This window comes from Nicotiana tomentosiformis, chromosome 11 (assembly GCF_000390325.3).
Source record: "Nicotiana tomentosiformis chromosome 11, ASM39032v3, whole genome shotgun sequence".
Lineage (NCBI taxonomy): Eukaryota > Viridiplantae > Streptophyta > Magnoliopsida > Solanales > Solanaceae > Nicotiana > Nicotiana tomentosiformis.
Window position 1 is genome coordinate 119,370,758 of NC_090822.1, and position 72,089 is coordinate 119,442,846.

Below are 72,089 nucleotides of genomic sequence, written 5' to 3' on the forward strand. Positions count from 1 at the left end.
AAATGAAATTGATTTAGAAATAAATATATATATACTAGGACAAGCCTTAACACTTAGAGTTGTGGGTGAGTTATTTGATAAACGGTAAAGATTATATACATAGTGTACCCATGTATGGTATTGTAAACACGTGTCTCGTAATTCGGTAGCTTTCTTCCTTTTCTTGTAGAGCGGGTCGAACGCCTCGACAATATATAGATGCATCTATGGTTCGTATTGCACGACCCTCGACAGTGTACATATTATTCCGGATCGGACCGAACGACCTCGGCAGAATCGTGCGTTGTATCGCTAGTAGTCCGAATATTCACGAGCTAAACTTTCCACCGATGCCCAATATTTTATATGGTATTCCTTACTTATTGATAATGACACTTGACATTTTTCCGAGATGATAAGGTAGAATATAAGATTTAGAAATTTATGCTTTGAAAGAAGAAATTGGAAGATTATGTAACTTACAGATTTATCTCATTATTATCGTGTGCCTCATATCTGCTTATGTTTTATTATATTGTTTTATTGGACCTTTAGTAAGTGTCGATGTCGACCCCTAGTCACTACTTCTCCGGGGTTAGGCTAGATTCTTACTGGGTACGCGTTGATTTACGTACTCATGCTGCACTTCTGCACTAAATGTGCAGGATCTGACAGGTTCATTGATGATCACCTTGGTGCGTAGGTGCACCTGTTGAGGAGACTTCACGTGAGCTGCATTCCGGGCTACGCATCGCAACCCACCGAGTCTCCATTGTACTATTTATTTTATTCTGTCTTATTACATTCGGGACAGATGTTGTATTATTATTGTACTCCTTAGAAAATGCTCATGCACTTGTGACACCGGGTTTTGGGAGTTCCTACGGGTTGTTCGTTATTGTAGTTGTGTAAATATTATCAATTACTCTGTAAAAATCTATTTCATATGAGTTAATTAAGTAAAAAATTTGATTTCAATTACTAAAACGAGTAAGTAAGTTGATAGATCACCGTTGGCTTGCCTAACGGCGGTGTTAGGCGCCATCATGACCTTTAGCGGATTTTCGGTCGTGACAGCTTGGTATCAGAGTGTTAGGTTTACTTAGGTCTCACGAGTCATGAGCAAGTTTAGTAGAGTCTTGCGGATCGGTACAGAGACGTCTGTACTTATCTTCGAGAGGCTACAAGGCTGTTAGGAGCACTTCCCTTCTTGATTCCTCATCGTGCGATTTGATTCCTTTGAGGCTTGTGCCTTTATTTCCTTTCTACTCAATCTTATTCGACGTGAAATGCTTGTTATCAATTGGATGTCGAGTAGTGGTATTGATACTGCAGACATGGTGCATGATGTTTTTCTCTGCGTTTTTGGGCATGCTATTATCGTCGCCTTGCGGAAGGATGTTTTGTCGCTTCAGTTCAGTAGTTGTACTTTCTACAGTTTTGAGGCTATGCACGGATTGCTATGTTATTCATGAGTTGTTATCGCACTGTGTTGGTGTAATAGTAGAGTGCTTATGTATGGATCGCGATAGTGAATGGCTCGGAAGGAGGATTTCTCGGTACATGATTTAGAGGTTCAACATTTAATTCTAGCAAAGGAAAGGCAATCGGACGATGGATGTTCCAATTTTGGTTTATGGAGTAACGAGACTTGGTATCTTCGAGCGTGGTGGAATTTTCGTTGTGATGCGGTGTCGTCGTCTTTATTTGAACACATTACGGTTCGCCAGTGTTATGGTCTTCTTTAATTTTGCCTTCGGGGCAGGGTGTTGTGAAATGGTGCCTGAGAGGGGTAGTTGTCGTAGATAGTGGTGTGCAGCGATTCAGAATCGAAATGGTATTTCTAATGTTGATGACTCGAGAAAGATGATCTTCTAGGAGGTTTAGAGTTGGTAACAATTCATTAGTTCCGGTGCTACATGTATAGATTTGATTTGAGGAAACATTTGGGTAGCGAAGTTTGAGGAAGGATATGGCGGGAGGTGTTTCGCGGCGAATAAATTATTAGCAAGTCAAGCATGAGAAGCGGAGGTTGAGAAGTTTGTTAAATGAGATGGTTTAACTGAAGTGGGAGTGACAGAGTAGCATATGGATTCTTTGGTAGGACAACCACGTACCTTGAGGAAGATTAGAGTAATTTGGGAGGCATGGTGGAAAGTGACTAGGTCCACAAATTATAATTAGAATGGTGGTTACTGTACGGAGAAAGATTGAATATGGCAGAAACGAGTTTGCTTGAAATAAAGAAGGGTGTGAAGATTTGATTATCGTTTCGGATGCAACATGGCTTTGATTTTGGAAGGTATTGTTGAACTTTCAGTTGATGTCAATAGGGAAGGAACATACTTGTACAACTGGTGGACGAGCATGGGCTCAGGAGGGTTTACTGAACTCGTGGTAGTTATACCCAGTGCAACGTCATTGGAGGATGTCGGTAAGGAATTCCACATGTGGGTTATCTCCTGTGAGCAGGTTAGCGGTTGCGTGATGTTGATGAAGATTCTACGAAGAATACTACTTGCTACTCAGTATGAGGTCGAATATGTGATTGTGACTGATTATTCAGAATGTTCATGAAAGGCTTAACAAAAGACATCGAGAAATTTGGCGGGTTAACGGTACAGGATCATGGTAATTGAGAAGGCGGAATCGTTGTGGGCTCTACATTATGTGATAGTAGCTTAAAGCTAAGTGGGAGAGCCCCACCGTCTATGATTGGATCACATGGTTGTCTGCTTATGCGGTTTCTGGTTATCAATGCGTTAGTGGATTATTTATGACTAAGAAAAGAAAATATCATGAGTAATTCGAACAAGGAACTTGATGAATGTGTGTTATACTTCGCCTTATCGATTCAGGTGCAGATTTTGGGAGGACTTAGAGTTTATGCTTCTTGTGGACGTAATGTACAAGGACAAGAATTCAACAGGTTGTTTCTTTGATAGGGTGTTCATGTGCTAGCAGGGCGATGGAGTTTGGTTATATTCAGGATCAGGTCAGAGTAGGTGACTCTCAACAAAGGTCCTAGTAGGTTCAAGAATTTAAGCGCGGTGCCTAAGTATTTCGGGTTCGTTGTGTGGTTAAGGATCGAGTTTTCACAGAGGATTACGGACGGGACTTGGAATGTTCTACGCTATCATTGTGTATGCGGTGTAGTATTAGAGGAAAGGAAGAAATAACTTCAGATACACGGAAGGTCTTGCAGAATGGGTGCACCAGTTGGAGATGCTATTGTGCGCGTAAGGAGGTATGAGATGATTAATGGTTATTGAGACGACGTGATCTCACGATTCGGGTCACTCGGGATGAGTGCAGATTGGGTTCGTTATGTTATGAATGGAGCTATTATATTTCTAAGTCAGGTCAAGAGTAAATTGAAAGAAGTTGGGTCGGTTAGTAATGGTTGAATCAGCATAATTGTGGCAATGATCAGTTCCTTCCGTGTGTGAAGTTATACATGTGGTTTGTGGATGTATGTGAGGGATTGATAGCCACTGTAACTTTATTGACTTGGGAGGTATTTGATTCAAATGGCCTTGTTGTGTAAATGGACTCTGGAAGAGACATGACGGTCTAGATCATGATTTAAGGTTTGTATTTTCTGTGGTTTGGGAATTCGGTTACGTGTTGCATTGGTTCTTCTGAAGTGAGTTATGTGAAAGGTTTTTAGCCAATGATGTGTTTATTTTACTGGTAATTCAGGGGTTATGACGAATTCTTGTGTTCTCGCGTAGCGGCGTGATGGGTGCAGTGAGCGGCATGGGAATTGAAAGTTGAGGATCAAGGTTGCGGTTTGGTGTTGATAAGAATGTCACGAGCTCGGATGAGCATGGAAGAATTCAGATGTTTAGAGTAAGTTGGCGTTATCTTAGTATCCCATGAGGATGGTGTTTTATGGAAGAGGCATTGTGTATTGATTTGCGGATTGTGATTTGCCTTACATAATTAGTATGGTTGGTGGTATGGATGTGCATACTTTTCTACCTAAGTGGAAGGTCGTGGGAACGTACCCCACTGGGAGATTTGTATAAGTATGGCATGTTAGTCACTTGATTGTTAAAGATTAAGACCAAGTATGGGGGTTCTAGTAATATTGCAAATGTGAGAGTTTATGCCTGAGAGGCGTCCTATTCCTTGGGTTGTGGCCCTTGTGAGTTTGTTTCGGATTTGACGGTTGTTCTTATATGTCATGAATAGGGCCATTGTGGATATTTAGAATGTTATTATCCCAGTATGGTATGATCAGAATCGGTGTGAGGTCAGTTAGTGGGACTAATGTGAGTATGTGCTCTACGGTAGGTCGGATTTGTTCGTTCGTCATAGCATTGCTTATGGAGGAGTCGTCGGGCATGGGATGTTATTCCCGTCATCAGCTATTCTGTGTAAATCTCTATTGTACCATGTAGGTTGTGAGATGGCTTGATTATTCGCACACGTGTTGAGGTCTCGTGTAGATGGTGGTGTCATGTGAGCAGGATGGCTCTCGAGAAGCAGGTTATTTATTGCACCATAGTTGTGCTTGGGTTTCGTAGCGTATGGCGCTATTCGTCTCCCCAGGATTGGTATTATGCACTTGGCGTGCTTGTGGTCGATATTTGGGCATTTCGTAAGTAGGAGAATTACGGCTTGTCATGTATGTTTTCTTCATGATTGTTATGTGCGGATCGGGTGGCACGCCACCACGAGCATGTTATGTGGATCGGGTTGCACGCCGCAACAGTGTCATGTCGGACCGGGTTGCACGTCACAACAACGAGATGTGGAGCATAGTTCCTTACACTTATTTTGTGTTACTTGTTTTCATCCCTAAGGTAGGTTCACAACATCTATTCGGCAGTTTTATTCGTTACGCGGGCTGGGTAGTCCTTCTCCAGAGTTCGTTCTTCCTTATGTATCATATTCGAGTTGTAGCTTGTCGGCGCGTTATAGGCGTCATATAAGATTTTTGGCAGTGTCTGAGACGATTTATTGCCTGAGCAGCTTGTACTAGGTGATACGAGATTATTGGACCTGGAATTAGTGCAATCAGATTTATATAAGGTACATTAAAGAGAAGATATCGTTATTCAGTTCAGAATGAGGTAATGGTTCTTGTCATGAGGAGAGACTCCATGAATTATTGATTCGACAGGTGGTTATGAGTTTCTACACGTCTCTTTCATCATGGCAGTATTGCGAGAGTTGGAACAGGATTTATATGTGTCATGAGATGTATTGCGGGCATCGGACTCGTAAAATTACAGCTATTGTGGTCGGAGGATGTTATTATGGGCAACCGACTTACGTGGTGCATGGTGTGATTTTGGCATAGGTACATGATCATGTTTTGGTACAATGTGTGGTGATTGGTACGGTGTTCGTATGTTAGAATCATTCGGCGGTTTGAGACCTTGAGTAGCTTCACTTCAAGTATTATGACTTATACGTGTGGTCGGAATCGAATTTCGTAAAGTTTGGGATTTGATTTGGAAAGAAAATTCTAATTTCGAAAGCTTTAAGTTCGAAGAATTGACTAAGGTTTGACTTTTGAGTAAACAACCTCGAAATCGGGACTTGAAGGTTCCAATAGATTCGTATGATGATTTCAGACTTGGGCGTATGTTCGGGTTGAGTATCAGATCACCCGGGAGAATTTCAGCGTTTATTATGGAGAGTTAACATTTTAAAAGTTTAAGAAATTCCTAAGTTTGGTTTGGAGTGGGCTTTGGTGTTATCGATGTCCATTTAGGATTCCGAGTCTTGGAATAGGTTCGTATAGAAATTTGTGACATGCGCGCAAAGTTTGGCGTCATTCCGGAATATTTTGATAGGAATCAGACGCGTTCGTCGAAGTTTGAAAGTTAAAAAGATTCGTAGTTTCGATGTTGTTTAGCGTGATTTGAGGCATCGACTAAGTTCGTATTGTATTTTGGGACGTGTTGGTATATTTGGTCAAGGTCCCGGGGGCTTCGGTTGGATTTCGAATGGTTAACGGATCGGATTTTAGACTTAAGGAAAAGCTGGAGGATTCTGGTTGCTGGTGCAACCGCTTCTGCGGAAGCTTCATCGCAGAAGCGAGGCAGTGGACTGCAGAAGCGGCTAGAAGGGGGCTGAGAGGAGGCCGTAGGTGCGAAGGAATTCCTGCACCTGTGGGACCGCAGAAGTGGCCCAGGGGTCGTAGAAGCGGTAGGGAGTGAGGCAGGCTAGAGACGCAAGTGCGAGGTTTGTGCCGCATCTCCGAGATCGCAGAAGCGGACTTTTGGTCGCAGGTGCGACTCCGCAGATACGAAGGCAAGGGGGCTAAAGGGGGACCGCAGAAGCGGTCAAGTGGCCGCAGGTGCGAGAGGTCGCTGGGCAGTGTGTTCTTTTAAGAACGGGATTTGGCCCATTTCCTTCCATTTTAACTTGGTTGGGGCGATTTTGGAGAGCTTCAAGGGGAGATTTTCATCAAGAAATACAAGGTAAGTTATTCCTACCTATTACAAGTTAAATAAATAGTTTCTATATGGATTTAAACATGGAAATTTGAAGAAACTTGGGATTTTGGTAGAAAACCTAGAATTTGGTATTTTTGGATTTTGACCACGAAATTGGACATGGAATTTGGAATAAGTTATATATTTTAGTTCGTGGTGTTATGGGTAAAGTTTATCTTCAGAAATTTTCTGAATCCGGGCACGTGGACTCGAGGGTTATCCTTGTTGGCTTTTGAGCGAAGTTGGGAATCATTTTAAAATTTGTTATATTATACGTATTAGGGTATGTTTAGATTGGTTTGCACGTTATTTGACTAGTTTTGAAGAGACAGGCATCAGGTTGAGGTGTTTAAGTGGCGTTTGAGCTGGTTATGGAACCTCGGAGCGAGGTAAGTCTCTTGTCTAACCTTGTGAGGGAAAAACTACCCCTATGTGATATTTATTGTTATGTGCAACTAGTTGTGGGTGCTACGTACGCACGAGGTGACGAGAGTATGTACGTAGCTAAAGCATGTTTATGTCGGGGTAGACTTAGGATCTTATTTTGTAATATTTGAATTATTTGAACTCATGTTGCTGGCTTAATTAATTAAAGTTATAAATGAAATTGATTTAGAAATAAATATATGTATACTAGGCCAAGCCTTAATACTTTGAGTTGTGAGCGAGTTATTTGAGAAACGGTAAAGATTATATACATTGTGTACCCATGTACGGTATTGTAAACACGTGTCTCGTAATTCGATAGCTTCCTTCCTTTTCTTATGGAGCGGGCCGAATGCCTCAATAATATATAGATGCATCTATGGTTCGTGTTGCACGACCCTCGGTAGTGATCGGGCCGAACAACCTCGGCAGAATCGTGCGTTGTATCGCTAGTAGTCTGAATATTCACGAGCTAAACTTTCCACCGATGCCCGGTATTTTATATGGTATTCCTTACTTATTGATAATGACACTTGACATTTTTCCGCGATGATAAGGTAGAATACAAGATTTAGAAATTTATACTTTGAAAGAAGAAATTGGAAGATTATGTAACTTACAGATTTACCCCATCATTGTCGTGTGCCTCATATCTGCTTATGTTTTATTATATTGCTTTATTAGACCTTTATTAAGTGTCGACGTCGACCCATTGTCACTACTTCTCCGGGGTTAGGCTAGATACTTACTGGGTACGCGTTGATTTATGTACTCATACTGCACTTCTGCACTAAATGTGGATGTAACGACCCGGCCGGTCGTTTCGAGAATTATAGCCATGTTTCCCCCATTGCTGCTTCTTTTGTGCTTTACAGCTGTATTATGTCTTACCGGGTTGGTTGGTTCAGGTCCGGAGTGGTTTTGGAGTGAATTGAGACACTTAGTCTCTTAATTGGAAGCTTAAGTTGGAAAAGTCGACAGGACATCGACTTGTGGGAAAACGACCTCGGGTTTAAATTTTTATGGTTCTGTTATCTCCGGTAGGTGATTTTGGACTTAGGAGCGCGTCCGGAATGTGATTTGGAGGTTCGTAGTAGAATTAGGCTTGAATTGGTGAAAGATGGAATTTTGACAATTTTTGGCCGGCAGTGAAAATTTTGATATCGGGGTCGGATTGAATTTCTGGAAGTTGGAATAGGTTCGTGGTGTCATTTTTGACTTGTGTGTAACATTTGAGGTCAATCGGACGTAGTTTTGTAGGTTTCAGTGTAGTTTGTGGAATTTGAGTGTTTAGAAGTTCTTTAGGCTTGAATTAGGGTGTAATTCGTGTTTGTTGTCTTGAGTGATTCGAAGGTTCGACTAAGTTTGCATGGGGTTATATGACTTGTTGGTATGATTGGTTGAGGTCCCTGAGGCCTCGGGGTGATTTTGGGTTGTTAACGGCTTGATGGGAGTTAAAGAATTGCAGTTGAAGCTGCTGCTACTGGTGTAACCGCACCTGCGGAGTGGGAACCGCATGAGCGAGCCCGCATAAGTGAAGGAGGAGCTGCAGATGCGTCTAAGGAGGATCTGGGAAGAGGGCGCAGGTGTGATGGCATTCCCGCACTTGCGATGGTCGAAGAAGCAGATTTAGGGTCGCATGTGCGAGTTTGGACCGCATGTGCGATGTATTTCCCGCACCCGCGAAGACCGCAGATGCGGTCACTGGATCGCATGAGCGGAGGCTGAGTTTAGGGATTTTTCCGCAGAAGCGGGGAGTTGCCCGCAGATGCGGAAATGGAGTCGCACGTGCGATAAGTCTGGGCAGAACCTATAAATAGAACACTTCGCGATTTCTCACCATTTTCATCATTTTGAGCTCGGATTTTGGGGATTTAAAGAGAGATTTCGGAGTAATCACTGAGGTAAGTTCCTTGTGCCTATTTATCTTCAACAATGGTATTTCCTCACTGATGTTACACCTAGTTGGTGAGTGTTTGAGGTGAGATTTGGGAGATTAGGGCTTGGGAATTGGAGAGTGAATTTTGGGGTTTTGGAGGGGCAATTGAGGTCGGATTTTGATAAATTTGGTATGGTTAGACTCGTGAGTGAATGGGCTTTTGGGTTTTGTGACTTTCGTCGGGTTTCGAAATGTGGGCCCGGGGGCAAGGTTGAGCCGATTTCGGATTTTGGACTATATTTTAGTAGTTTTCTTGTGGAATTGATCCTTTTAGCCAATATTGATTATCTCGTACTGTTTGTGGCTAGATTCGGGGCATTTGGAGGCCAATTCGAGAGGCAAGGGCATTTCGGAGTAGGATTTCTGTGCGGTTGAGGTAAGTAACAGTCTTAAATCTGGTTTTGAGGGTATGAAACCCCGAGAATTTGTATGATGTGAATATTTGGAGGTGACGCACATGCTAGGTGACGGGCGTGTGAGCGTGCACCGCGAGGGATTGTGACTTGGTCCGTCCCGTGAGGCTGTAAAGTCGAATAACCATTGTTATTACTTGTTTTTCCTTGTCTTTGAACAATTGACTGCCTTTCATGTTAGAAATCATGCTTAGACCATATGATATCACTGTTGGGACACGCAACGGTCGAATACTTGTTGAATTGACTACTAATTGTTGTCTTGTACTCAGTCACAGTCTTACTTGTGTGTTATATCTCCGTTCCCTCTCATTTCTTGTTGAAACTTGTTGTATTCTCGGTTTGGGCTAATTATTATGAAATTTTGTGAGCCTGAGGGGCTGGAGAGATTAGTGACTGAGATAGGGCCTGAGTGTCGAGTTGCAAGCTGTGAGGTATATTGGATCGGGTTGCACGCCGTAACAATATTGGATCGGGTTGCATGTCACAACAAGCCTTCAGGCTATATATATATATATATATATATATATATATATATATATATATATATATATATATATATATATATATATTATTGGATCGGGTTGCACGCCGCAACGAATATTGGATCGGGTTGCACGCCGCAACAATATTGGATCGGGTTGCACGCCGCAACAATATTGGATCGGGTTGTACGCCGTAATAATATTAGATCGGGCTGTGCGCCGCAGCAATATAGCGCTTGGGCTGAAGGAGCCCCTCCGGAGTGTGTACACCCCCAGTGAGCGCAGGTACCTATTGAGAGTGGGTATTGAGGGCTGAGAGCCGAGAGTTTGAGCTGATGAGATGAGTTGAGTGACTACTGCCTTGAGAGGCTATACTTGCTTTTATTTATTGTTGCACTTAGTTGATGTCCGATGTTGTTGTGAAATTTCTGGAAGATTCATATCTGTTTTACTTGGGCTCGAACTGATTTGATTTATACCACTGGATTTGAAAGCATGTTCACTCTTTACTGAAAACTTTTGATATGAACTGTATTTTTTATAGCTCGTCACTGCTTCTCAGTTCCTTATTTAATTTTGTTACTTACTGAGTTGGTTATACTCATACTATACCCTGCACTTCATGTGCAGATCCAGGTGTGTACGGTTCTGGTGGTCGCAGAGTTCGTGCACGGGCTGATTATCGGAGACTTACAATGTAGCTGTTGGCGTCCGTAGTCCTTGTTTCTCCTTTCTTATTATCTTTTCTCTCTTGTATTGGCATTTGGCACAGACTGTAGTAGACTCTGTTTTGAGATTAGTTATTAGATGCTCATGACTTAGTGACACCCCGATGTCGGGCTATTTTTCCGCACTTATGTTTTATTTGGGTTTTACCCTCATTTTTATGAAAAACTCCAGTTATTTTAAATGTCTTAAATCATTTCTGTTAAATTCTGAAAGTGTTTTGGAAAGGTCGACTTGCCTAGTATCACGATAGGCGCCATCACGATCGGTTAGGTTTTGGGTCGTGACAAATTGGTATTAGAGCCTAGGTTACATAGGTCTCACGAGTCATAAGCAGGTTTAGCAGAGTCTTGCGGATCAGTACGGAGATGTCTGTACTTATCTTCGAGAGGCTGCAGAACCCTTAGGAAACTCCACATTCTTAAATTCTTGTCTGCGAATCTATTGATTCTAGTAACTAAAAATCTGTTGATTCATTCTCTCACAGATGGTGAAGACTCATACTACTGGGCAGGATGGACAGCCACCAGTACCACCAGCCAGGGTCACGAGGGGCCGAGGTCGCGGTAGGGGCAGAGGTGCATCCCGCGGAGCAGCTGGGGCAGTAACTGCAGATCCACCAGTTGCCTAGTTGTTGATGCACCAGCCCAGGCACCATCTATGCCTATTGTGATTCCATGACTTCAGGAGGCCTTAGCTTAGATTCTGACCGCGTGTACCAGTCTTGCTCAGGCAGTCTCTATTCCGGCCACAGCAGCCACTTCTCAGGCCGGGGGAGGCGCTCAGACTCCCGTTGCCCGCACACCAAAGCAGGTGGTGCATGGATTCCAGATACCGGGGGCACCACCAGCCCAGCCGGTTGCAGCTGCTTAGGACTATGTGGTTCCTGCTATGCTTGAGGATGAGCAGCATAGATTGGAGAGGTTTGGGAGACTCCAACCTCCATCTTTCAGTGGTGCAGAGGAAGAGGATGCACTGGGTTTCTTGGACAGGTGTCAGAGGATACTCCGTACAGCAGGTATTTTGGAGACCAGTGGGGTCTCGTTCACTACCTTTTAGTTCTATGGGGCTGCATTCAGTTGGTGGGAGGCTTACAAGAGGCGTAGGCCGGTCGGCGCAGTGCTCCTTACCTGGCAGCAGCTCTCCGTTATCTTTCTGGAGAAGTTCGTGCCTCAGTCCCACAGAGAGGAGCTGCATAGACAGTTTGAGCATCTTCATTAGAGTGATATGTCTATGACACAGTATGAGATGTGATTCTCGGTGTTGGCCCATCATGCTATCTGTTTGGTTCCCATAGATAGGGATAGGATCAGGAGGTTTAAAGATGGCCTCACTTATCAGCTACAATTGCTTATGACCAGAGAGACAGTGCCTGGTGCTACTTTTGATGAGGTTGTCGACATTGCTCGTCAGATTGTGATGGTTCGTAGTAAGGAGAGAGTTGAGAGGGAGACCAAGAGGCCTCGTGGATAGGGAGTATTTAGCGGTGCTCCTTCTGGGGGTCAGTTCTAGCACGGTAGAGGTCGTCCTTTTAGACATGCCCAGACGGCTCGTCCAGGTCACCGTGGTGCATCATCTGGCCATGGTTCTCATAGTTATCAGCAAAGTCGTTCATCTCTCGGTGCCCTCCTAGCACATAGTTCATCCTGTGCTCCATCGGGTCAGGTTTCGTTTATGCCAGGTCCTTTTGCCAGTTATCCCGATGCTTGGAGCTCGCTTCAGTCCCCTACACCAGCACCGGGGAGTTGTTATGAGTGTGGGGAGTTTGGTCACATGAGGAGAGAGTGTCCCCGTATAGTGGGAGGTCCAGCTCCGCAGAGGAGCCAGTCTATGTCATCAACACCAGCCCCTCCACCAACCGCTCAGCCAGCCCGGGGTGGAGCCCAGTCAGCTAGGGGTCGCCCGAGAGGGGGAGGGAGATCAGGGGGTGGCCATGCCCATTTCTATGCCCTCCCTGCCATACCAGATGCCGTTGCTTCAAATAGGGGTAGGCATAATACCGACCGAATCGCAAATTTTGGTTTATTCGATTTCGGTTTTTTGGCTTATTCGGTCGGTTTGTGGTTTATATTTTCTATAATTTCGGTGTTCGGTTCGGTGCTCGATTTTGCAACTTCAGTTTTCAGTTAAACCGAAAAACCGAAGTTTTCTAATATGGGTCCTAACCTCTGGGCTCCTTTTAAGTTGTCTGGCCCAACTTTTCCACATATTTAAATTATAAAATTTGAAGCCCAAACACAAATAAAGTCCCACATTCAAAAATTATCCCTTTTTATTTGAAAGAAGTTTTAAAACTAGACACGGTTTCAAAAAAAATTACATAATCCTAGCATCATAAGGAGATTTACATAGATGGCAACAGAATGTTTCTTTCCATATCAGAAACTTATAACAAACAAAATCTCTCACTTGTAATCACGCTTTTTCCATATCCCATCCAAACCCTTTCTCTTCTTTTTTTTCTAAATAAGTATTAATTATACAAAATGGTATAATAACAGAATAACACCAATATATTTATGATAATTTTGGTATTTTCATATTTTAATTAGAAATATTTTATTATATGAATGATATAATCTCGTTTTCGAGTTTTAGTTGCACTAAAACATGAAATTAGTCATATTTTTAGTAGAAAAAGTCCTATTTAAAAGCTCAATACGACAAGACCAAACCGACCGAATTGAACCGAAAATTGACCGAATCGAATTAGCAAACACCGAAGAAACCAAACTAATTTTGGTTCGGTTATTGGTGCACCAAATAGAAAACCGAAAACCGAACAAACTGAACCGAACTTCATGAAAACCGAAGCAAACCGGCCGACGCCCACCCCTAGCTTCAGATGCTGTGATTACAGGTATTGTCTCAGTTTTCCATAGAGATGCCTCTGTATTATTTGACCCCGGCTCCGCTTATTCATATGTTTTCTCGTATTTTGCTCATTTTTTGGATATGCCCCATGAGTCTTTAGTTTCATCTGTTTATGTATCTACTCTTGCAGGTGATACTATTATTGTGGATCACGTATATCGATCATGCGTGGTGAATATTGGGGGTCTGGAGACCAGAGTGGATCTTTTGTTGCTCAGTATGGTGGATTTTGATGTGATATTGGGCATAGATTGGTTGTCTCCATGTCATGTTGTTCTAGATTGTCACGCTAAAATTATGACGTTGGCGATGCCAGGGTTGCCGAGGGTTGAGTAGAGCGGTTCTATAGACTATGTTCCCAGTAGAGTGATTTCATATTTGAAGGCTCAGCGGATGGTTGAGAAGGGTTGTTTATCCTATTTGGCTTTTGTGAGGGATGTTAGTGCAGAGACTTCTGCCATTGATTCTATTCCGGTGGTGTGTGATTTTCTAGATGTGTTTCATGTAGACCTGTCGGGCATGCCGCCTGACAGGGATATTGACTTCGGTATTGATTTGGTGCCGGACACGCAGCCCATTTCTATTCCACCGTATCGTATGGCACTGATAGATTTGAAGGGGTTGAAGGGACAGCTTTAGGAACTCCTTGATAAGGGGTTTATCGGCCTAGCGTGTCACCTTGGGGTGCGTCGGTTCTATTTGTAAAGAAGAAAGATGGTTCTATGAGGATGTGCATTGACTACAGGCAGTTGAACAAGGTCACAGTCAAAAACAAGTATCCTTTGCCACGTATTTATGATCTATTTGACCAACTTCAGGGGGCGAGGGTGTTCTCCAAGATTGATTTGAGGTCAGGTATCACCAGCTGAAGATTCAGGATTCAGATATTCTTAAGAGAGCTTTCAGGACCCGATATGGCCATTATGAGTTCCTTGTGATGTCTTTTGGGCTGACTAACGCCCCAGCAACGTTTATGCATTTGATGAACAGTTTGTTTCAGCCTTATTTGGACTCGTACGTTATTGTATTCATTGATGATATCATGGTGTACTCTCGTAGCCAGGAAGAGCATGCCCAGCATCTGAGGATTGTATTACAGAGATTGAGGGATGAGAAGCTTTATGCAAAGTTCTCCAAGCATGAGTTTTGGCTCGGTTCAGTGCATTCTTGGGGCACGTGGTGTCCAGTGAGGGTATTCAGGTGGATCCGAAGAAGATAGAGGTGGTGCAGAGTTGGCCCAGACCGTCCTCAGCTACGGAGATTAGGAGCTTTCTGGGTTTGGCGGGCTATTACCGTTATTTTGTGGAAGGTTTTTCATCTATTACATCACCCTTGACCAAATTGACCCAAAAGGGTGCTCCATTCAGGTGGTCGGATGAGTGCGAGGAGGGCTTTCAGAAGCTCAAGACTTCTTTGACCACAACTCTAGTTCTAGTTCTGCCATCAGCTTCTGGTTCCTACTCAGTGTATTGTGATGCCTCGCAGATTGGTATTGGGTGTGTTCTGATGCAGGAGGGTAGAGTAATTGCTTATACTTCGTGCCAGTTGAAGACCCATGAGAAGAACTATCATGTCCATGATCTTGAGTTAGTAGCTATTGTTCACGCCCTGAAGCTTTGGCGGTACTATCTGTACGGGGTTCATTGTTAGATCTACACTGATCACCAGAGTTTGCAGCATCTGTTAAAGCAGAAGGATCTTAACTTGCGTCAGCGGAGGTGGTTGGAGCTTCTCAAGGACTATGGTATCACCATTATGTACCATCTCGGGAAGGTCAACGTAGTGGCCGATGCCTTGAGTCGTCGGGCGGAGAGTTTGGGGAGTTTACATATCTTCCAGCAACAGAGAGCCCCTTGGCATTGGATGTTCAGGCCTTAGCTAGCCAGCTTGTCAGATTGGATATTTCGGAGCCGAGTTGGGTATTGGCTTGTGTGGTCTCTAGGTCTTCTCTTTATGATCGTATCATGGAGCGTCAGTATGATGACCCCCATCTGCTCGTCCTCCAGGATAGGGTTCGGTGAGGTGATGCTAGAGATGTGACTATTGGTGATGATGGCGTGTTGAGGATACAGGGCCGGATATGCGTGCCCAATATGGATGGGCTTCGGGAGTTGATTCTTGAGGAGGCCCACAACTCGAGGTATTCCATTCATCCGGGTGTCGCGAAGATGTACCAGGATTTGAGACAACACTATTGGTGGAGGAGGATGAAGAAGGATATAGCTGGGTTTGTGGGTCGGTATCTCAAATGTCAGTAGGTTAAGTATGAGCATTAGAGACCAGGTGGCTTGCTTCAGAGGTTAGAGATCCCATAGTCGAAGTAGGAACAGATCACCATGGATTTCATAGTTAGGCTCCCACGGACTTCGAGGAAGTTCGATGCTATTTGGGTGATTGTGGATCGGCTGACTAAGTCCGCGCACTTCGTTCCAGTTGGTACTACTTACTCTTCATAGCGGTTGGCTGAGATTTACATCCAAGAGATTGTTCGCCTTCATGGTGTCCCAGTTTCCATCATTTCAGATAGAGGCACACAGTTTACATCGCAGTTTTGGAGGGTCGTGCAGCGAGAGTTGGGTACTTAGGTTGAGTTGAACATAGCCTTTCACCCTCACACGGATGGACAATCCGAGCGCACTATTCAGATATTGGAGGACATGTTACGCGCTTGTGTCATTGATTTTGGGGGTTCATGGGACCAGTTTCTGCCGCTCGCGGAGTTTGCATATAACAACAGTTATCAGTCGAGCATTCAGATGGTTCCATACGAGGCTTTATATAGGAGGCATTGTAGATCTCCGGTGGGATGGTTTGAGCCGGGTGAGGCTAGGCTCTTGGGTACAGACTTGGTCCAGGATGCATTAGACAAGGTGAAATTGATTCAGGAGCGGCTTCGCACAGCACAGTCTAGGCAGAAGAGCTATGCTGACATGAAGGTCCGTGATGTGTCTTTCATGGTCGGGGAGAAAGTTTTGCTGAAGGTATCACCCATGAAGGATGTTATGAGGTTTGGGAAGAGGAGCAAGTTGAGCCCTCAGTTCATTGGGCCTTTTGAGGTACTTCAGAGGATCGGGGGGTGGCTTACAAGCTTGCCTTGCCACCTAGCTTGTCGAGTGTGCATCCAGTATTTCATGTTTCTATGCTTCGAAAGTACATCGGCGATCCGTCCCATGTTTTGAATTACAGCACGGTTCAGTTGGATGGTGATATGACTTATGATGTGGATCCGGTGGCCATTTTAGAGCGGCACGTTCGGAAGTTGAGGTCAAAGGATATAGCTTCAGTGAAGGTACAGTAGAGAGGTCAGCCTGTGGAGGAGGCCACTTGGGAGACCGAGCGGGAGATACAGAGCAGATATCCACACCAATTTGAGACTCCAGGTATGTTTCTAGACCCGTTCGAGGATGAACGTCTATTTAAGAGAAGGAGGATGTACCGACCCAGCCAGTCATTTCGAGAGTTATAGCCTCGTTTCCCCCATTTCTGTTTCTTTTATGCTTTACAGCTGTATTATGTCTTACCGAGTTGGTTGGTTCGGGTCCGGAGTGGTTTTGGAGTGAATTGATACACTTAGTCTCTTAATTAGAAGCTTAAGTTGAAAAAGTCGATCGGACATCGACTTGTGGGAAAACGACCTTGGACTTGAATTTTTATGGTTCAGTTAGCTCCGTTAGGTGATTTTGGACTTAGGAGTGCTTCCGGAATGTGATTTGGAGGTCCGTAGTAGAATTAGGCTTGAATTGGCAAAAGATGGAATTTTGGCAATTTTTGGCCGGCAACGAAAATTTTGATATCGGGGTCGGATTGGATTTCTGGAAGTTGAAATAGGTTCGTGGTGTCATTTTTGACTTGTGTGTAAAATTTGAGGTATATCGGACGTGGTTTGGTAGGTTTCGGCGTAGTTTGTAAAATTTGGAAGTTTAGAAGTTCCTTAGGCTTGAATCTGGGTGTAATTAGTGTTTTAATGTTGTCTTGAGTGATTCGAATGTTCGACTAAGTTCGCATGGGGTTATATGACTTGTTGGTATGATTGGTTGAGGTCCCAGAGGCCTCGGGGTGATTTCGGGTGGTTAACGGCTTGATGGGAGTTAAAGAATTGCAGCTGAAGCTGCTGCTACTGGTGTAACCACACTTGCGGAGTGGGAACCGCAGGTGCGAGCCCGCAGAAGCGAAGGAGGAGCCGCAGATGCGGCTAAAGAGGATCTGGGCAGAGGACGCAGGTGTGATGGCACTCCCGCACCTGCGATGGTCGCAAAAGCGGATTTAGGGCCGCAGGTGCGAGTTTGGACCGCAGGTGCCATGTATTTCCCGCACCCGCGAAGACCGCAGATGCGGTCATTGGATCGCAGGAGCGGAGACTGAGTTTAGGGATTTTTCCGCAGAAGCGGGGAGTTGCCTGCAGATGTAGAAATGGAGTCGCAGGTGTGATAAGTCTCGGCAGAACCTATAAATAGAACACTTCGAGATTTTTTACCATTTTCATCATTTTGAGCTCGGATTTTGGGGATTTTGAGAGAGATTTCGGAGTAATCACTGAGGTAGGTTCCTTGTGCCTATTTATCTTCAATAATGGTATTTTCCCACTATTTTTCCACCTAGTTGGTGAGTGTTTGAGGTGAGATTTGGGAGATTAGGGCTTGGGAATTGGAGAGTGAATTTTGGGGTTTTGGAGGGGAAATTGAGGTCGGATTTTGATAAATTTGGTATGGTTAGACTCGTGAGTGAATGGGCTTTTGGGTTTTGTGACTTTCGTCGAGTTTCGAAATGTGGGCCCAGGGGGGCGGGTTGAACCGATATCGTATTTTGGACTATATTTTAGGAGTTTTCTTGTAGAATTGATCCTTTTACCCAATATTGATTATCTCGTACTGTTTGTGGCTAGATTCGGGGCATTTGGAGGCCGATTCGAGAGGCAAGGCCATTTCGGAGTAGGATTTCTGCGTGGTTGAGGTAAGTAACAGTCTTAAATCTGGTTTTGAGAGTATGAAACCCCGAGAATTTGTATGATGTGAATATTTGAAGGTGACGCACATGCTAGGTAACGGGTGTGTGAGCGTGCACCGCGAGGGATTGTGACTTAGTCCGTCCAGTGAGGCTGTAAAGTCGAATAGCCATTGTTATTATTTGTTTTTTCTTGTCTTTGAGCAATTGACTGCCTTTCATGTTAAAAACCATGCTTAGGCCATATGATATCACTGTTGGGACCCGCAACAGTCGAATACTTGTTGAATTGACTGCTAATTGTTGTCCTGTACTCAGTCACATTCTCCCTTGTGTGTTATATCTCCGTTCTCTCTCATTTCTTGTTAAAACTTGTTGTATTCTCTGTTTGGGCTAATTATTATGAAATTCTGTGAGCCCGAGGGGCTGGAGAGGTTAGTGACTGAGATAGGGCCTGAGTGTCGAGTTGCAAGCTGTGAGGTATATTGGATCGGGTTGCACGCCGCAACAATATTGGATCGGGTTGCATGCCGCAACAAGCCTTCAGGCTATATATATATATATATATATATATATATATATTATTGGATCGGGTTGCAACAAGCCTTCGCAGAGTTCGTGCGCGGGCTGATTATCAGAGACTTACGAGGTAGCTGCTGGCGTCCGTAGTCCTTGTTTCTCCTTTCTTATTATCTTTTCTCTCTTGTATTGGCATTTGGCACAGACTGTAGTAGACTCTGTTTCGAGATTAGTTATTAGATGCTCATGACTTAGTGACACCCCGATGTCGGGCTATTTTTCCGCACTTATGTTTTATTTGGGTTTTACCCTCATTTTTATGAAAAACTCCGATTATTTTAAATGGCTTAAATCATTTCTGTTAAATTATGAAAGTATTTTGGAAAGGTCGGCTTGCCTAGTATCACGATAGGAGCCATCACGACGGGTTAGGTTTTGGGTCGTGACAGTGCAGGATCTGACAGGTTCATTGATGATCACCTTGGCGCATAGACGCACCTGTTGAGGAGACTTTACGTGAGTTGCATTTCAGGCTACGCATCGCAGCCCACCGAGTCTCCATTGTACTATTTATTTTATTCTGTCTTATTACATTCGGGACAGGTGTTGTATTATTATTGTACTCCTTAGAAAATGCTCGTGCATTTGTAACATCGGGTTTTGGGGGTTCCTACGGGTTATTTGTTATTGTAGTTGTATAAATCTTATCACTTACTCTGTAAAAATCTATTTCATACGAGTTAATTAAGGCAAAGTTTTGATTTCAATTACGAAAACGTGTAAGTAAGTTAATAGATCACCGTTGGCTTGCCTGACGGCGATATTAGGTGCCATCACGACCTTTAGCGGATTTTGGGTCGTGAGACTATATATGCAATATAATATTTTTGTACTTGGAGACATCCGTACTTGTTTGTCCCTACAAGCACGAAAGCACATTTGCAAACACTTTAAGTATTAACTCGAAACATGTTTTTAGAGAAAGTCCCTCAAGAAGAGTAAGTTTTAATCGACTTACATCTCTTTTCCTTTATTAACATTCACAAGCTTTCAATCCTCTTGCATCGTTTCAATGTTGATTAAAATGCTCAAAAATCACCAACAAGTCGATAGCATCAATTAGATATCCTAATTACATCAAAATATGACCTAAAATATTTATCAATAACCATTTATGGCTCATAAGTTGGCTACAAGCCTCCAACAACTCAAATCGCCGAATAGAGTCACATGCTAGTCCATTCAACTTCATTCTTATATTTTAATACCCATTCGAAGTCATTAATAATACTACATCAATTGTTTAATGCCATAAAGTTATTATCCATCGTCTTCCATAATCAACACTTGCAAAATATACAATTCGGGCGATTACTTAGTTGATCACCTATAACTTTTTCTAACAAATAGTTCCATAGGTTCATTGTATTCATCAATTTCATCGCCAAGATTACTATTCATTTTCTCTCTTATTTTCTCAAAAGTACTATTCATGCCATGAACTAGAGTTTTATAATCCAATCTTTCAACCATTAAAACTTGTAACAAATGCTTCAAATACTTTTAATTACTCATAATAAACGAGGTTGAAGCATTGGAATTACCGCTAGAAGATCAATCTTGACAAATCACAACTTTGGTGATTTTTGTGTTCTTGAGGATTTGATGATGAAATCTAGTATTTGGTTGTAAGAATGATATTAGAATTCATGTATATTGAGTAAGAATCAACCCAAAATATCATTAACAATTTACCTTAGTTGTTTGGACTTGATTTGAGCTTAAATTCGCCACTTTACCTTAAGAACCCTAACCCCCAATACTCAAAATACTCTCTTCCCCTGATTTTGTATTTATAGGCCCAGATTTCTGGGTCTTGGATGCGGCCCCGGATGCTTCGCATCCCCAGTTCACTCCTCTTCGAAGTTCGGATGAGGACTCGGACACTATGGCAATACTTCACTGCCAGCCTTCGGTAATTTGATCATAACTTCTTGTAGGAATATTCAAATGACAAACGGTTTGAAGCGTTAGAAACTAGACTCGAAGACCTCTCATTTGATAGGTTGTCCCCCACGTAGCTTCTTATATATATATATATATATATATATATATATATATATATATATATATATATAGATATACTCATCCAAAGTTAGGTCTTGTGCGTACTCATTTGGAACTTTAGTCTATCATGTAATTTTCAACTTGACTTGGACTTAGGGCTATCTATAGACCTCACATCACTTATAATATGCATTGTACACTTATTATCATATCCAATTAATATCCATCATATTAATAGTCCTCGTTTGCACATAAAATAATATAATTAGCACACATCAACTTTCTTAATAGAGTTTAAGCACTTCAAAATTTTTCGGGGTGCTACACAATACCCCTATACATAAGTTAAAATAATACTAAAAGTGAATTCTTCCCCCATAAAAAACTTAGTTCGGAATACATGAGATTCTGACAAAAAAATAAAGAAATAAAAGGTATAATTAGAAAGCACTTGAAATAAAAATGATATCAATTTGAATAAAAATCTTAAAAAAGAAGAAGATAGAAGTATCATGTTTTGAAGGATTTATTATTCACTTTTAGTATTATTTTAATTTTTATATATGAGTATTGGGTCAGGTGGCCCAGGTTGAGTTGGGTCATCCCTATTTTAAGCAAATTATTATTTACTAGACTGAAAAAAATAAAAAATACAAAATAAAAAAATACTACCGATCACTATGATTTTTGTGTGAGTTAATAAAAGTTGTATAATTTTTGTGTGAGAAAACATAATTATATGACTTTGGTGAAAAAAATCATAGTTATATGATTTTTGTGTGAGAAAATAAAGTTATATGACTTTGGTAAAAAAAAAAATTATAGTTATATAACCATTTGTGAAATTTACCATTTATAGTCTTTCTTTACATCAAAAGATGTTTAACTACAGCTACATGAACAATGACAATTTATATATTCGCCCTTAAACGTAAAATTCAGTAACAATTTATATAACTGGCTCCAACATGCTTTAAATTCATGTCATACTAATTTTTTAAAAACTAGACAATTTTGATTTCAAATTTGCATTTTTGAGCAAACTAGATTAAGTGAATAAACATTATAAATTTATTCCTTTTTTCTCCCAATAAAGGAATTAGGTTATAAAACTAGCCGTTAGAATTCAGAACACCCTATTTGCGCAGCCCACCCTAACGTTCAAAAAAACTCTCTTTTCCCAAAATCTCTATATATATTCTTCACAAAATCCCTTTATATTCTCAATCAAAATCTCTCTCAACCCTTCTCTCTTCTTCTTCCCCTTCAGTTTCTAAAAAATAATCAAGAAGAAGAAGAAGAAAATACTCTTCAAAACAAAAAAAAATCCTCTCTTTTTTCTGTTAAAAAAAACATTCTTGAAATTAGAAAGCGTTAAAAATTTAGATGGCTACAATGAACAGTGGGAACAACAGCAATACTCCGGCAACTGCTCAAGTTATGCCTTCTCTTAAACAGACATTGCCTACTGCAAAAACTGTTGATACCCAGTCTGTTCTTAAAAGGTATATATTTAAGAATTTATTGGTGTAAAATTAATTTTATGCATCTGGATATGTTAGGGATGTGATATTTGTTGTTATGCGTTTAATTTCTTTATCTGCGGTTGGTTTTTGCAAAGTTTTGAATCCCCTGTGTAAATCGTTCAGTTTGATGTTCAAATTGTGCTATTTCTGCAAATAGTTAGGGTTTGATGATTTATGTATCCGGGTATGTTTGTGATGTGGTTCTCGTGTTTATGTATTGCATTTCTAATTTTCCTGATCTGGATTATAAGATGATTACTGATTTGATCCGTATGTGGATCAGTCATATCGATTTTTAAACTATCAGTCATATAGATTTTAAAATATATGTTATTTTCTTGAAATAACTATGCCTTGCTTGAGCCAAGGGTCTATCGGAAATAGTATTTCTACTTTTGCAAGGTAGGGGCAAGGCTTTGTACGCACTACCCTCCCCAAACCCCAGTTGTGGGATTACACTGGGTTTGTTGTTGTTGTCGTCGTTATTTTCTTGTAATGTTTTTATTAGCGATTTATTGAAATGGTGGATTTTGGTAGTATATACCTGTATGTTTGATGTGGTTTTTAGTGCTCATGTATTTTGGTCTCTTGATCTGAGGTTTTGGGGATGTTTTTGATCTGTATGGTGAATGATTGATTCAGTTAGTAGGTAAGTTAGCTAAGATTTTTAAGGGGTTTTACTCACAAGATATATTTTATAAGCTATGTTGCGCGGACTCTCCAAAATGTTGCTGCACCCATGTTGGATTCTCCAAAAATGCAACACGCACCCAGCGACATTTTCGGAGAGTCCGGGCAACATAGATTATAAGTGGTGTTTTTCCATTGATATTGAGTTACTGGTTTCTTCATATGAAGTTAGTAGTTTCTGAATACCATTTCTAGGGGAATAGCATGATATAAGTTGAGCTTAAATGAAGAAGTGAGGATTCATATAGCCGAACCTAACTTGTTTGAGACTAAGGCGCTCTTGTCATTATTGTCATTCTTGTGTTTGTAGGGAAAGAGTGGTGTTTCTAGTATTTGATTTTGGTACGTTACTGTTGCCTGAATGTATAAAGATTGATGTGTCTAAGTAGCTCCTGAGAAGAGTTGATCTGTTTAGGCTATGAACTCATGACTCTCAGCTTATGTTGCATAAGTTGGGATATCAATATTCCTTGTTTCTCAAATTTTTTGCATACAATAGTTAAATTTTTGAGCACTTATATGTTTCAGTGTTTATATTTCATGTTATTCACTATTCTGATGAAGGTTTTTGTTGTTGTATATAATCAGGTTGCAGTCTGAATTGATGGCTCTAATGGTGAGGAATCTAAGATATCTAATACTTTTCATTTTTACTTCTTTTTGAGAAATATCCTTTAACTTAAAGTTGTTTCAATTGATATTTTAGATGAGTGGTGATTCTGGGATATCTGCATTTCCTGAAGAAGACAACATATTTGTTTGGAAAGGGACAATAACTGGTAGCAAAGATACAGTTTTTGAAGGAACAGAATACAAGCTCTCTCTTTCATTTCCTGCTGATTACCCTTTCAAACCACCAAAGGTTAAATTTGAGACTGGTTGCTTTCATCCTAATGTTGATGTCTATGGCAACATCTGCTTAGACATTCTTCAGGTAACAGCTCGACGGTCTCATCCACAGCCAGACGCAGCCTTTGTTTAGTTGTTTCATCTGTACTTGGTATTTTCGACACAAAACATAGATATACAATGAGTTCTGATGTGTGGAAAACTATATTATTACAGGATAAGTGGTCATCTGCTTATGATGTGAGGACTATACTTATCTCAATTCAGAGTTTGCTTGGAGGTTTTTGCCTATGCAATTTTCTGACATTTTCCACTTTGATATTATCATCTTAAATATTCTCTAATATCTTTTCTTGATATCCTTTTCTGAATGTATCAGAGCCAAACATAAGCTCACCTCTAAACACTCAGGCTGCAGCTCTTTGGTGCAATCAAGAAGGTAAATCCTTAAACTTCTTGTAAGTTCAAATTATGAGTATAACTTAGCAACTGTTCTTTTTAACAAGTCATTGCCTTTTTCTTTCTTTCTGCAGAATACAGAAAGATGGTTGAGAAGCTATACAAGCCTAGTGCATAGCTAGCTTACTAGTGCAGGATTCCATTTTTCTTCATATGGAGCAAACTTAGTTGGAACTGTTTCATTGCTATTTTTTTCTTGTTGATGATATTGGATAATCCTCTCTTATGAGAAAGAGGAAACGCTGTACTTTTATGTGATATAGAGTATCATTTCAAATTTTATCTCTTCTTTCTCCAATTCCTTGGTGTGTTATCTAAATACTGAAATCATGTCAAAATGCTGAAACTAAGCCAATATGGGGACAAGACAGTATTGTTAACAGATCTTGATAGGATATGTGTAAATTGCATTGTCTACCATGGCCCCTTCTTCTATCTGATCAATGGACTAAGATTCTGATCTTCTATAGCGACTTTCGGACCATTCCATTCATCATCTTCTTTATCCCAACTTCTCCCTCGGTCACTGAGACGGTTTACTCAACTCCATCTTGGAATCACATTGCCTCTCATTAGCGAGGCAACGGAGGATTTCACCATGCAATCGAGTTTTGATTTAGGCATGTCTTTTGCGCCAAACCTCTGCCAACCGGAATTAGATTTGAAATGAGTACAAAAGGAGTATTGTGTAATAGGGAATGAGACATGAGAACTCTCCTCTCTCAATTCAGAACCCACAATGTCTAATTTTGGATCAGCCGCAGAGAAAAGACACTGCATATCCTAAATGCGGACCTAAGCCCTGATTGTGGAAGGTATTCTAGAGTCGGTACATCTTCGATGGCCTTTAGCAGTTCAGTTTCACTATTTCTCAGGAGTAGTTGTATTGCTAGTAGGCAGAAAATAAGTAGTGTCTTAACTTATCTGTTCATTTTCAAACCCGCTCCTCTACAATTTTTGGCCCCATATTTTGGGTGTGCCATGGGAATATATTTCACGATAATGGAATGCACACATTAATAATCTATTATTATCTTAGTAAACAGTAGCATATCGACATAGTAATGAAACAGTTCGTTGCTAAGTTGGAACTTGGTAGAATTGTTACGCCGACCACCAGGTCGTGAAAATCACCGAGATAATCTTTTTTCCATAGTCTTGGGGCTATTTTCAATTAAGAAATCTCATGTTTGCACTGCATCTTTGATGCGGTTATCGATTTTGCCGAGAGGTCACAATTGCCGCGAGCAAGATGAGGCTTTTTGTGAGCGACATCCACATTGAGAATTCCTTATATCCATATTGTCAAGGCATTCACTATTGGAACAAGCTTAAATTGAGCGACATCCAAATTGAGAATTGATATAGCCAACTATTGGACTGAGACAAGCCCAAATTGAGAATTGAGAATTGATATAGATAGCCAACTTACTTGAAATTGAAGCGTAACAGTAACAGACGGTTAAACAAAATAATAGGTACAGGGATGGTTATTCATATGCCAACTGCTATGGAGGAATCTTCGTCCAACTTTGGTCAAACCAAGTGAATATAGGAACAATAATCCTTATAATTAGATTGCATTAGTACTATTTCATAGTTCCACAGGTACAAAGCCAAAATTTGACAAGAGGAACATAGTTAAAAACATTACTTTGATTAATACGGTAAAGCCAGCAAATGCTAAAACCATGTTAATTATTACCAGAAGTTCAAGCTAAAAACATGATAACTCTTTTAACAGACGGTTCCAACAAGACTTGAAAAGACCTCTGCATTATAATTCTATAATACATTGATCGTTGAACGCATAAATCTCCTCAAGGGTTCTCTAAGGAGTTGAAAAGCTAAACATGGCAGATCTAAAGCACCCAACAGAATTCTCTTCGATCTCGATGATTGTTCCAAAAGACTATATGATGTTTGAGTAGAATTAATTCTTCGAGGTAAGCTGCCTCAAGTTATACTTGGACAATTCCTTGTACTTTTCAACAACTCCAAGCAAGCATACAGTCTGCAAAATATGAAGAAAACATCGATCAGATAAGTCATTTTTCTTTAACATTTCAACCAGAAGTAATGGACATCAAGGGTGTAAAGAACTAATTATTAGGAGTAGTTTTTTCTCTAATGATATATCCAATTATCTCCTATCAAAGATTCTTGATACGATTCAATCTCAACATCATTGTTGAATTTAAACCTTGCGAATAGGTTCCGCATGTGCATCAGGATAGATGAACAGATAAAACACCTAATTAATGATATATAATGCTATTGCTGGAAAGTAAATTATACTCTTCTTTCCATCTGAATGGCTATAGTAATGCCTTTTGCTGGCTTCATCAACGACGCCATTACAGGGTAGGAAGATGGCTAGTATGCCTTCAACACACTGCCCCAAGTCATGGACTATACGGACCTACGAAGAGAATATAATCTAGCTTTCATGGCACAACATTCGTTTGCACATAGTAAAGCTAAACTCTCATGGGGGATTTACTGGGAGTATTAGACACTCCTTTGACAGTTTATTCTTCCTTGGTGTTAGCTGACTAGTAGAGTATCTAATGCTGAATGCTTTGCATATATCAACGAAAAGAGAAAATAGAAGTAGTACAGCCAGGGCCAAAAGAACCGAGTTGTTTGTACGGTAGAGAAATGCAAAAAAAACTATAGAACACATTTATAAGCAAAGATGTGTACCTTGACTATCTGAACCACTATGTTTATCTCAGGGTTGCTAAGATCAACTTTGTGAGGTGAAGGAACAGATTTAGCCACTGTATCAATGATTTTCATCTTATTAATTCCAGTATTTGCTCGAGCTTCATAAAGCACTGCAAACTGTGAGAGAATATTGATTAGGCTAGAGATTTGATTCTCTTCCAAAAATATGAGTTGACTGCAACATAAATGCAGTTCACAAAACATAATATCATCCTATTTTCACATCTCTGACACTTGAGTCAACAAAAGTTACAGATAATTATATTTCATAAAAATATATTGAAACCAAAGCATGTCCAAAGAGAAGTGGATATCATGTAGCTAAAAGATCCTGGATCAATTAAGTGCAAGGCCTCTTGCAAATGCAGAATACATCCACAAAAGTGATTGTTAAGTTTCACTATCATTTCTAGCTATACATTCAAACATTAGAAGGGTTTCGATGACATTCCAAGAGAAGAGGCTTCATAGTGGAAACAATGGCCTAGGAAGTATGAATATGACCTTTTTTGGAGTGTCAGTTTCAGCAGGTAAGTACTGTTCAACAAGAGGCTTTATTGCTCTTCCAATTTCCTCCTCTGATGCATAACATGTTACTTCAATTGGTAACACTCTCAATATGAACCTGTTGAAGGCTATGACATTCTTGAGCAAGAGATATTAAACAAAGTAACCTGCCTCACATAAAGTGAACATATTTATAGAGCTGTCTAGGAATAAATTTTAGCAGATAAAAGAACCTTGATACGTGTCTCTTCATCGAGGCAAGAGAGGACATCATATGTTGAATGATTTCCTTAGGGTTGGGATCTCCATCTTTCTTGCGCATTTGAACAAAAACAACACCATTGCAACCTGAGTCGAGGTAGTTAAAACGCCTCTGTTTTAAGAAAGAAAGCAATGTATTACGAAAATATTTCCAGAAACAAGTAAGAAGAACTACATTGAACCAAACAATTTGTTAACCGGTTCACAAAGTTATCCGCTAGAGTTGGTGCTTTTTGATTAACTCAAATGAGAAGCAACAGACAAAAGCACATTTGTACAAAAGTTAAAAGTACAATAGTATTCAGACAGAGAGTATCTTATACCAGTATATAGACCTATGTCAACCACACATTCAAAGGGGAGGAAAACAATCTCACCCTTTCGGTGTGAGATTATTAAGACATTTCGTTCCATTGTGCTCAAATAGAAATGGCCCTAACAAACATCTATCATGGATGAGCAGGAGACATGCAACATAGATACTTGTTCACACATAAAATTAGCCATGAGTAATATACTTACCTAGCACAGGAACTAAAGTAGTAGCTTACGTGAAAAAAATAGAAATAATTACATCTAGTTACCTTACTTTTGTCTCCCAACTCAGCAAGCTCAGCTTCAATTAGTTTATCAACAGATTTCTCCTCTGTCTTACCAACAACAATATTTCCAGCTTTTGGTGCTTCTCTTTCCACACATTGTTTCTTTGAGGGTGGCTCCCCCACTTCACTATCTTTCTGTTTATGAGTTGTCTCTAGCTCCTCTTTCTTATCAGCATTTCCTTGTATTAGCTCATCGGCAGAGCTGTTGTCCTTGTTTTCAGGCCCTGATCCACCATTTTTCAAGCTGCCTATTTCTTCATCAGTTTTCTCCTGATTCTGCTCAATTTTTGATGTCTCCTCCTTGGTCTGGTTCTCATCATTTCCTTTGTCTTCATCACCTTCACCACCATCATCATCATCACTACTAGATGAATCAGAATATGTGAAAACAATCTTTTTGTTTTTAGGTTCTTCTGATAATTCTCCATGTCCTAAACTTGAACCCGTCCCCTGTACCAGCTCATCGTAAAACTGCACAAAAGGGAAAAAAATCATGGGTCGCGCCTACGACAACCTACATAAACCGAACAAAGAAAGAAGGCGGCGGATGCTTTCTATTGTTTTGTCCTTCTCCACGAATCAAGATATGAGGCAAGCTTCGAATCTGAACAAAGGCTCCAAAAGTCATACTGGAGGCCAAAGATATTTTGAAACAAATTCTTTTACAGTTTTTAATTTTCAAATAACAAGTATCCCTTTTTGACATTCTTTAGATAACAGGAAAAATATCTACTACTTGGAAATAGGTTTGTCTTGTTATTATGCTGGTTTTGAACCTATTGCTTTTCGAGGAGTTTTTTGACCTTATCATAGATTCATAACCAGTAAAAATATAAGGAACTTTTACTATTATTATTATTATCATTACTATTATTTATATATATTTAACTTATTTTTCACTTTTTATTTTTATTTGGTATGATAATGACATGAGTTGAGCTTAAAATAGAGAAACAAGGCCAGGGCGGTGGATTCATATAGTCGACCAGATTGTTTTTGGAATTGAGGCGTAGTAAATATTGTTAGATAACAGGTAAAGCATAAGGATCAGAAGTCTCATGAAAAAAAAAAATCTAGTTCACAAGTGCGCTTTCTAAACTCTTCACAGACTACCTTATGAGCTTGTCCTTTCTGGTGTTCGACATAAGAATTTGTCTTACTAACAGACATTGAACCCTTGCAACAAACTGAAGTCCAAAATAAAAGAAGTAATCATCGTTACACAATAACTAACTTTTTCCGTTCTTTCTCAGTCTAGCTTCATAGTTAGAACTAAAAGAAATATTTGCAGAGAGTAATTTCTAATCGGATGTACGAACGACCAAATGTCTGGATCAATGCAGTTACTCGTACTTTGTCAATAAAGGAGGTAAGTGTGGTGTTCATTCAAAGAAAATACCAACTTCTAATATTCTACTGACGTTTCGAAAATATCAAAACTTCATTTCTTTAAAAAAAATATAAATTACTATGTCTCAATTATATGCAAAAATTAGTAAAATTAACCCTCATAAGCAAAACAAAAAAAGAAAGTTTAGCTAGCCAAAATGCAGAAATGAATATCTTCACACACATAAACAGTAACTTGAAGATAATTATAAAAAATAGAAACTTTTTGGGATTTTGAAACATACAGAGTCAATAACATTAACAGCTTCTTGAGAGGCTTGTCTTTCTCTTCCACCATCACATGTTATATAAAACCCTTGTACTCCTGGCCTTAAAGGGTATCCACCTTTCTTCACTGCTTTCTATTTTATGCACAAAAACCCATAATTAATCACCAATTTAAAAATAAAAAAAATTAAAAAAGCACTTAGCTCCCGCGCATAGGGTGAGGAGGAGGGCCGGACCCACAAGTGTCTATTGTACGCAGCGCTACACCTCATAATTAATCACCAATTAACCTTTTAAAAAAATTACAGCACTGTAATACGTATATATATACATGTGTTTTACATCTATAAAGATAGAAAAAGACAAGGAGTATAAAGGGGTTACATTGTTGGGACGATAACGTTGCTTGTTCTTTGTTTTGTTGGTAGCTTTTGGCTTTGATTTGTTGTCTGTAGCCATTGAAGAGAAGGAGAGAGTTAAAACAGTGACTGCAGGAGAAAAGAGAGTGACTTTTGAGAAAAATATCATATGAGGTTTTAAGAATTTTATTTAGAGATGAAATGGGCCTAAGCCCATCAAAAGATAAAGGCCCAATTAATGTTTTGAACTCAACATTAGCTCAAACTAAGCCCATCAAAAGATAAAAGCCCAAATAATGTTTTGAATATAAGTTAGCCCAAAGGTAGACCACTTGGCATATTGGCTTCTCTCCCACTTTGTCTTCTTTCTTTTTTTGTCCTGACCAATGGTGATGACCCCAACCTAGCTTGAAATTGAGGTATAGTTATCGATAAAATGATCGTGTCTAGATTAAATTGTGCGCACGTTGATTGTGACATTGGTTACCTAATAAAAGAGATTAGCATTTTGATAGATCGATTGATTGGATCGAAGTACGAAGGGGTTGATTAAAGTTTGAGATTAGCCCAAGACTAAGGTCGAGCAACTAGCTTCTACAGAATTGGACGTCTATCTATCTCACCACGCTCTCTTACTCCTATAAAGGCCGGTAGAAGGAATGCTGCTCATCTTTCTTACGGCTCGGTACTGTATCGGTATCGATACCGGCAGGGCGAATGTAGAATTGACAATATGAGTTTGAGAGTAGCTTTGTATATGTCACAAAAATTGATTTAATATGTATAATTATTAATTTAGAACTCAATAATTTAAAAAGGTTAGAATCCAGAACTCATAAACTTCAAGATCCTGAATCCGCCTCTAGATACATGGTATTACCTTTCTTTTTTACGTCTCTCATGATCTAATTTAAGCTTGCTGTGACAATTTAAGGAAAAGAAGAAAAGTGAAGGTTTAGGCAAAAGATTTTCCTTTTATTTCCTATTTCTATTTTAGATTTTTGTTGTTAATTTTGCTTCTATGCAATTTGGAAGAAAAATTTAATTCATTTAATTATTTTTAACGATAGCGAAAACATGGGCAGAAAATATACAGTGCTTATTTCTTTTCCCTTCTTTCCACAAGTAATTGTTTCCATATTTCCTTTGATTTTTTAACTGGTACTTTACAAAATAAATTATCAATCACAGTTTATTCAGTAATCATTATACAGATGGTAATTACTTCCGATTAGATCAATATGCTTCCTTCAATGAAAGGACGACTTTACAGGCCTGTCAGTAATTTCACAAATATACTTGGGGTGAAATTCAGAAATAACCAGATTTACAAGTGATAATTAAAAAATAATCACAGTTTCAAAAGTAATCGAAATTTATCCATTTTTCATGTAAAGATAAATTGAACGAAAACATTGTTCAAAATCCTGAAAATATTCCAGCATAATATACTGAAATTCAAATTTTTTACATGTGAACTTCCAGCATAATATATTGGAGTTTCAGTATATGTGTTGAAGTTCCAGCATAATGTGCTGGATTCCGGCATAATATGTTGGAAGTTCATACACAGGAGCACCAATCTCCAGTATATTATGCTGAAACTTTCAGCGTTGCAGCAAAATAATGGCTATTTTTCAATGACTTTGCAAACACTGACTATTTTTCAATTACCAGTCCGAAAACCGACTAATTCTTGTTATTTTTACGGGTTAATCACTTTTAACCCGCGCCACAAACCATTTACATTTGGTAGCCTAAAAACGTATAATATATATATATATATATATATATATATATATATATATATATATATATATATATATATATATATATATATATATTATTTATTTATTTATTTATTTATTTTATTTTTTTGAACAGCTATACAGTGTCATTTTCCCAATATTATTTCGTTAACTAGAAAAGTTACTTTTACTCTTGCTTAATTGTTATTATGTATCACTCCTTTTAAATTACTTGGTGCCAAATAGACAACTACGACGACGACGACGACAACAACAACTACCTTGTGAAGATAGAGAAGTAGTTCCCGATAAACCCTCTGCTCAAGGAACAGTGACAAGGAAGCAACCAACCATACAATAACAAGAAAAGAAAGAAAACAAGACAACTGCGATATATTCTCGTTTTTTAGGATAGTTAGGAAAATCAAAACATAATGTGAAATTCCAAATAAAGTATATTTCTAATGAATCAATTAGCTTGTAAAATACAAGAGTACAAATAGTTATTCATTCAAAACCATCGCATTGTTTTTGGAAAAAACAGCTTCTTTCTCATCTGTATCTGAGTGTTTTGAATGTCCTACAATATGATAAAGAGAATAGGTCAAAAAGAGGTTCGAAATAAAACCAGAGGAGATATGTAACAAAGCGGAGATGTATGGCAGCTTGGTTGTTGCTATTTCGACTTCCATATCGATGTCAAAACTAGTTAAGTGGAGCTAATCACAAAATTTTAACTAATAGATCATTCTCCGAACAAGTGCCAAGCGATTCAAGATTGTTCCATCATATGCTGAAACGAGAATATAACATGTGACAGAGATCTTGGACCGTCTCACGGTGAAGAAACAAGTGGCTGAACGACGACTCTGATTTCCTAAAATGGAAGCAGAAGTTTGCCAGTCTTCTATCTCTCACTGAAGAATGTATAGGTTAAGTTGGATTCAAGTGATTCTATTCAAACCATGAACTCAGGGAGGACCACCTGTTTCAAATTTGTTTTTCAAGGAACATCCTCACTATGCTAAATGTTACCAGATAGAACGAGAAAGAGGACTTACCAGAGACAAGTCCATTGGTAGATGTCCGAGTAGGTTCGTCTGTCCTACTACCGTTGCAATGCTACTTACAAAGTCATCTCCCAGTAGGTCTTGCTGACAAGCTACATTTCTCAGTGATTGTAGTTGTAGTTGCTTCTAAACCTAAAAATTCAGGGATGAGAATTACCAGAGGGCCTGAGGTGATTTGATGCCCTTGTCCTCGTTTGAGCAAATAACTGATATAGAGTGTCTTCGTCTGGTGCCAATGCAACTCGGTTTTCAGCCAAAATACAACAGACAGTATCATTTAAAGGCAAATGTCCCAGCCAACAACTTGACCAGTATTCAGTTCTTAAGAACAAGATATTCTCAAGGAAGCCATCCCCCCCCCCCCCTTCTACTAATACACTTGCAATTGCTCATTCCAACCGAAATCTGACAGTTGGCAAACAATTTCGATCTTTTACCTCATATTATGTGGTGCTTAACCTCATCCTCCAGATCTTGCCATGGGACGAACAAGGTATGCTACTGAGGACGCTATCAATAAATGTAAGCAGCCCACCCTTCAACAGGTAATGGTCTTTTCCATCAAGTGCCCTCGTCAGACTTTGGCATGATCACAAAGCTGGATCCTAGTGGAGTGGTTGACCTGGATAAATATTAGCAAATTAATCAATAGCACGTCGCAAGATACTAGCCAGTGTAGCAACTCTTCGATCCCCCCCCCCTCCCCCCGATAACAGAGATTTTACTTTTGTCAAACTAATATACACGCTAGAAGCAGCTTTAAAGCACAACAGTATCACCCTGGGGTTCCTTAGTTATTCTTTTGCTTCAGATATTATGATGGTGTCGTCCCCAAATTAAGAAGAGTGAGTTGCATTGCATTGCCCTTTCGTGTGTAAAACATTTGAACCAGCCAATGCGAGCAACTTTTAAAGTTCTCTATGACCCTCCATGAGCAGGATTAATAGAAGAGGTGATAGAGAATTGCCTTCACGAACCGTATCAAAGTTGTAAAGAACTCTATGGAGTTCCATCAACAAGATAAAACCTTGAATTGCCTACGGAAACAACATGCAGTCCATTACTTCTGAACCCCAAGCTTGGCATAACATCAATCAGAGAAGCTCCAGTAGCATGATACACCATATCTGGTCTCAATTCATTAGCTAGGATGATATTATGAATCACTTCCCTTAACCTGATAGCAAAGATTAAGGGAATGATATTGTAGACTCACAGCACACTGAGCTAATAGGGCACAAAGTCCATAATATCCTTAGCCCACTCTTACTAGGAAAAAAAATATCATTTACGCTGCTTTGAAGCTTGTCATTCTTCAAAGCCAACAAGCTGACGAAAAGGAATGTCAAACATTACAGACCAGGAGCCCCGTCTTCTCATTTCTCAAGTACATCATCCTCTCATCAAGCCAACTGTGTCATCCTGATCCAATTAGAGAACTATCAATTGCAGGTGGACAACTGTTTGTTTAGTATAAGTTAATGTATAGCTGCATAATTCCCGTTCTGATATCCGCATCTTCATTCAGAATCCGCTAATAGGCTTTTAGTGATGGAACTATCTCTCCTGGGTACAATATTTTGTGGAAAGATGTGTTTCACTCCAGTTAGGCTTAGCCAAAGAACTCTTGCCTTCTGCTGACAAGAGGCAAGAATAAAACCAAGGCGAGAGACAGACAGGGAGAGGGAAAAGAAAGAGATAATTATAAAGCTGATAGCACGTGGAAGGGTAAAGGATCACATCCGAGACAGTCAAAGGCTTCCAGTTAGCACAGTTAGAGATGGACAACCCTTCATTATGTTTGATATTGATAAATTACACCAGACAGGCTTTCTCAAACATGATTTCTTTTCTACAACGCACAAAAGGAACCAAAAATAAAGATTCTAATCCAAGTGAAGTAGGAAAGAGATGAGGACGTACCACTCGTTAGCAAAATTTAATGACAATACCAAGCATAAAAGCTCATACCACGAGGCACCGCAAGACTTTTCATCAAACTGCAAAGCTAGAGAACCCAAGAAACGTAAAACAATCAGGTAAATATTCAGAACAGAATGATGCACTGATATCCAAAGCCACAAGTAAGCAAGGCAAACTGTAAGCAGCACTAGATCAGAGTGCAGTTGAAATGTCCAACCATAAGACATCCATTTGAAGTTCATTGTTTCGATGTATATTTATGATCTAGTTTGCTTTGCACACAACAGAACTTATTATTGAACTAACCCAGAAGAAAAAAAAAAAAAAGAGAGAGAGATATTAGTGAATAGGATTCCGCATAAGGCAGCCATAACTCACAACTAAAGCAAAAGCAATCGTACAAACACTAAAAAGATGGTTGGAGTTCTAAAAGCTGGGTTGGGGAAATGAAGTACTTAGTTGGTTCATCCTATTATAATTATACTGAGAGACAAACTAGTCTCTCAACATGCACACCAGACATCAAAAGCTCTCAACGACTAACTTTAAAAACACAAAGATGACAGACAAGCAGTTTCAGAAAATAAAGCGCTCTTTAACTCCTTGCAGATGTTTATATCCGCCTAAAAGAATCAGCATTTGCTGCATTTGCAATAACGTCCGTTTCAAGCCGGACAATTCGTTCGCCAGATGAAGTACACTCCACCTGAGCAATGCAAGAAGTTTGAGACTTTTGAAATGGAGGTTGAAAACCAATCAAAATACCATACAGATAAGGTCACTGAAAATCACTGAAGATTTATCAATTCATATGATTAAATTATGATTGGTAACATGAACCCATGGTGCAAATTCCCTTTCCTACTGATTCTCATCAAGTGATTATGAAGACTGAAGACCCTGTAGTTGAATCCATCTCTGAAGGAGAGTTCGCCATATAGGGACTTACCTGTAAAACAGAAAAGTACAGTGATAAAACTGCATGACTAATAATTTCATTACTTAAACCAAGGGGTTGGGTACACCTCAAAATAATCCAGGTCTCGAATCAACATCTAGTGCCTGCATAGCATGTCATTCCCAGAAGTCGAAAGCGGAACCAGAGAAATCTGAGAAGCTTCTTAACATGATCTAAACTAAAGAAAAAAAGTGTCTGGACAAAAGTCTAACCATCACCAAGCACTTAATCTGGTATTGGCACCATCCATTTGCCACCTCTAAAAATAATGCATTAACCAATTTGTGTCCACTAAAATCAAAGAATGCATTGGAAGGGAAAGAAACACGCCTCAAGTCATCTCTTTGTTTACTCCAATGATGACTGAAGTATCAAAATATTGCTTTATAAATGAACATCCCAATAACATAAAAAGATTCACAAATGAGCTAATGTCCGTAACACTACGGACGGTAACTGTATGAGTCGAAGTATATTCTACACCTCTAACCTAATTTTTTCCCTTCAACACCTACAAATTAATCTGAAACTAAAATTTTCTCTGAGGACAATTCAGGTCCGTCAACAACAGCTCTATCTACCACAGATTAGGGAGTGACTGTTGCTTTGCCATTCCTCTGTTGATCATGTTAATGAAGGTAATCCTGTTTCTGTTAGATCCTCTGCAGACTTGGAAGATGTACATCCTGTCACAAGCGTTGTATTCTCTTCAAGTCTTTCCCCAGATCCAACTGACACATCCTTCACCTCTATCGCGGGATCATTCAGCAAAGAGCTGTCATCAGATGACAACAACTCATTTGATGGTCTCTGATCCTCCTCCTCCTTGATACACTTAACATTATCATTCAATAAGCCTGGTTCATCTGGAAGTACAATATCCATCTTGCTACAGCTATCAATAGTTTCTCCCTGCTCTGAACTAATAATAGGCAAACTTCCATTCTCCGCACGGCATGAATCAGGGAGAGCCCCTCGCGGATGCTTTTCATCACTATCACCAGTAAAACAAGATCCTGATTCATCATTCAAGTGAGATTTCTGTTCTAGTGGTCCCTTACTTGAGCAGGGCTCAATGTTACATGTTTCATTTGCAGATTCACGCTTATTACTCTCCAAAGGAACCTGCTTACCCTTGCTACCCATTGTATGCATATGAGCACAAAAAGGAGGGGACCTTTGCCGACATTTGTGGCACTTGAATCCAATTAGCTTAGTAATTCTTTCAGCTGTAAGATCGAAAGCATCTCCATGAAACCAGTCTGCAGGATGGAGTAATCAGACAGGAAAATAAGGTAAGGCGCGAGATATAAGGAGAAAAAAGAAGAAAAGTCTGGAAAATATATAAACATCTCAACACCCAATAATCAGATTCATAAAGTGCAATTTAGATTTAGGAGTTTCCTTTATTAAAAGACCCATTAAAATATCATTTTTCAAGCAACCTTTGTAGCACAAATTAAACAGTGTAACTCGAGAAATAGAAAGGGAGCTCAAACAAAAATGGATTGAACAGCAACCGCTATTGATAGCTTGTCTTCTGCAACACTACCTCTTAAATCTCCTGTCGCGATCATATTCCAGTTCAAATTTTTATAATATAAGATCCACACTATCACTTTTATATAAACTGAAAGTATTCACACTATCACTTATCACCTATAGTTTAACAATTACAAACTGAAACAGCAGACTTAGAGGAGACCAGACCCAAGAGCGATAATGTTATACTAGACAATGTCACATCATTTGTTAAACATGATGGACAACTGAAAATAAATGAATGCATTCCCGCAGGAAAACAATTAGATATACAAGATATAAAACCAACTCAAGATATATGGTAGACAGCAACCAACAAGATAACCAAAGGGATCGTCGACATAGACACAACACTGTATAAAACCCTTACCTCCACAAACTTCACATGCAATGTAATTTGAAGTAGGTGTATATTCTAGTTCACCACAAAGACTGCACTTCGGCTGATCCGCTGTAGCAGCCAACTCTCCAGAAAGAACAAGACGCTTTTTACTCCTGAAGAGTGTCACTCGTTCATCATTTGGCTTTTGTGAGAGCAATAGACCATTTAGCCAGTATATCCGGCATAATTGCATTCTCTTCTTCTGCCAAGCAACTTCTGCTGGTTTCTTTTTCTCCGATATGTCAACTTTTGCTTTTTTCTTAGGTCTACCCCTTCCAGCTTTTGTTTGTTTCCCTCTTTTGTGTACTATTTTTTTGTTTTGCACAGCTACGAATTTAGCTGTCCTAGCAGAACGCCTGAGGGGTATAGCAACAGGCTCTTTTTTACTACTCTGTGATTTTGCTGGCTGTTTATTTTTGGTGCCTCTGGATTTAACTATTGAGCTCAGTGGCCTCAAGGCTTTCGATACTTTCTTACTCTTTTGCAACTCTATCCTCCCCCTCTTGATATTCTTTCTCCCATTATTATCCATAGCCGCACACTTGTGGCATGTATATTTAAACTCAGCAGCGGCAAATCCAGTTGACTTTCTAACATGTCGTTTATGGAAGAAATCTGAAGAAAATGACAAAATATCAGATTAATTGAACAAAAAGCAGAGAAAAGTTAAGGGAGATGTGGAAGTGAAGACGAAAGTACACTGAACTGATGACCAAATTAACTTTGAAGTATTTGAATCAACACATGTAAAAGTAAACAAACAAAATCCACATGGAACTGAATGAAAAAAAGAACAATGGAACTGATACAGGAAACTCGAGGGAGAAAAAAGTCTCAGCACCAAACAGAAAAGGTACTGAAGCCTCGACACTAAATAAAAGGAGGACCTTTTGCCTAAATCAAACAAACAATAGATCTTTGTGTTACTCCAACTTATTAGTATTGAATTATGTGACCATCTCATCAAGCAATTTAATAGCTTTAACTATTAGAGGAGGAATACTTGTCTTAAGCATGGCCATCACATGTGGGCTGATAATTCAACTATCACGGAAATTCTATGATCATTGATGATGGTGAGACTAGAGACCAAGGACTTACTAGAAACGAAGGACTTTCACAAGCCCCAATACCTATTGAATTATGTTATTTTCTCATTTGATAGTGGATTGCCCTGATGGTAAGCACCCTCCACTTCCAACCAAGAGGTTGTGAGTTCGAGTCACCCCAAGAGCAAGGTGGGGAATTCTTGGAGAGAAGGATGCCGGGGGTCTATTGGAAACAGCCTCTCTACCCCAGGGTAAGGGTAAGGTCTGCGTACACACTACCCTCCCCAGACCCCACTAGTAGGATTATACTGGGTTGTTGTTGTTATTGTTGTCTCATCTGATAGTGTAAGTTATTTGAGATGGAAAACTATTTTTTTATTTGTATTTGTCGTCAGTACTATGCAATTACATCAAGATGTTATTGGCAAAACTAAGAACAGAGACTAAAATAACAACATCCCAATTAGTAATAAATCAAAATCTGAAGTGCCAAAGAAATAGCAGACAATTCGAAACTGCTATTTGGAAGTATGATGCAAATCTGACAACGTGTACAGCAGAAACCCTGCAGAGGGTGCAACTGGTGCTTAATAAGACGACCACCTAACCCAATCTTGGGTCATGGAAAAAATCAACCAACTAACGGCATATCCTTGCTTTTTGATTGAGTATAACATGCAGATACCAATATGGTTCCAAAGATCAATTGTATCATTTATGTCATGTTAATATCCCAAAATATTTCACATGTCATTGAATGTCATCAGTTACCTGATGTACTTAAGAATATTTATAAAATGGCCACTTGACAGTTCACAAGTGGGTAGAGCGGTAAGAAAGTTTTATTAGGAGAAACTGAAGTACTCACCTTTGCAGTACTGACAGCTCACAGCTTCCCTGCAAGTAACAAACGAAAATTAATCTTAAGAAAAAAAATTCACAAACGAAAATTAATCTTAAGAAAAAAAATTCAGAGTAAAACATCTAGTGAAAATGGAAGACCAAATTCTTCATTCTATTAACTGTACACAGATATAATACCTAATTTTATCTAGTTAGGACTCGTACCAGAACATAGAGAGCCAGTTAGAAACTGGACGACGACAACTAACATGCCCATGCACAGGAAACAAGCGAAAAGAAAATATTCTCGAAAATCAGATCCACACAATACTGGAAATCTGAAACTATTCCCGCAATGTTATTCAGGGGCAAGTTTGTGTAGACCTCTACAGAAGAGTGAAAATGAACATAATTCAAGGGTGACAATATTTTCACACTTGCTTGCTTCAAAGTAAAAACGATACCCAAAAAATAGGACAGAGAAGCGACCAACAAGATGGCAGCATCTCCAAGGAGGTAGAAAATTTTTCCTCGCAAGGTGAAACTACATCAACTGCTAAAGCAGAGTTGCAATCATGGTCCTGGACATAACAAGGAAATACTAGCTGCTTTGTCTGACAGTAATAATCAAATGTTGCCAAATATAAGACTCCATATTATTTAAAGGCCAAAAATTATAACAGTCCAAGTATCACATATTACGATCCCTCCTTTCTAATTTCTTTCTTGTTTTTCCCTTTTCCTATGGGGTTTGCAGCTGCATAAAACACAGCCATTTCTTTACCTTTGCATATACACAAGATTCGCCACTTATATTACTTTTGGATAATAAGCTGATAATTAAGCCATATATCTGCTCCGACTAAAACTGAGATCTAAATAATAGTGCCTGCCGCAGAACACCGCCTTAGTGAGGCTAAAGCCCAACCTTAGCTGCACCTAACTTCAGGATCTAAGTGCTTCTAACAGCATTGATTTATACACATGTATGACATCAAGATTTTGAGGTCAAAAGTCATCTGCAAGCTGCTCAATTTTTTATTTTTATTTTTTTTGGGAGGGGGGGATAATGGTATAAAGCTGTACAAATTGTCATTTAACAGTAGACTACTATTATTTTAGTTTGGCATGATGATTATATGAGTTGAGCTTAAAGAAAGAAGTGAGGATTTATATCGGCAACCACAACTTTGTTTGGGACTGCGGTGTAGCTGTTGTAGTTGTTTAACAGTAGACAAGGTACCTGATATCAGAACCCAAGGTGATCAAAGGTAAACAATCAATATTGTCTTGAATTTGCAAAAGTTGCTACAGTTATTTGTTTCTTAATGGTAATACTAAGTAAACGGTGAAAGAAGAAGAAGAAGAAGAAGGAAAGCAGGAAAAGTAAACACAACAGAAATGTGCTGAAACTAAGACTGAAATGCTAAATGACTTTTATGAAGAAAGTAACTGAATGAAAAAGATAGAACTCGCAAGGTTATCCAGAAGTTGCTGCACGACACGTGTTTCCCATAACTAACTACTCTCTTTCTTTTTCAGCAGAAAAACCTTATCCACATTTACTATAAATAGCAAAAACAGCATTTTTATAACTCCCCAGATTATGAAAGAAGTGTTAATTCATCCATGTAAGCTAGATAACTTGTGCATGCTATTAACTGACTGGAGCTTTTTCACAAATATCAAGAAGCATCATACCTAATTAGGACATCTTTGTTACAATGCCCACACTGATAATACTCTGATCTCTCTGCTTTGAGGAAAAGGTATTCGAAGCCCTTTTTCTTCAAAGGTTTTTTCGTTATTCTCTTGGTCTCACGATGCTTCCCAACAGTTATCTTGCTAGATTTGCGAGCAATTCTTTTCTCCTCAAATCCTTTCACAAGATGCAAGGGCATGTGAGATTCTTCTAGCCAATATCTCTTTCTTTCATTTGAAGCCTCTTCTAGCATTGTTCCGCATCGAACAACAATGTCAGGTAAGAATCTTCTTTTACCAAAATCAAGAAGATATTTAACTACAGATCCTTCAGAGCTTTTCCTGCGTACAATAACCTTCTTGAATGATCTGACAGATTTTTGAAATTCCTTATCCATCATTGCAAGGATATTGGTGTTTCCGATATCATTCCATCTAATATGAGCATCAAGATCTCTAACCTGAAAATTGAAAAAGAGAAAATGATGAACCAAAAGCTCAATAAACTACACTCAAGCATGCATCTATGTCAACAATAACAAAGACAACTAAGATGTCCTTTCAACACAAGCCATAGCCCACAAGGAAAAGTGCTACTGTAATTAACGCAAGTAGTAACTATCTATGTCCAATGGAGTCAATTTGGGTACTTCATATAGGACCATATCTCTATCATCTGGACCGCTGAAGTGCCACATTAAGGTAGCAGATCCAGGAAGATCATTTCTCTCAGGTTAAACATTAGTAGCCGAAACTGAATTGCATGGAAAGCGTACCTGGAGAGCAAGTTGCTCCACAGATCTTGAAGTTTCAACAGCAGCCCTCCAGGCTATGCACTTACTTCTCTTGGCAAAGTCTGAATTATCCGGATATAACAGGCCTAGTATCTTCTTACATCCACCTGCACATGATAATTCTAGGTAAATTAAGCTCAACTGTTCAGTTGACCAGAAACCCAAGTTGTATTAGAAAACAAAACAAATGTTTAGACCTTGTCGGGCAGCTTTGAGCGCCAATGATTGAGGCAAAACCTTCCAGTTGAATAGACGACGAGATAGCCTTCCCCCCCTCCACCAAAACAAGCCCAATCCACTTCCAGCATTTGAAGATGGATTTAACTCAGGCTCCAAATACCTAGCCTTCTTTTTGCCAATTCCATGTTTAGAAGACACACGTGGTGAATTGGTAACGATATGATGCCCAGAACCCACTTTGGCTAAAGAATCCACATGCTTAAGCCAATCAGGGGTAAGTGCTAGAGGCCGCAAGTTCGACTCTAACTGGCACCAAAAGTATCAGTCAGAAATCTATACAGATATGAAATGCAATAATAACTACTACAACTACTATTATGTCTCAATTCTAAGCTAGTCAGGATCGACTATATGAATTCTCACCATCCATTTCACCCCATTTAGACTCATTTTACTCCAACATTCAATACCTTGCGGTTCTCTGACACTACGAATTCTTTGCAATTTATACTGTCACACACATCTCTAAACAGGCACTGAACCCAAATTAAGCGTACTGTTATGACAAGCCTTCATTCCAACAAGAGGACTTTTGAAACCGCGCCAAAAGATCCATCTTTATGTTGGTTCATGTTCACTATGTTCTTAGACTAACGTACTTTGTATTAGGAAAGAATCCCAAGTACTAGACAATATTTAACAAAGTCATGTCATATATAATTTTTTTGAGCGTGATATCGGCACTTTTTTTCCCCATGATCGACAGCAGTGTGCATAAAGTTTAGTCAATCATACTAGGAAGTTGTGAATTGTGATATACACACTGGACCACAAAAGAAAAAAGCATTTAGCAGTCCAAACCAGTTTCTCTGTCATACCATGTGAAACTTTAAGATCACATAGTACACATAACTGGAAATAGCTAGTGCAGCTGACCTTTCCGCCCTCCAAAAAAAATTTTAGGGACTGAGAAGGGATATAGCTTCCTACTAAACTATCAAAGTCACAAATAACTGCCTAAAAGAATATTTTCACCGACATGAAGCATTAAGAACAGCCGGGAAGATCAAGCTCCATGTGGATATGAAAAAATGAACTACGAGCACATCATTTTCATTGAAGTAGAAGACATTTAGCAAATGAAAATGACAAAAAGAGCGGGATGATAATATTAAGAATGATGTAGAAAACATTAAGAGCTCTTTTTTTATTTCACTTGTATTTTTAGTGCGAGGGAAAACACCATGCCGTATGGTAGTAGGTAAACTAGGTGGAACTGGAAGACAATGGATGCAGAATAACATGCACCTCCTGTACATACTTTTTTACACCAACTCTTTGCTAATGAATGAAACATTTTTGACTTATCAATAAAATAAAATATAAAAAAGATAGGGATGATCATCCTTACCGTAAGCAAAAAAGCTCTTAGTCCAGCAACTTCATGTGCTTTAAGAACACTTTTGCGCCAATTTTGAGAGTGGTGCGGATTCAACCATGGACCCAACAGAAGCCCATGAAGACGATCCTCAATGCTCACTATATAGCAAAGGACATCAACAAGATGGCTTTTCCTGTTCTTCCTAGAACAGACACCCAATGCATCACTAGAAAAACTTTCTGGAGCAGGACCTGCGTAATTCTGGATGAGCAAGCAGTCATTTTCACACTCTGGAACTCTGCAAGGGAAGCACCACCCACATTTTTCTTTCCAAGCATCAATCTTCAGATTCTGAACATTGGGCCAGCAAAATTCAGTAGATTTGCTAGATATGGCCTTCAGCTGCGTTGAAATAATTTCCTCCTCTGTTTTTATAGCATCTTCACCAAACTTACCGGGTGATTTCTTTGTTAACTCTTCAACAACTGATGATGCCATTCGGGCAAAGCTATAATAGTTCACATAACTTTCCGCATACTGCTCCTCGGATATGATTTCTTTACTGCTCGTTGTTAATGTCCCCAAATCCAAAGATTCATTCCCCTTTCTTTCTTTAAGTGTTCTTCTAGTCTCCATATTTTTTTCTGTAAGATCAGAATCTTCAAATGTTCCAGCCTCCTTGTAATTTTGATTGTCAGTAACAACCTGAGATACTTCAGCTGATCCTTCAGATCCTGGCGGTAGATTTCCCGTCTTCATTGATGGGTCTACAGTCTCTGACTTGTCATATCCTACATCATCCGAACATGACAAGAGCTTTTCCGCTTGATTTCCTTCATTTACCTTCTCTTCATTTTGTGACAGGATCAATACCGGAGAATTTGAGGGCAGAGTTTTCAGCTGGGTATCCAGATCACATTTTACAACTGCAGCCATACAGTTTATATCCCAAAGCTTCATAATCACACTTAAGACAGTTCCGTAAATATGTTCTGATGACTTCATCATCCCTAAAACCACAGCCAAATCATTTCTGTGGTAATACTTAAGTGAGAACTCGTCTTCGCATGGATCAGACCTGCAAGGACAGCAGCACAAAACTCAACTTGTGAGCATAATTAAGTATTATTTTAAACCAAGAAACTGGTAAAGAAATGATAAAGTGTCAAGAACAGAAAATAACAAGAAAAACAGGAGTCTGATGCCCCAGATTAGAAATGACAACTACCACATTTTGGCACAGATAATAAAAGAAGATGCAGTGTCAGACCATAATGTAAAACTTAAAATTAGAATTAAAGGAGATCAAAAGTTAGACAATCGCGGTGGATATGACAAAACCATTAGCTTCCACCCTTGAGACTATGATCGACAACTAGAAATTAGCTAACACACTCAGTAAAGCTTTATTTATTCTTTATTTAACACGACTTTTTCCTTACAAGTAGACAATTCTATTTTTTTAAATAAAGCAAATAATTTTATTAATGTGGGAAAATCCCGTATTGAGGCTAACCTAGTTGCTCACTCCATGACCCTTTTGATGGAAGCAACCCGGCTGCCGAAGAGACCAAGAAAGCAACATGATCAATGATACTACTAGCCTAGAGACCTTTTAGAATGTGAAACTACTAACCTAGCGACCTCGAGGCGAGCAGTTACCTTCTGCAACCTAGCCACCCCCTCCGTGAGACTGTGAATCCATTTATGGAAGCAACTTGGCAATCAAAGAGACCAATAAAGCACGTCTTCAAGAAGAGCTTTCAACTTTCACCAATGTCTCTTAATCATATATAGATACTAACATGACCAGCTTATAACTACACTCTCTATCAAGCACTATATCTTGATCCACTTTTCTCTTTATGATACACTAAGCTTGTATTACTTGGTGCAATCGGATAATATAGGATGTTAGAGATGGGTTCGTCATTATTAACAAAGAGTGAGAGACCCACAATGAATTGAGATTTGATTGAGTCAAGGTTAGAGAGAAGTGTTTTTTCTTATATAAATGACATCTGCCATCTTCATTCACTCCTCTATACTTCAATAAAGACATTAGAATTAGAAAAAGGTGATAGTACAAATCAAGCTTGTTTCCAAAAAACATTCTACTACTAAATGGAAGGGAAAGTTTTATTGGTCAGTGCTATTCATGTTTTGTCACTTAAGCTTCTATAAGACAAATGGTGATTTTATTAAATACGAATAATAACACTCTCAAGAATGAAAGGGAGATAAAGCTAGTAACAAACTTGTCATGACATCAGACGTATTCAAGAATCACAACATCAGTGTAAATGTACTATGACTGAGTCCTAAATAATGTAGGATTTGGCTATATGAATCCCTTGTAATTATTTGACTCCATTGAGACACAAACATTACAATACTACTTTGCTTGTGAAATTTTCCTTTTAACGGATCACCACATCAAATGGAAAATGTTATTGCCAACAGCAACCTAGACCATATACCGATTCAAACTATCTAATGCAAACTGTTCCAAACAGTGCAAACGTTTGTGCCGAAAGATAAATGTTAAAACATAAACAGACTGATTAAGCTTCAAAGAGCAACCTGACTGTCAGAGAAGGTACAATCACTTACTAACTTTAGGGTGATGGAACTTACACCAATAGGTAATCACAGCAGCTATAGTATAGCCGTCCGTACGGATCAGTTGCCAACAACTCTGCCCCTCGAATTGATTTTGCCAAATTCAACCAGGGCTTCTTTTTGCCAATCAGACATTCAGGGCAATACCAATCACCTTCTGGCAAGTGACTACTAGCAACACCAACACACTTGGAATGAAATGCAGCAGGGCAGCCATCACAGCATATTAAGTTACCATCCATTTTGCAGAGGCAGCATTCATCGCTGTTCCAGTCTGTTGATTCATCGACTACTTCCTCACTCAAGCATGAACCAGCAGCAACATCCATGGCACCCCTCCTCTTCTTGGAACTGTCAAACTTCGAATCCCGATCAAAATCTGTGTTCTCTGCTGCCACAGTTCTTCTGTTAAGCTCTGATCGTATGGCCTCTACTTCAGTCACATCATCACAAAGACACCTAAGCATTTCAATCTTCAAAGAAGCTGGTTGCTTGCAGTAATCGATCTCGAATAGTTTAAAGTGACAAAGATCAAAACTTGGCTTCAGTTCTGATTCATGTAATAGTAGATATTCAACCATAAAGACAGGCCATGTGATCAGGTCCAGCAAATCCCAGTTAAGAGACCTACTTCCACAATTGTAAATGTACAGATAAAATTGAGTATCAAAGGAATTCAAGCAAAAAAAAAAAAAAATACTTATACACAACTTTTTGAGAGTTCAAAACTTTACCTAAGACAATTAGATGCAGATTCAGAAGTTTCATCTGAAAGAGCCTCCAAATGCTTCCTCAATATTTGCAAAAGAGAGAAATGAATGGAGTCAAATAATAAAGTAGGAGCATCTGCTTTTATGCACGCTACGAAGTCTTCCAACTCAAAGGGGCTCAAGAACAATAAAGTACTAAACGATCTCAAAAATGAATAGACAGAGAAGACGTCAAGCACAGGAATACCATCTAAATCTAAACTACTCGAAGTAGGAGGCAAATCCATCTTTGGCAGAAGATTGTCATGTTTATCAGACTCTTCATGACCTGATACTATAATTTTCTCCTCTGAAACCACACTAACTGCAGGAGACAACAATGGATTACTCGCTACATCAGACACTACTGCACAATAAATGTGATCTTCAGCAGAAACGGAATCTATTCTCGCTCTACGAGCACTTCTTCTCAACACCATCTCCGTACCACCTTTGCTGCCAGCATCCAGGAGCTTCCTCTTCTTTCTACCCCTTTTCCCCTTCATCAAGCTCCCCGAAGCACCATTTTGCACTTCCAACCCACTAGTACCCTTATCAGGCGTCGTCCACTTCACCTCAACTTCCTGCAGAGTGCCATTCGTTAACTCATTCACAGTAAAACAAGTATCCAAACTCAGTGGGACCTTCTCTTCATCTCGACTACACTCTTTCTCCCGAGTTCCTCCTTCTCCAAAACAACAAGCCATCATTTCCTTCGACGTCTCATCACCAACAACAACATCTACATTCTTACTTTCTTCATCTAGCCCTAAATTCAAGTCAAAACAGTGCCCGCGACCCTTTATCCTTATATCCTCCGAAACACGACCCCCCACGTCCCCATTTGCATCCACATTCAAATCAATCACATTGCTTCTATTCTTCAATGTTCCCTCCAAAGTTTCCAACTTTACCTCATTAACACCACCCATATTCTCCTCAACATTCAAATCCACCCCTTTATTCAAATCCAGTTGACTCCTATTCAAATCAACTACCGCATCGTCATCATCGTCATTCAAATTAACCATCACATCATAATTCAAATCCAAATTCAACCCATTATTCAGCATACCATCTTTTCCCAAATTCAAGTTCATTTCACTACAATTCTCATCATAATTCATTTCCACGTCAGCATTATTACCTGAATTTTTCGCTATACGACGTCGTTTTGGGGGTTTCCGACCAACAGGCTGCTGTTGCTGACGTGACACTGATCCGTTCAACAAGCAGAGGACTTGGGACAAGTCAAGAACCTCGGAATCGCCCACATCATAGAGGATCTCGAAGAACCCAGTTGTAGAATTGTAGGATTTGACTGTACCACTAAATGCTCCAACGCCTTTGACTTCTTTGTTGACTCTTCTCCCTATATACTCTTCCCCCATTTCCTTTGCCCCAAATTCTAGGGTTTTACGATCTCCCCTACAAACCCCAGAATTATGATGAGAGAGAGATAGAGAGAGAGAGAGAGAGAGAGGGGTTTGGGTTTCTCTCTCTACGAATGTGGTTAGATATAAAGGAGTATATGTTGTGTATGTATCGTAGAGAGAGAAAATGAAAGCTGGGTGTGTGTGTGTGTGTTTCTCTCTCTAGAAAATGCAAGGAGAGAGAGAGGGAGAGAGGAGTTTGAAGTTTGAAACTAAAGTGAAATGCGTTTTCTTTATGGCAACCTTCTCTTTCTCGCTGCAATAGCAGTCACGTGCACGTGAGTGGTTGGGTCGTGGGTGAGAATTGGGATAAACAAATATTTCATTTACTAAGATAATTTAATCGATCTATTTATCTATATCTACATCTATCTATATTATTATAAAAGTACGAATAATTTATGCTAAATATTGAACGATTAAAATATACCTGAAATATTGATTGACTTTTATGCACTTAAATATTTATATAATTTAAGGATCTAATTGTAAATTAACTAATGATGAAATTCTTTTTCAACTTAAACTACATATACACCAACCCTACAAAGTTGATTCTACTTGGATTAAAAAGGTATGTCCATAATTTTCTTTTAAAAAGGAATTATTATTCCTAATTACAACAAAATATATAATTGTGGGAGAATAGGAGATTTACGTAGCATATGGTAAAGTCAATACAAGATTCTTCCTCACGATCTGTTGCATTTGAAAAAGGAAGAGTCTATATGCTTAATTTTCCCTTGAGTGCGGCAATTCCGGAACGTGGGAATTTTGAGTTCTATTTGGAGAAGGAAAAAAATTTAATTTAGGGATATTAAATTTTTACAAGTATAAAAGAAAAAATTAGTCTTAAGCTCTAAAAATATTTATAACATTTTAAGTTAAGTAAAAAAATCTTACAACCCTTTAAAATCTTAATTTATATTAGTTCATAAAAAGTTAAAAACTAAATTAAGTTAGATATCTTTTATAACATACTTTATGTTCCTAAATATTATGAGCTACTACATAATTCAAATAATTGAGTTAATTTTAAAATGTTAATTAATAAAAAATAATTAAATAATAATTTTTAAAATATAAAATCTAATCTTAAAGGAAAAAAATACAGGGGTAAGTTTCTATGAATATCTTTCTTTTACATGACAGTAAAGTTGTCACGACCCCAAATTTCCTCTGTACAAGGTCGTGATGGAACCTAGTCTCTAAGACTAGGTAAGCCTATCAATGCGGAATAATCATAAAATTTTGAAATAAATAAACTACAATTCAAATAATTACAACTCTCAAAACCCGGTAGAAATAAGTCACAAGTTTCTAAAAATTTATTCTCAATGTTTCTATGTATCAAGGTCTAAAGAAAAATAAGAAAGCGACATAAAATGATAGAAGGGGACTCCAGAGTCTGCGGACGCTGGCAGATATATCTTAAAGTCTCCGTGCGCAGGTAACTCACTGACGTCTAGACTGGTAAGATGTATCCGGATCTGCACAAAAAGATATGCAGAAGCGTAGTATGAGTACACCACAGCGGTACCCAATAAGTGTCAAGCATAACCTCAGTAGAGTAGTAACGAGGTTAGGTCATGCCCTATTGGAGAATAGATAATAACATGGAAAAATATTTAAACAATTTAATAAGATTAAATGACTATGGAAATGAATCAAATAGTATGTCACATTTAATGACACCAAATAATTGCAAATAATATCTCGTGGAATCAAAACAGAATTCCTTTCAACTTTATGAAAATCACAACAATTAATCGAAGGCAACTATGGTCATAAATCAATATCAACAAGGGCACTACCGAGGTATCGCCTCGTAGTCCCAAATCATAAATAAATTCACAAAATCTCATTTCCTTATCTCACCGCGGGAGCCTTCACAATTTATTTTAAAGAAAATATTTTTTTTCGAAATAGCATCCTGCGTTTTAGCCATCCTTATCACACCGCATGACTTCTAGTAGTTCCTCCTACTAGCCACGCGTATCAAGCCACCCTTATCTCACTGTATGTGTTTCAATACTCATACCTTATACCACCGCATGCGTATCAATATCACAATATATCACAATTTGCACCTCAAGTGCCCAAATATTTCAATTTGCCAAAATAAATCAACGATGTTTTCCACAATAAAGAGCTCACGGCTCATGCCAACATAAATCATCAATAATATTTTTCCACAATAAAGAGCCCGCGGCTCCATCACAATGAGTACAAAAATCTTACAAACATATTCACGAATAAATAATTTAGCAAAATATTATTTCAAAATCTTTAATACGTTGCTTCAATACCCAATTTAAAATGTCAAATACTTCATATTAATAATATTTAATTTAAAAAAAATCAATTTCAAATAATGCACAGAATAAAATAAACCAAGTTTCATCCAAACAGGCAAAACAATTAGCAGAAAAAAGGTCAAGCAAATTTAAAGTATACAAATCAAATCAATGATGGAAAATATAACAAGATTTAATAAATTAATTAATATGCAACAGTGACCTTCACAATTTAAAAATATAATCCTTCACATTTAGTCCGGGTACACACTCGTCACCTCGTGTACACGACTTTCATCACATTACAATTAATACCAATCCCAACGGAAATTCCCCCCCACACAAGATTAGACAAGTCATTTACCTCGACTTGCTCCAATTTAACCAAGTAGTATGCTTTTTCCTCGATTTTTCGATTTCGATCGACTCGTATCTAGTCATAATTAATTCGATACATTCAACAAAAATTGTAGAATTAATTCTATAAGAAACTACTACATTTTTCAATAAAAAAACGAAATTAACTCAAAAATGGCATGTGGGGCCCACGTCTCGGAATCCGGTGAAAGTTACGAAATATGAACGCCCATTCAACTACGAGTCCAACCATACCATTTTTACAAAAATCCGACATCAACTTGACCTTCAAATCTCAAATTCTCATTTTGATATCCCTATGCCCAAATCCTCTAATTTCACCTCAAAAACATGTAATCTATTCGAAATTTTCAATGATAATCCAATATAATTGACTAACAATGATCACATGTGACTTACCTCAAGTTTCCCCGTGAATTCTCTCTGAAAAATCGCCCAAATCCGTGTTGAAAATGTCCAAATGACAAAAATACCGGAACTCCTCTGTTTTTGTAATCTAGTCACTGCTTACGCACATGCGGACAAAATTCTCGCACCTGCGGTTCCGTATATGCGGTGAAATACCGCATATGTGGAAATTGCTCAGCCCAGCTGCCTTCGCTTCTGCGAGCTTTGGACCGCATATGTACCTTCGTAGGTGCGGAAAATTCCATCGCACCTGCGGACCTGCCCGCACATGCGCCCTTCCTCTCGCTTCTGCACAATATGAGCCGTATCTGCGGCTCTAACTGGGAAGCCCTTCGTCCGCTTCTGCGAGCCACAGCTCGCTTGTGCGAGTTCGCACCTGCGGTCAGTCCCTCCGCAGGTGCGATGACACCAGAAGTTGCAAATTTTAGAATTTGCCTAAATCAAAAAATTGATCCAATTTCGATCCGGATCGCACTCAGGATACTCGGGACCCCGTCCGAAAATACCAACAAGTCCTAAATCATCATACAAACTTAGTCGAGTCTTCAAATCACATACAACAACACTAAAACACGAATCACGCATAGATTCAAGCCTAATGAACTTTGAAATTTCTAATTTCTACAAATGACTCCGGAACCTATCAAATCACATCCGATTTTCCTCGAATTTTGCGCACAAGTCATAAATGACATAACGGAGGTACTCAAATTTTCAGAATCGGATTTTGACCCTGATATCAAAAAGTCAACTCCTCGATCAAGCTTCCCAAAAATTTAACTTTCGATATTTCAAGCCTAATTCCACTACGGACTTCCAAATAAAATTCCGTTCACGCTCCTAAGTCCAAAATCACCACACAGAGCTGTTGGAATCACCAAAATTCTATTCCGGGGTCGTTTGCACATAATTCGACATCCGGTCACTATTTAAACTTAAACTTTTAATTTTTCATCAAAATTCCATATCTCGGGCTAAGGACCTCGGAATTTGATTCCGGGCATACGCCTAAGTCCCAATTCACGATACGGACCTATCGAAACTGTCAAAACACTGATCTGAGTCCGTTTGCTCAAAATATTGACCAAAGGCAACTCAATTGAGTTTTAAAGCTTTAATTCACATTTTAATTCATTTTTCGCATAAAAACTTTCCGAAAAAATTTTACGGACTGCACACGCAAGCCGAGTAATGATAAATAGTGCTTTTCGAGGTCTTAGAACACAGAATTAATTATTAAATTTAAAGATGACATTTTGGGTCATCATATTCTCCACCTCCAAAACAAACATTCGTCCTCGAACGAAGTTAGAAAAAGTACATGAGCTAGTGAATAAGTGCGGATAACGGCTGCGTATATCATGCTCGGTCTCCCAAGTCGCCTCCTCGACCGGATGACCCCTCCACTGAACTTTCACGAAAGCAATGTTCTTTGACCTCAGCTTTCGAACCTCCCTATCTAAAATAGCCACTGGTTCCTCAACATAAAATAGATCCTTGTCTAACTGAACCGAACTGAAGTCTAACACATGAGACGGATCGCCGTGATATTTTCGAAGCATAGGAACATGGAATACCGGATGAACTGCAGAGAGACTAGGTGGTAGCGCAAGTCTGTAAGCCACCTCTCCAACTCTTTCAAGAATCTCAAAAGGCCCAATATACCTAGGGCTCAACTTGCCCTTCTTCCCGAACCTCATCACACCCTTCATAGGCGAAACCCGGAGCAATACTCGCTCACCAATCATGAATGCAACATCATGAACCTTTCAATCAGCATAACTCTTCTGTCTGGATTGGGCTGTACGAAGTTGATCCTGAATCAACTTAACCTTATCCAAGGCATCCTGAACCAAGTTTGTACCCAATAGTGTAGCCTCGCCAGGTTCGAACCAACCCACTGGAGACCGGCACCGTCTACCATACAAAGCCTCATACGGAGCCATCTGAATGCTTGACTGGAAACTGTTGTTGTAAGCAAACTCCGCAAGTGGTAAGAACTGATCCCAAGCACCCCCAAAATCTATCACACACGCACGAAGCATATCCTCCAGTATATGAATAGTGTGTTCGGACTGCCTGTCCGTCTAAGTGTGAAATGTTGTACTCAACTTTACCCAAGTACCCAACTCACATTGTACTGCCCTCTAAAGCTGTGAGGTAAACTGTGTACCCCGCTCAGAGATGATAGATACCGGTACACCTTGAAGTCTGACAATCTCGCGAATATATACATGAGCCAACTGCTCTGAAGAGTAAGTAGTAATCGCAGGAATGAAATGAGTTGATTTGGTCAGCCTATCCACAATCACCCAAACTGCATCAAACTTCCGCCGAGTCCGCGGGAGCCCAACAACAAAATTCATAGTGATCCGCTCCCATTTCCATTTTGGAATCTCTAACTTCTGAAGTAATCCACTCGGTCGTTGATGCTCATATTTCACCTGTTGACAATTTAGACATCGAGATACATACCCCATTATGTCTTTCTTCATCCGTCTCCACCAATAGTGCTGTCTCAAGTCCTGATACACATTTGCAGCACCCGGATGAATGGAGTACCACGAACTGTGAGCCTCCTGAAGAATCAACTCACGCAAACCGTCCACATTAGGCACACATAGCCTACCCTGCATCTGTAATACTTCGTCATCTCCAATAATGACTTCCTTGGCATCACCGTGCTGAACTGTATCCTTAAGGACAAACAGATGGGGGTCATCATACTGACGTTCCCTGATACGATCATAAAGAGAGGACTGAGAAATCACGCAAGCCAAAACTCGACTCGGATCGGAAACATCCAGTCTAACAAACTGGTTGGCCAAGGCCTGAACATCCAAGGGTAAAGGCCTCTCTGCTACCGGTAAATATGCTAAGCTGTCCAAACTCTCCGCCTTACGACTCAAGGTATCGACCACCACATTGCCCTTCCCAAGATGATGGAGAATGGTGATATCACAATCCTTAAGCAACTCCAACCATCTCCGCTGCCGCAAATTAAGATCCTTCTGTTTAAACAGATGTTGTAGACTCCAGTGATCGGTGTAGATCTCACAATGGACACCGTACAAATAATGCCGCCAAAATTTTAAGGTATGAAAAATAGCTGCTAACTCCAGGTCATGTACATGATAATTCTTCTCATGCACCTTTAACTGTCTGGACGCGTAGGCAAACACCCTACCGTCTTGCATCAACACTGCGCCGAGACCAATACGCGACGCGTCACAATACACAACGTAAGATCATGTACCTGTAGGTAATAACAATACTGGGGCTGTAGTCAAAGTTGTCTTGAGCTTTTGGAAGCTCTCCTCACATTCCTCGATCCACCTGAATGGAGCACCCTTCTGGGTCAATTTGGTTATAGATGCAGCAATAGAAGAGAAACCCTTTACAAATCGGCGATAATACCCAGCCAAACCAAGGAAACTCCGGATTTTCATAACTGAGGACGGTCTGGACCAACTTTGCACTGCTTCAATCTTCTTCGGATCTAACCTTGATCCCCTCGCATGAAACTATATGACCCAAAAATCCCACTGAATCAAGCCAAAACTCACACTTTGAAAATTTTGCATATAACTTCCTTTCTCTCAAAATCTGAAGCACAATCCTCAAGTGTTATTCATGGTATTCCCGACTCTGGGAATACACCAGAATGTCGTCAATAAACACAATGATGAAGGAATCAAGATAGGGCTGAAATACACTATTCATTAAGTGCATAAATGTTGCTGGGGCGTTGGTTAGCCTAAAAGGCATCACAAGGAACTCGTAATGACCGTACCGAGTCCTGAAAGTAGTCTTTGGGATATCTGGCTCCCGAATCTTCAATTGATGATAGCTTGAACACAAGTCGATCTTAGAGAATACTGTAGCACCCTGAAGTTGATCAAATAGGTCATCAATACGTGGCAATGGATACATGTTCTTCACGGTAACCTTGTTCAGCTGGCAGTAATCAATACGCATCCGCATAGAACCATCCTTCTTCTTTACAAATAAGACAGGAGCACCCCCAAGGCGATACACTAGGCCGAATGAAACCCTTATCAACCAACTCTTGTAACTGTTCTTTTAATTCTTTCAACTCTGCTGGAGCCATACAGTATGGTGGAATAGAAATGGGCCGAGTGCCCGGTAGAAAATCAATGCCAAAGTCAATATCCCTGTCGGGTAGCATACCTGGAAGCTCCGCTGGAAATACATCAGGAAAATCCCTTACTACAGGAACTGACTCTACAGTAGGAGTATCAATACTAACATCTCTCACATAGGCCAGATATGCATCACACCCCTTCTCAACCATTCGTTGAGCTTTAAGAAATAAAACAACTCTACTAGGAACATTATCCAAGGTACCTCTCCACTCTAGCCGCGGTAGACCTGGCATAGCCAATGTCACCGTCTTGGCGTAACAATTAAGAATAGCGTGATAGGGCGACAACTAGTCCATGCCCAAAATAATATCGAAATCCATCATACTAAGCAATAATAAATCAGCTCTGGTCTCAAAACCACTGATAATAATTAAACACGACCGATACACACGGTCCACAATAATAGATTCACCCACGGGTGTAGATACATAAACAGAAGAATTAAGGAATCACGTGATACGCCAAAATACGGGGCAAAATAAGATGACACATAAGAATAAGTGGAGCCTGGATAAAATAAGACTGACGCGTCTCTATGACAGACCGGAATAATACATGTGATAACAGAATTGGATGCAAAAACATCTGTCCTAGCAGGAAGGGCATAATATCTTGCATGGTCTCCCCCTCTAGGGAGACCTCTACCTTCCCGACCTCCACCTCTAGCTGGATGTGCAGGTGGAGTGGCAACTGGTGCAGTAATCATGGCCTGAGAAGCCTGAGGACCCAGTGGAATATGTGGGGCCTGAGAAATCCGTGGAGGTGCACCCCTCCTAAGTATGGGGCAATCCCTCATGATATGACGAGTGTCACCACACTCAAAACAAGCCCTCGAAGAACGTGCCTGCTGGGACTGGCTTGGGCCTGATCGACTAGACTGTCCGCTAAAAGCACCCCGTGTAGGAGGTACAAAAGATACTGGTGGTGCATAATATGGAACCTGAGGTCTGAGAGTAGTCGGAATACCACTGGAAGCTAGAAGTGCTGAATGAATAGGACGGCTCACATAACCTCTACCATGACGGGCTACAACTGGGGCACGAGAATTATTATATGTGCCAGAATCTCGAGGTCTCTTAGCTTCCCTCTCTTCCCTCTCCCGAGTCCGCATACCTTCCAATCTCCTAGCAATTGACACCACCTGTTGGTATGTGATGTCCATCTCTAGCTCTCGGGCCATACTGTATCTGATACTAGGGTGAAGACCCTACATAAATCTGCAAACCCGCTCTCGAACAGTAGCAACTAAGACTGGTGCATGCCTAGCCAAATCACTGACTCGGACCGCATACTCTGACACGGTCATAGAACCCTGGTGCAACTGCTCAAACTATGCGCGCCATGCATCCCTAAGACTCTGAGGAACATACTCCCTTAAGAACATATCCGAAAATTGAGTCCAAGTGAGTAAAGATGCCTCAGCGGGACTATCCAACTCATATGCCCGCCACCACTGGTAGGCTGCTCCTCTAAACTGGAAGGCCGTGAAAGAAATCCCACTGGAATCCACAATACCCATAGTACGAAGGATACAGTGACATTCCTCCACAAAACCATGAGCATCCTATAAAGCTAAACCACTGAAAGTGGGAGGGTGGTACTTCTTATACCTCTCGAACCTGAGCTGCTCCCCCTCTGAAACTGTTGTCCTAATCTCAGGCCGAACTGGCTGTACTGGTATAACCTCTGGGGACGGTCAACTTGGGCCTGTGGTTCTGGAGTATGGGCGGCGGGAGTCTGTGCTCCTTCCCCGGCCTGAGATATGGCAGGAGCAAGTGGAATTAACCATGCCAGAGCTAGAGTGCCAATCATGCTCAAAAACTGGACAAGAGTCTCCTGAAGTACAGGATTAGTAACAGGCGTCTCAGGTGCCTGTTCTCCAACTGGAGCTACTGGTGGCTTTGGTGCAGCAGTTCGTGCAGGTACTCTGGCTGCACCACGTGGTCTTCGTCGGCCTCTGGCTCGGCCTCTGCTCCGACCCCTGCCTCTTGCGGCTCCAACAAGGGGTGCGAGTGTGTGATCATCAGATCCAGTTATGCGTGTCCTCACCATCTGTGAGAGAATAGAAAGACAATTGTTTAGAACTTTGAAATCAACAAAGGCGCATGATAAGGAATCAAAGAAGTGAATATTTCCTAACAGTTCCATAGCCTCTCGAAGATAAGTACAGACGTCTCCGTACCGATCCGCAAGACTCTACTAAACCTGCTTGTGACTCATAACACCTATGAACCTAGTGCTCTAATACCAACTTGTCACGACCCCAAATTACCTCCGTAGAAGGTCGTGATGGCACTTAGTCTCTAAGACTAGGTAAGCCTATCAATGCAGAATAATCATAAAAATTTGAAATAAATAAACTACAATTCAAATAATTACAACTCCCAAAACCCGGCAGAAATAAGTCACAAGCTTCTAAAAATTTATTCTCAATGTTTCTATGTATCAAGGTCTAAAGAAAAATAAGGAAGCAACAAAAATGATAAAAGGGGACTCCGGAGTCTGCGGACGCTGGCAGATATACCTCGAAGTCTCCGTACGCAGGTAACTCACTGACGTCTAGACTGGTAAGATGTACCTGGATCTGCACAAAAAGATGTGCAGAAGCGTAGTATGAGTACACCACAGCGGTACCTAGTAAGTGTCAAGCCTAACCTCGGTAGAGTAGTGACGAGGTCAGGTCAGGCCCTACTGGAGAATAGATAATGACATGAAAAAATGTTTAAATAATTTAATAAGATAAAATGACTATGGAAATGAATCAAATAGTATGTCACATTTAATGACACCAAATAATTGTAAATAATATCTCGTGGAATCAAAACAGAATTCCTTTTAACTTTATGAAAATCACAACAATTAATCGAAGGCAACTATGGTCATAAATCAATATCAACAAGGGCACTACCGAGGTATCGCCTCGTAGTCCCAAATCATAAATAAATTCACAAAATCTCATTTTCTTATCTCACTGCGGGAGCCTTCACAATTTATTTTAAAGAAAATATTTTTTTCCGAAATAGCATCCTGCGTTTTAGCCATCCTTATCACACCGCATGACTTCTAGTAGTTTCTCCTACTAGCCACGCGTATCAAGCCACCCTTATCTCACCGTATGCGTTTCAATACCCATACCTTATACCACCGCATGCGTATCAATATCACAATATATCACAATTTGCACCTCAAGTGCCCAAATATTTCAATTTGCCAAAATAAATCAACGATATTTTCCACAATAAAGAGCTCACGGATCATGCCAATATAAATCATCAATAATATTTTTTACAATAAAGAGCCCACGGCTTCATCACAATGAGTACAAAAATCTTACAAAAATATTCACGAATAAATAATTTAGCAAAATAATATTTCAAAATCTTTAATACATTGCTTCAATACCCAATTTAAAATGTCAAATACTTCATATTAATAATATTTAATTTAAATAAAATCAATTTCAAATAATGCACAGAATAAAAGAAACCAAGTTTCATCCAAACAGGTAAAACAATTAGCAGGAAAAGGTCAAGTAAATTTAAAGTATACAAATCAAATCAATGATGGAGAATATAACAAGATTTAATAAATTAATTAATATGCAACAGTGATCTTCACAATTTAAAAATATAATCTTTCACATTTAGTCTGGGTACACACTCGTCACCTCGTGTACATGACTTTCATCACATTACAATTAATACCAATCCTAGGAGAAATTCTCCCACACAAGGTTAGACAAGTCACTTACCTCAACTTGCGCACAAGTCATAAATGACATAACTGAGGTACTCAAATTTTCAGAATCGAATTTCGACCCTGATATCAAAAAGTCAACCCTTCGGTCAAACTTTTCAAAAATTCAACTCTCGGCATTTCAAGCCTAATTCCCCTACATACTTCCAAATAAAATTTCAATCACGCTCCTAAGTCCAAAATCACCATACGTAGCTGTTGGAATCACCAAAATTCTATTCCGGGGTCATTTGCACATAATTCGACATCCGGTCACTATTTAAACTTAAACTTTTAATTTTTTATCAAAATTCCATATCTCGGGCTAGGGACCTTGGAATTTGATTCCGGGCATACGCCCAAGTCCCAATTCATGATACAGACCTACTGGAACTGTCAAAATATTGATCCGAGTTCGTTTGCTCAAAATTTTGACCAAAGTCAACTCATTTGAGTTTTAAAGGTTTAATTCACATTTTAATTCATTTTCGCATAAAAACTTTCCGGAAAAATTTTATGGACTGCACACGCCAGTCGATGTTACGATCCAACTTATCGTTTTAAGAATTTACGTCCCGTTTAGTGACTTAAGATTTTGAGCAGCCTCGCAATATGTATTATGACCCGCGTGTGTGGTCGAGTTTGATTTACGGATGAAGATTTGGGATACTTAGTCCCTGAGATGGAAACTCAAGTCTTAGGATTTTTACTGTAGTCGAAACTGTGTGAAGACTACTCCGGAATGGAATTTTGATGATGTCAATAGCTCCGTATGGTGATTATGGACTTAGGAGCGTGTTCGAAAAATTATTTGGAGGTTCGTAGAGGAATTTGGCTTGAAATGGCGAAAAATAAATTTTTTGAAAGTTTGACCGGGGGGTTGACTTTTTGATATCGGGGGCCGAAATTCGATTTTGGAAATTGGAATAGCCTTGTTATGTCAATTACGACTTGTGTGCAAAATTTAAAGTCATTCCAGATTGATTTGATGTGTTTCGGCACAAGATATAGAATTTAAAATTTCAAATTCATTAGGCTTGAATTGGGGTATGATTCGTGGCTTTGATGTTGTTTGATGTGATTTGAGGCCTTGAGCAGGTTCGTGTTATGTATTGGGACTGGTTGGTACGATTGGACGGGATATCGGGGGCCTCGGGTTTGATTCGGGGTGGTTCCGGACCAAGTTTGGGTGTTTTGATGCTGTTGGTTGCTGGTTCTGGTGTTGTTCTTCGCGTTCGCGAGGAGCCTCTCGCGTCCGCGAAGAAGGATTTTGGTGTTAGGACTTTGTTCTTCGCGTTCGCGAAGAAGGAAATTTTGTTGTTCGTCGTCTGATTTTAGAGGCTCATATCTCGCAATCTATAAGGAATTTGGAGATAATTCAAAAATAAAAGTTGTAGCCCTTTGTGTCTAATTTTCAGAAAGGTAAACCATTTGTTATTTGGAGTTTTGTACAAAATGTTATGGTGGCTACACTATAGGCTGTCCGAAAAGAGTTTGGAAATCTCTGTTGTATAGGGCTGACCTTAGAAGCTTATATCTCGTAATCTATAAGGAATTGGGAGATAAGCAACAAATGAAAGTTATAACCCTTGGAGTCTAGTCTTCATAAAGTACAACTATTCATCATTTGGATTTTTGTTACAAAAAGTTATGATCATTATACTAAAGGTTGTTTGAAAAGAGTTTGAAAATGACTTTTGAAGAATTTGTTCTTCGCGAACGCGAAGAACAAACCCCTAGGCAGCAGAAGAAAGTCCAAATTCGTGTCATTCTTCCATTTTTGGACCAAGGAAGCTCGGGTGAGGCGATTGTTCGAGAGTTTTTCAAGAAAAATATTGGGGTGAGAATTTCTAACTTGATTTTGGTTAAATTACATGACTCTATTGTTGTTTTTAGCACTAAATTAGTGAATTGGGTTGAAAATTTTAGAAAACCCTCTTGGTTTCAATTTAAGATTTGGGGGTCGATTTGTTATTGGAATTCGATAAAATTGGTATGGTTGAACTCGTATCGGAATAGGTGTTCGGATTTCATGAAAATTATGTCGGGTTCCGAGAGGCGGGTCCCGCGTTGACTTTTATTGACTTTTTGGAATAAAATTTTAGGTCGACATATTATTATCCGAAATTATTTCCGATGAATTTTAATGAAGTTATATAATTAATTTGGATAAATTTGAGCTGTCCGGAGGTCAATTCAAGCAAGAAGGCTATTTTGGAATATCGGCCTAACTTCAAAAAGGTAAGTGTCTTGCTTAACCTCGAGTGGGGGGAATTCCCCTTAGGCATTGAGTCTTATGTGCAACTTGAATAATTGAAAATCATGTACGCGAGGTGACGAGTACGTACTTGGTTTATATGTGTAAATTTTATTGAGTTAAAGTCTTGAACATATTGTGTAGTAAATTGGATAATTATTGGCATATATTTTATCATCTACTTGTCGTGCCTAAACCCTTGTTGTTGACTCTGTTGTTATATGACAATGTGATGTGATTGTTATTTGATTATTTATGAAATTTCGTGAATTTGCTGGCTTGATAATTATTGGAATTTAATTTTATTTTGGATTTTCCCCTCTGCAAATAATTAATTAAATGAGTTTAAGAAGAGGTGTTTATATAATTATTGAAAATTTGATCTTTTATGAAGACTTTACTTTATGTTGAGTAATTTCTATCTCTATTGATTGTTTTTGGGTGTTGTACACATTGTGTAGAGCATTTGGCTATTTGTTGTGAAATTAATTGACTTGGTTGTAGCTTTGAAATTTGATTGTGGCCATTGGGTAAATTGTGATATGAATTAATTTTTGTTATGTTGTTGTGATAATTTCGTGTAAATTGTTGTGTTGTGTGAGTTGTTATTTTGGGGAGATAAGGGTGACATTTCACCGTTGATATTATGTGGTTATAAGGGAGACATTTTACTGTTGTATTTGTTGGCTATTGATATTGTGTGGGCGGAGCGATAAGGGTGGCTATATGAGCGATAAGGGTGGAAATTGGAGCAATAAGGGTGGCTATTGATATTGTCTGGGCGGAGTGATAAGGGTGGCTATAGGAGCGATAAGGGTGGCAATAGGAGCGATAAGGGTGGCTATTGTCAGGGACGATATGTGATGATATGGGGTTGTGGTGTTGAAAATTTTCATCTGATGTTGTGATTTTCTTGTGTTTATTTTTATACCTTGTGCAACTTGTCTTGTTGTTAGTAAATTGATAATAATCTGATTTTGTTAAAATTGGGAGCCTGTGGCTATTGCCATGCGGTTTATAAAATAAAATGTGGGTACGAGGTGCCGTGAATTGTGATATGAAATGGGGATATTGGCACGTGAATTGGGGGTGGGCATAAAATCCGAAAAACCGAATTCCGAACCGAACCGAATTAATTTGGTATTTTGATTTCGATTTTTTCGGTATTTCGATTTATTTCGGTACAGAAATTTCGGTATTTTGGTATTTCAGTTCGGTATACGGTGTTGGATTTTTGGTATTTCGGTATTTCGGTATACCGAAATACCAAAATAGTTTAGTCCAAGCACAATTTTTTTTTTAGCCCAATAACTTATCTCTTTTCTTCATCCCCTCCCCCCAAATTTGTTTGAATTAATTTGAACCACATTCTGTTCTCTCTTTGCTTCCTTTACATATGTACAACGTTGTGGATTGAACCATGAAGCTCTTTGTTTTTAAATTCTCCTCACCAGATTGTTATCAGTTGTCCATATTGCGATTTGTAATTCATGATTCTCACTTTGGCTTTCACATTTCTCTTTTTTCTTTTTATAAGTTCTTGCTTATTTTTCAGTTCCTTTTGAGTTTTGACTCATGCTTTCTTCAGATGAGCTCCGAGTGTTTTTTTCTTTAAGAGTGGTAATTAAACATGAGCTACTTTGCTAGTTGTTATAGATAATTTATCCAGATCTTGTCATTATCCATCATGAGACTGTTTCTATTGATTAGACATATCCAGGTCTTGTACTTCAAACATGGCTGCTAAGCATAATTAGTTTTTAGCTGTTGTAGTAGATATCTAATATCTTAATATCCAGCTCTTGTAATTATTGTATATTACAGTGATATGCCTCTCTTGACGTTGCCTTGAGGATGTTCAATATATAGATGGTGCATGGGAGCCTGGATGCAAGAGGCTATGTAAAACATGTTGGATTGTTAAATTTACATGTACATATCTTTTCAAAAGTTGAAACGTATCTTTTCAACCCGAAGAGCTACATATTGAATAGGCAGAAGCCTTATAACATAGATTTGGTTTAAACCGAAACCGTACCGAACCAAAATAAGAAATACCGAACAGTACTGAAATATTTAGGTACGGTATTTGGTATACACAATTGATAAATCGAATACCGAAATACCGAACCGAAATTCTTAAATACCGAATCGAAGTACCGAATGCCCACCCCTAACGTGAATTATTCGTGTAGTTGTGATATAAAATGTGGGCATGAGGTATTGTGATGAAATGATAATGATATTTGGCACGTAAATTGTCCGTGCAGTTATGATATGAAATGAGGGCACGAGGTACCGGGCAAATATGATGATTTAATTATGGGCACGAGGTGCCGTGAAAATATGAAAATGGGACGAGACTCGTATTTACGAAAAATATGAAAATGGGATGAGACCTGTATTTTGATGATTTTGAAATGAGGTGTCACATGGTGACTTTTTAATTGAAAGAATTATATTCAAAATATTTATTTGAAAGGATTTTTACTTAGAAAGTATCATATAAAAGAATTGTATTTTGAAAGATATTTATTTGAGGAAATTGTATTTGAAAAGATTTATTGAAAGAATTATATTTGAAAAATAATTATTTGAGAGAATTATATTTGAAAGAAAGTTATCTGGAAGAACTATGTGAAAGACATTTATTTGAAGGGGTTGATTTAATTGGGTATAATTGTGTTTATTAATTGTTGAGTGATATTAATGGTGTTCTTGTTGTCTGTTGTGCATATCACTGGTTGTTTTATCATGCCTTTATTATTATTTGTTTCCTATTATTTTGTATATTATATTGCATAGGTTATTAGACTAGTGAGTGTCTTGACTGTACCTCGTCTCTACTCTATTGAGGTTAGTCTTGATACTTACTAGGCACCGCTATGGTGTGCTCACTCTACACTTTTGCACATTTTTGTGCAGAGCCAGGTATTGAAGATATCGGACTTGAGCAGAGTTAAAGCGCGATCATAAGGATTCAAAGTAGAGTTGCTTGGCCGTCGCAGTCCCTTGGAGTCTTTTCATTTCATTGTACTGTTAATTTATAATCAAACAGTATTATATATTCGGTCCTCGTGATTATTCCATGTATTCAGTTAGAGTTCGTGACTCAGTACTACCAGTCTTGGGAGGTTGTGTATTGTAATTATTTCCGTTGTTAGATTTTAAAAGAAAAAAATGGCTTAAAAATATAATAGAAATCGGCTTACCTAGTCTTAGATACTAGGTGCCATCACGACGCCTGTGGTGGGATTTTGGATCGTGACAGTCGAGTAATGATAAATAGTGCTTTTCGAGGTCTTAGAACAGAGAATTAATTATTAAATTTAAAGATGACATTTTGGATCATCACAAAAGTGGTTCTAATGATGCAGATGAGACTAATTAAGTAAATTTATCATCTTTGTAAGTTAAGACGGTATCATTTTGAATTTCAGTATTTTGTTTATGTAATACCATTAATTTCTAGATTCAAAATGATTGTCGTATTTTTATCACGTCAATTATTCTATAATGATCATTTCATCTTGTAAATAATTTGTTGATAAATTTAGTTAGTTGTTCTTTCACATAAGAGTTCTGACTAAAGATTTACGTGCAACACACGTGCAATATGACTAATACTATATTAAAAGCACGAAACCCCTATCGATATGTCGTTCGTCTTTTTTACCCCTTGTATATATATTTTATGTTGGATATAATTGTAATTGTAACCAACAACTATTTTTTTGTGAGAAAAAAAATGAAAAACTATCGTGTATTACCGTTTTTTGTTGGCCATATATTGCTTCTCTTTATTTATTTAGGTTTACGACTCTTTAGTGCCGTGTGGTTTTTCTTTAGATTTAGGATTCTTTAGGTTTTGTTTTGGATTCTTTAGTCCTTTAGGTTTGAGATTCTTTTAATACCCGTGTTATTTTCGCTTAAAGATTCTTTAGGCCGGAGATTCTTTTCTTTTTTTAAGGTTTAGAATTTACTTTAGGTTTTTTAGAATATGTATATGAGGTTTAATTTGGTGCATTTAACCATAGTAATGCTATCAACCATTCCAATTTATTCTACAATTTTTAATTTGGTATAGTACTTTTACACAGCGAAACAATAACCAATCTTCTATTAATTATTTGGTTGTGTTCCCTTGTTTCAGGTTTAAACAATCATTACCGTAGGGAATAATAGTACATATTTCTTGAGGTAATTTATTTTTCTCGACATATAAATTCTTTTTCAAAGATTAATTCTATGTGTCAATCTCAATGAAGGTTAAAGTCTAATATATTATAAAGTTGTGTATGTCAAAGGTATTACCAAGAATTGTATTCGTAGTCAAATTTTGGTTTAAAATAAAAAACTCGAGCAAAAGAACAAAGTAAAGTGAAAACAGTAACTACGCCAACTTTAAGAGTTTTACCTATTATTAGGATGGTTATATTATACTCCCTCCGTCTCATATTATGTATCGTATTTCTCTTTTACACGACCCTTAAGAAATATTAATTAGAAAAGGGATTAGACTATTCTACCCTTATTTATGTCTTAAGATATACTCTTTTTTCATTAAATATTTGTTCTATTTATGTGTTATCTCGATCTTCAAGAACAATTACTATTACTAAGTGTAAAAAAGGGGAAAAAATAATCAATTTTGTCTTGAACTTATAAAATAACAAATAATTTGAGATAATTATTTTTAGTAACCATGACTATTAATATGAGACGGAGGGAGTAGCTTGTATATACTTACTATGACTTTCATGTCTAATATGAAAACTTTTTGATATAACACGCCTAATTTGAATAGGAATCGAATGCCTACCTTATTTGACGTAAAATTGAATAATAATACCACTTGTAAATTAACATCGGAAAAGTGATCGAAATGAATTCATATATAGTATAGACTTCTATTTTCAATTTCAATTTCAATTTCAATGCATTCTCTTTGAATAAATACATATTTAATACGCAAATAAAATTTTTGATTACGATTACTATTTTGAGCGCATCGTAAATTGTGATGTAGGTTGATTGAGAGATAGCAAGAATTTAATTAATAGAAATATTAATTCTTTAAATTTTTGTAAATTTAAGAAAGTTAAAATTATACATTGACCGTTCTTTTTGTTCATCCATGAAATTACTAAAGACTAATTATGACAAACAAAAACAAAACTTTAGTATTAATTAAATTATTCAAATTCCGCGTCTAAACTGTCGTCAAAATATTTTTAACTAATTGAAAATTCCTTTTTAAGCCTATGTTTATATTTATTTGTCTAGCAATCTGTTTGCTTTTCATCGACATGACGAAGACAACAAAATGCAAGTGATTGTGATATAAATTATTTTTAAATGGATGACATTCCGAAAATCAAATTATTTAAATTTAATTTAACTCTATAATCATATGGCTATATGGGAGTTGATGAGAATAATATATTGTGTGAGATTTTTTTAAGGACATTGTAGAAGTAAGACTTTTTCTCATTGTTGAGTTAGCTAAATGTCACTAATCTTCGTCACTTTCATATGCTTGAATTTTTTCTTTTAATGTAGTTTACAATTCAATAATATATTATTAAATAATATGTAATTTTTTAAAGATAATTATACTCAACGATAGAGTACACGCACAACGCGTGTATCTTAAAACTAGTATTATATTAAAAGCACAAATGCCCTTAGCGAAATATCGTTCGCCTTTTTTACCCTTTAAAAAATAGAGTTCACACTAGATAAAATAGTCATTTAATTATAATACTTAGGACTTCAGAATTCATTAAAATTTTGTTATATCTTTTCTTATTGTCACGACCCAAAAATCCATTAAAAGTCGTGATGGCGCCGGATACCGCTGTCAGGTAAGCCAACAATACATATTTTGCTTAATTACCCATTTAAATATTTTTGAAATCAAAATTTCTTCAATGAAATAATAAAGATAGAACTCATAGAGTAAATGATAAATATTTTTAGTAACTAATTTCTAAAAAATTCACAACCATTCCCAAACCCCGGTGTCACAGGTGCATGAGCATTTATTAGAAAATTAAAAATAAAATACAACATCTGTCCAAAATACAAATTAGACAGGAAAATATAATAACTCTGAAGGAGACTCTGTTGGCTGCGGATCATAATACAAAATGCAGCTCACCTATGTCACCACAATTATTAACCACACCTCGGCGCCCACAAGGCCGCTAGACATATATGTACATGCACAATAAAATGTGTAACAAGTGCAGTATGAGTACGAAAACAACGTGCACCCAGTAAGTATCAAGCCTAATCTCGTAAAGGTAGAGACGAGATGGTCGAATTTGACACTCACTAAGGGTCAATAATAATAAGTAACATACAAATAAAAATATTTTTATCAACATGATTCACAGAGTTAACAATAATTTTATTGAATCAACAGAAATAATTAAATTCCTTCAATTCCAATAATTTCCAATTTATCAATTAGCCTCATTTACAGGAATAACCATAATTTCTTTAACAAGCAGAGATAATTAATTCTTTCAATTTTTAATAGTTTCCAATTTATCAATTAAATTTTTTAAAATGCAACAATTCTCAATCTATTAATTTAATTCACAAGCTGCAATTAAAAATAACAAAGTATCGAGTAATTATTATTATTATTAGGCACGATTTCTGCTGAGGTTGTACGGCCCGATCCAGAGTGTCGTGTACACTGCCGAGGGACGTGCGGCGCAATCCATAGATGCATCTATCCTGCCGAGGCGTTCGGCCCGCTCTACAAGAAAGGATGACATTTTCTTATTTACCTCCAGAAGTAGAGTATATTTATTATGAGGTAAATTCGAGAGGATGCACAATGTTTTTTAATAATTAATTAATTTAAACAGAAATTTAGCATATGAGATTATCATCTTTTAATATTTTTACCTAACAATTCACAATATATTAATATATATCAAATAATATTAATTAAACAAAGAATACAATTTGCACAAGTAATTCATGCTTTGTGTCCTAAACTACCCGGACTTTAGCATTAATAGTAGTTACGCACGGACTCTCGTCACCTCGTGCGTACGTAGTCCCCACAATTAGAAATAATTATTAATTTAATTACCTATGGGTTAATTTTTTTCTCTCACAAGATTGGACAAGAGACTTACCTTGTCTCAAAGTCCACTTTCCGATTATCACGTCACGTTAAATTCACAATTCGATGCCGAAAAATCCGAAGCTATTCAAATATTATACAAAATAATTAATACATGTTCAATAATTCGAATCTAGGCTATTAAATAAATTACCCTAACCAAAACGGTAAAATTTCTAAAATTCACCCCGAGCCCACGTACCCGGATTCTGGAAATTTTCAGATGAAAACGTTAACCATAATCACAAGAACTCAGATATATAATTTCTACCCAATTCCATAACCATTTTCGTGGTTAAAATCTCGTTTTTATAAAAATCTAGGCTTTTCATCTAAATCTTTAATTTTTAAGATTTACTAGTTATAATCTACCCATAATCTATGTATTTAACTCAAAGTGTGTAGAATTAACTTACCTCCAAATTGCAAGTTGAAATCTCCTCTCAAGAAGTTCTGAAATCGCCCAAATATGGAAGAAAAACGAACAAAAATGGACTGAGCTTCGTCCGTTTTAAGGTTCTGCCCAACAGTGATTTCCGCACATGCGGAGGTGTACTGCACATGCGGCTTTCGCACCTGCGGAAATTCCTCGCAGGTGCGCATTTCCTCTTTTGGCCTGGCACCACACCTGCGGACAAATTGCTCGCTTCTGCACAAGCGCAGGTGCGCCCATTCCTTCGCATCTGCGGTTGTTGGACAACTCTTCTCCTTCGCACCCGCAACGTATGGCTCACACCTGCGGTTGGGCCATGCGCAGGTGTGATTCTGACAGAAGCTGGAAGCTTCAGTTCTGGCTCCCAATCTCCAACTTGGTTCGAGCCTCGTCCGATTGACACTCGGGGTCCCCAGGACCCCGCCCGAACATACCAACAAGTTTGAAATCGTAAAACGGACTTGCTCGAACCCTCAGAACATGTAAAACAACATCAAAACTAGGAATCATACCCCAAATCAAATTGATTCAAACTTAAGAACTTCAAGTTCTTCAATTTACTTCCAATGCACCGAAACATACTTAAACTACTCAGAATGACACGAATTTTTGCGTGCAAGTCTTAAATCACTATACAGAACTATTCCCAAACTCGAAATTCCAAACGGACCTCCATTACTCTAAAACCTACTCCAAACCAAATTTAAAGAACTTCAAACCTTCAAATAGTTAATTTTCACTATTAAGCGCCAAAATGCTCTCAGGTTATCCAAAACCCGATTCGAACATACGCCCAAGTCTGAAATCATCATACGAACCTATTGGAACCGTCAAATCTCGATTCCGAGGTCGTTTTCTCAAAATGTTGACCGAAGTCAAACTTGGCCTTTTAAAGCCAACTTAAGGAACCAAGTGTTCCGATTCCAACCCGAGCACTTCCAAATCCCGAACCAACCATCCCCGCAAGTCATAAATCATTAAAAACACATTCAAGGAGTTTTATTTAGGGGAATGGGCGGTTGGGTCGTTATATTCCCTCCCACTTAAATATGCGTTCGTCCTCGAACTTGCTAAGGACTATTCTGGAGTTATCCAAAATCACAGTTTAACACTTCGAGCACCTACCCGTGCTACCACACCCAATTGAGCACATTAGCTCGAGCCAATCTGAAGATTCTCCCCTTTATTTAGGCAATTAAGCCTTATAGCCCAATTCTAATATCCAGAATTCCCCACCATGCCTGTTTCCAACCTACGAACACCGTATCAATCACTACATGACGCCCCAATACTGGATTGCATACCTTTATTGAATTTAGACCATGCACCGCACCATCCACATGACGATAATAACATCCTTCGATAACAATAGCTGAAATTCCACAAATCTGATGTTCATAACACACCTCATGATACATATAAGTCCTATTCCAACTCTTGAAATGCTTCCACAATGGAAGAAATATGTAGAAATTCATAACCAACTGCCGAGTCAACAAATTATTGAGTTTTTCCTTCTGACGAGAATCATTGCCTCATTATGAACCAAATAACGATATTTGCTCTTTAATATGTTTCATAAAAAACAATCTGATTGTACTGATCCCATGTCCAATAATCTCGTCTCACCTCAGTACAAGTTGCCCAAGCAATAAGACACCTCAGACACGGCAAAAAGCCTCATATGTCGCCACAATGAGCTAATAAGTTACAAACTCGATTGCGATACATAAGGAAGACGAACTCTGGAAAGGATTACTCAACCTACGTGACTAATTAGACAACTGAAAAGGTGTCATGAACCTTCCTCGAAAAATGGGACACAAACACACAAAATAAAATATAGGGGACTGTATTCAACATCACACTGTTACAGCGTGCAACCCGATCCAAACAACATACCCGTGGCGGCGTGCCACTCGATCCGCACAAAATGAATCTATAAGGAAATACTTACCGAGCTAGAATGCTCATTACTACAAAATATCTGAATATCAGACACAAGCACGCTAAGTTCATAATGCCATCCTTGGGAGGACCGACAGTGCCATACGCTACAAAACTCGAGCACAACTAAGGTGCGATATATGATCTGAATCTCGAGAGCCATCCTGCTCACATAACACCATCGCTACATGGAACCTCAACACATAAGAAATTTACCAAACCGTTTCACACCTCACACGATGCAATATAGTATTACATGAAATAACCGATGACGAAACGACATCCAACGTCCGAATACTCCTCCATAGGGAGCGCTTATGCTGAAATAAACACATCTAGCCTGATATAGAGCCCATATTCATATTTAAATCCATCCACATACCTCAAGCCGATTCTGATCGCACCGTACTAGGCTAATAACCTTTCAAGGATCTATAATAACCCTTTTTCCCATAACACACAAGAACATCCATCATAACCGGAACAAACTTCCACAATCCACAACCAAATAAACCGAGCGCC

The 72,089-nt window shown here is 38.8% G+C and overlaps 3 protein-coding genes and 1 pseudogene across 4 annotated transcripts; 1 reads left to right on the top strand and 3 right to left on the bottom strand.

Annotated features, from left to right (window-relative positions):
• Positions 1-22,049: 22,049 nt before the first annotated feature.
• On the top strand, positions 22,050-24,601 carry LOC104105520 (ubiquitin-conjugating enzyme E2 20). The gene is made up of 6 exons (XM_009613848.4): positions 22,050-22,329; positions 23,629-23,656; positions 23,747-23,974; positions 24,106-24,169; positions 24,269-24,328; positions 24,423-24,601. Exons 1-6 carry the CDS (start codon positions 22,211-22,213, stop codon positions 24,464-24,466), a joined length of 543 nt encoding a protein of 180 aa, XP_009612143.1. The 5' UTR covers positions 22,050-22,210; the 3' UTR covers positions 24,467-24,601.
• Positions 24,602-25,986: 1,385 nt separating this feature from the next.
• LOC104105522 (uncharacterized) lies at positions 25,987-30,577 on the bottom strand. 2 transcript variants are annotated; one of them, XM_009613849.4, is made up of 7 exons: positions 30,450-30,577; positions 30,083-30,199; positions 28,431-28,919; positions 27,819-27,958; positions 27,583-27,703; positions 27,055-27,195; positions 25,987-26,362 (listed from the first exon to the last, which is right to left on the bottom strand). In XM_009613849.4, exons 1-7 carry the CDS (start codon positions 30,522-30,524, stop codon positions 26,282-26,284), a joined length of 1,164 nt encoding a protein of 387 aa, XP_009612144.3. In that variant the 5' UTR covers positions 30,525-30,577; the 3' UTR covers positions 25,987-26,281. The 2 variants fall into 2 exon arrangements, with proteins under 2 accessions (XP_009612144.3, XP_009612145.1); XM_009613850.4 differs by lacking the exon at positions 30,083-30,199.
• Positions 30,578-36,483: 5,906 nt separating this feature from the next.
• On the bottom strand, positions 36,484-49,018 carry LOC104105523 (DDT domain-containing protein PTM). Its single transcript, XM_009613851.4, has 9 exons — positions 47,352-49,018; positions 46,633-47,244; positions 44,026-45,073; positions 42,632-42,920; positions 42,417-42,541; positions 41,641-42,101; positions 39,965-39,993; positions 38,036-38,662; positions 36,484-37,385 (listed from the first exon to the last, which is right to left on the bottom strand). The coding sequence occupies exons 1-9, from the start codon at positions 48,755-48,757 to the stop codon at positions 36,748-36,750; spliced, it is 5,235 nt and encodes a 1,744-aa protein (XP_009612146.1). The 5' UTR covers positions 48,758-49,018; the 3' UTR covers positions 36,484-36,747.
• Positions 49,019-53,219: 4,201 nt separating this feature from the next.
• Positions 53,220-56,386, bottom strand: LOC138902089 (uncharacterized; annotated as a pseudogene).
• Positions 56,387-72,089: the final 15,703 nt, after the last annotated feature.

Coding starts and splice junctions, on each gene's coding strand:
- LOC104105520 (XM_009613848.4), top strand. CDS start 22,211: ATGGCTACAATGAACAGTGGGAACAACAGCAATACTCCGGCAACTGCT. Junction 23,657..23,746: donor CTGAATTGATGGCTCTAATG/GTGAGGAATCTA, acceptor TTGATATTTTAG/ATGAGTGGTGATTCTGGGAT. Junction 24,170..24,268: donor AATTCAGAGTTTGCTTGGAG/GTTTTTGCCTAT, acceptor TGAATGTATCAG/AGCCAAACATAAGCTCACCT.
- LOC104105522 (XM_009613849.4), bottom strand. CDS start 30,524: ATGGCTACAGACAACAAATCAAAGCCAAAAGCTACCAACAAAACAAAG. Junction 27,704..27,818: donor ATGAAGAGACACGTATCAAG/GTTCTTTTATCT, acceptor AGCCTTCAACAG/GTTCATATTGAGAGTGTTAC. Junction 26,363..27,054: donor TAGTGGTTCAGATAGTCAAG/GTACACATCTTT, acceptor CATATTTTGCAG/ACTGTATGCTTGCTTGGAGT.
- LOC104105523 (XM_009613851.4), bottom strand. CDS start 48,757: ATGGGGGAAGAGTATATAGGGAGAAGAGTCAACAAAGAAGTCAAAGGC. Junction 39,994..41,640: donor AACAAAGATGTCCTAATTAG/GTATGATGCTTC, acceptor TGTTACTTGCAG/GGAAGCTGTGAGCTGTCAGT. Junction 37,386..38,035: donor TGCATGTGAAGTTTGTGGAG/GTAAGGGTTTTA, acceptor TCCATCCTGCAG/ACTGGTTTCATGGAGATGCT.